At 41.0% G+C, this 71,916-nt stretch overlaps 3 protein-coding genes and 1 non-coding gene across 9 annotated transcripts; 2 read left to right on the forward strand and 2 right to left on the reverse strand.

Annotated features, from left to right (window-relative positions):
• Positions 1-1,683: 1,683 nt before the first annotated feature.
• LOC148872971 (transcription factor Pur-alpha 1-like) lies at positions 1,684-9,917 on the forward strand. 3 transcript variants are annotated; one of them, XR_016106835.1, is made up of 6 exons: positions 1,684-2,339; positions 2,451-2,498; positions 8,425-8,565; positions 8,661-8,903; positions 9,057-9,534; positions 9,651-9,917. XR_016106835.1 is itself a non-coding variant. In XM_088968236.1 (5 exons), the coding sequence occupies exons 1-5, from the start codon at positions 2,085-2,087 to the stop codon at positions 9,207-9,209; spliced, it is 840 nt and encodes a 279-aa protein (XP_088824362.1). In that variant the 5' UTR covers positions 1,684-2,084; the 3' UTR covers positions 9,210-9,917. The 3 variants fall into 3 exon arrangements, 1 of the variants encoding a protein (XP_088824362.1); XR_016106836.1 differs by having other exon boundaries at positions 9,703-9,917; XM_088968236.1 differs by having other exon boundaries at positions 9,057-9,917.
• A 16,421-nt stretch (positions 9,918-26,338) lies between these two features.
• LOC148872972 (thioredoxin-like 1-1, chloroplastic) lies at positions 26,339-29,036 on the reverse strand. The gene is made up of 4 exons (XM_088969368.1): positions 28,347-29,036; positions 27,534-27,710; positions 27,229-27,393; positions 26,339-26,947 (listed from the first exon to the last, which is right to left on the reverse strand). The coding sequence occupies exons 1-4, from the start codon at positions 28,563-28,565 to the stop codon at positions 26,675-26,677; spliced, it is 834 nt and encodes a 277-aa protein (XP_088825494.1). The 5' UTR covers positions 28,566-29,036; the 3' UTR covers positions 26,339-26,674.
• Positions 29,037-46,176: 17,140 nt separating this feature from the next.
• LOC148872973 (Tryptophan/tyrosine permease) lies at positions 46,177-53,903 on the forward strand. 4 transcript variants are annotated; one of them, XM_088967649.1, is made up of 4 exons: positions 46,177-46,966; positions 47,490-48,021; positions 49,183-49,335; positions 51,842-52,260. In XM_088967649.1, exons 1-3 carry the CDS (start codon positions 46,888-46,890, stop codon positions 49,277-49,279), a joined length of 708 nt encoding a protein of 235 aa, XP_088823775.1. In that variant the 5' UTR covers positions 46,177-46,887; the 3' UTR covers positions 49,280-49,335; positions 51,842-52,260. The 4 variants fall into 4 exon arrangements, with proteins under 4 accessions (XP_088823775.1, XP_088823774.1, XP_088823773.1 ...); XM_088967650.1 differs by lacking the exon at positions 51,842-52,260 and adding an exon at positions 53,756-53,903 and having other exon boundaries at positions 46,408-46,966; XM_088967648.1 differs by having other exon boundaries at positions 46,211-48,021.
• Positions 53,904-58,499: 4,596 nt separating this feature from the next.
• On the reverse strand, positions 58,500-58,574 carry TRNAT-AGU (transfer RNA threonine (anticodon AGU)). Its single transcript has one exon. It is a non-coding gene; the product is annotated as a tRNA-Thr (tRNA).
• Positions 58,575-71,916: the final 13,342 nt, after the last annotated feature.

Consider the following 71,916-nt stretch of genomic DNA (forward strand, 5'->3'; position numbering starts at 1 on the left):
TCAATTATAATCTGCCTCATTCAGGAGGACTGAAGAGTAGTGGCTTATGGCTTTCCAAGGAGGGCTTTACAGACAGTTTAGGTTATGTTTGGTTAAAATTTTGAAGAGCCTAAATCAGCTGACAGTCATAGTCATTTGATAGACTCTCTGAATGCAAAATGCTTGGTGAAAGATCCAAAAAAGTCTAAATCGGCTGTCAGTCATTTAAAGGGCTAATTATTTCATCTTTGAATGGTTTATCCAAAGTCCTTGAAAACAGCTGAACAAGCTTAGCTCAATCTTCAACTCCACTATGCCAAAAGGGCCCTATATTGTCAATTATTTTATTCACGAGAAGACAAAACAATAACTCATTTAATTTAGCTAGTCTTAGTGGCCATTAAGAAATTGTCCTTGCCAGTGGAGATTGGGCCTGAAAAGAATTGAAATTATATAAAGTGTTAGGACATGAGCTGGATTGGATTAAGATGGAAGCATACACCAAACAAGCCTTAAAGCAGGTGGTCCTCTTATCATTTTTTTTTCAATGTTGGTATGTGATGATATATTTATATAATTGTAATTAGACCTGTGGGGTAGCTTGGCTTTCAAATTTGAATTTTTAGGGGAGGTGTAATAGTAATAGACCAAAAAGCCCTAGGGTTTTGGTTTTGGCTGTATTAATCTTCATCATCATCTTGGGAAACTTGGCATTGGCCCATTCTTGATTCTCTTGTACCCTTTATTTATTAACAATTGCTTCTCGCAGGATGTGCTTCATATAAATTTCATAGCACAATCACACATTGAGGATATCTATCAAGATGTTCCAGACATGCGATTGCAAATGTTGTGAGCAGTAAATCCGAACTTCTCTTCCAGTACCTTTGCTTGAATCAACACCAATAACACCAAAATCAAACATACAAACAACGTCTATCCTGGTGGGGTAGGGTGGGGGCCTTGGAGGGAGAATTTACATCTGCATCCCACAAATCACGTCTAAAAATGCCTCACAGCACATCCTAATTGTGTATTGAGAACATCTTCTAATGACAAATATGAGAAATATTTCTAACATAAACAGAGAATGCATGTGGGGCACGTCCTGTGAGGCACAGATGTCAACTCTTAGGATCCGATTGGTGCCCCACTCCCACAGAGGGCGCCCCACATGCACCCTACAGCAGCTCCCACCCAAATATTCCCGTGATATGTATGGGAGAGCTGAGATGTGCATGTGGGGCACAGTCACAAAGAGAGCGTATAGAAAAATGGAGTTGAAATCAGTCCCCACAAGATAGTTTTCCAGAACGTCCTACAACACATTCCTGGAGTGTATTGGGAACATCTCTCCCGATAATGCTTCGATGCCTCGTTATATCTGGTATTATTATCGGGAGATATTCCTAATATACGGTGAGAATGTGTTGTAAGACGTTGTGAGAAACTATATTGTGAGGGCTGATTTCAACTCAGAAAAAGGCTAAAAATTGGAGCTGGCGTGTGATGGATTAACACGTGGCTAATGCTAAAGCCTCCGAATAGGTTGAGTTAGCTTGGGTAAGAATATTCCACGTGTACAGAAAAAACCCAGGACCCAGAACTGTGTATGGAGAGGCGCATGTTAGCACGGCGCTTGCTGACTTGCTGGAGCCCTGGTGGGAGGATTTTGTTCTGATGAACGTAGGAGAGAGAGAGAGAGGGGGGGTAAGTCACAACTCAAGTAAGTGAGTAACAAGTAAGAAGTAAACAACAAAGTAACAAGAACGAATGAATGCACCCATGGCTATGGGGATGGGGGACAGGGGGAGCGTAAAATCGCGATTTGTTAGGGACGAAGGCGTTAAAAAGCGCGCGACGATGCGACTCAGTCAAACCCATACGCCATGGCTCCAAACCCTAACCCTGACCCTAATTTGCAGAAGCAGAAGAAAAAAAGACGACCGGTGTAGTAGATCTCAAAATCCTCCCCCTCTTCTCCACCACCCAATTTCTTCTCCTACCTTCTCACTGTTACATGTCTCTTTTTGTTACAAGTTTTCTTTGTGGATTTTTAAGATTTTTGCTAAATTAGGATTTGAACTTTGGGCTTTGGAGTTTCCATGGAGGGGGCTTCTGGCGGGAACGACGTCGAACTGCTGTGCAAGACGCTACAGGTGGAACACAAGCTCTTCTACTTCGATCTGAAGGAGAACCCTCGAGGTCGTTATTTGAAGATTTCCGAGAAGACTTCGGCTACGAGATCGACGATAATCGTTCCTGTTAGTGGCATTTCCTGGTTCTTAGATCTCTTCAATTACTACGTTAATTCTGACGAACAGGACGTTTTTAGCAAGGAACTGCAGCTCGACACAAAGGTGCATGTTCTTTTCAGGCTGTTTGGTTTTGCGTACTCCTCTTGATTTTTTTTTCTTATTATTTCAACCATTTAAGTTGATATAGAATTTTGATGCTGGTTGTTCTTGTAGGTGTTTTACTTCGACATTGGCGAGAATAAAAGGGGTCGCTTTTTGAAGGTAAACTTCCTTTGCTACTGATTATATGCTTTTCTTGTTACTTTATGGAATATGATTTACCTCAAGACGAAGGTCTTCACCACCTTTTAAGTAGTTTCTAATAGATTGTTTGTGGAGCTTGGGTGGCTAATAAGTATATTCAGTCAATTTACATACTTGGAAATCTCTTAATTTTGGAATTGCACATTTTATTGAAACTTGATCTAAAGCTTTGTCTGCAACTCCCAGGGCGTATAATTGTAATGCACAGGCTTATAAGAAAGCCCAAAAAAGAATGATGAGCTGTGTGGTTTGATGCGCATGACTATAATTGAAATTCCTTTGCGGAATAAAAGACAAAGCTTTTAGTTGGTCCTGATTAATTTATGCTGCCAATGGTTGGGAAGTGTCAAATTTCATTTAATGCATATGATTTTAGCTGGAATGCACGATATTATTTAATTTCGTACTTTCAGATTAGGCCTTTGCTTGTTTCCGTAATAATAAATGATTTAAGCACCCATAATTTAACGATGGATATGACACTAAACAGAATGGAATGGCAAAACAGAATTCATTTACATATAGCTGACCCCATATAGTTGGGACAAGGCTTAGATGATGACGGCTAACATCTGTTTTTGGTCTTATTTTATTTATTTTTTTGTTTAGTGACAGTCAATCATGTTAATCTATAGGGAGTGATAATAGTTAAAAAAAGTTCTTGATGCATATGAGATGACATACTTGTTTATGTTAATATGCTGCAATTTATCTATACTGTTAATTCTGAAATTCTGATTTGCAACTTTGGAAGTGGTTTACTGATGGCCGATGATATTTATATAGTTATGGTTGATGATACTTCACGTAATGATATTTCAGTTTTATATTTAACTATATGGTTTTATTATTGGAAACTGCAAATATAAATTTTCTAATTTGTCACAATTTTCTTCTTTTGGGCCGTTTATTTTACTTTGTAATTATTTATCAATTAAATATCCATTATTGTGAGGTTTAACTGCTGAAGCCTCTTGCATTCTGGTTTATGCCTCATGCCTTCAGATGGGGAAATGCTTAATTTCACATCTATGTATGTTAAAAGATTGTTCTATAGGCAAAAAAGACGAATGGAAAAATTGTGATTTTTTACTTTTCAACTATTGCGGTCCTTTATTTTGCACCTCCAAGATGGCTTGTTATAAGCAGATTATATCTCTATATGTTATTGTTGTATTATTATTGGTCACGGGGTAAGAAAGGGTTGTTTGCAACTCTCTTCTCTTATGTTTTTTTACAATATTTTCCTTTGATTGGTAGCTGATAACTTTTATTAGATAGAAGAAAAAAATTGTTTATGTTACAAACATTGCCATGCTTACTGTGGCAACTGGCACCCTATTTACCCCTTCTTTAGAGAATGAATTTGCCAAAGTGTTTGCTGATCTATGAGTCCAAAAGAAATTAAGTTCTATTTCACTTGCCATTGTCCTTATCTCCATCACGGTGTTATGATAATGCCATGATCCTTGACTGTTTTTCTTTAATCAGCTCACCACCACTCTTGGATGACTTTCCACTATCAATCTTCTATTGAGTGATGCTTCCAGCCACAGCCCTAGTAGCACCACAAGTAACTTAGCTCTTGTAAAGTTTCCATGGTCTGGTAGCCTGGAGCAAACGGCTATGATAAATTCATGCTTGTTGCTAAGAACTCCTACCCGATGATCATTTAAAACTGCAGTCACCCAATTAAAGCTTGCAAAAAAATAGAAGGGGATTTACTGATTTAATCCTTGCCCTGAACTCTTTTCTGATAGATGGCCAAGATTTAGGTGCTGTGCTCCTTTAACTTTCCTTAACAACATTCCTGAGAGGATTGTCTATGCTGAAACAGGATTGCCTTTCTATCTTTTCAAATTAACCAGAAGATTTCAGAAGGGATGCTTTGCCACACCAACTTACCCTTTTCTTTCAACCCCCTAATCCACCAGCACAAGATGTTGTCTAATCTAAAAAAGGTAATCTGCCAATTTACTTCTCTTCAGAGTATAGTGCATGAATAGAACTAGAGATATATTCTTCTCTTTTTAGGTGGCTTCCTCTGGACATGTGGTGTCTACTTTACTTTTCTATTATCAGTATTTTCTAGGCTTGAGAAATGATCTAAGAAACAGTGATTATTAGGTGGTTACTTCCTTAAAATTATTAAGGAGGTTGTGTGCTCCTTAATGGCTGAAGCTGAAGTTTGATTGATTATAATGCCCTGGAGCATTTTGTTATTTCATTATTTTGCCCACTAAAAGACAAGGCAAGAAGTCTTTCAAGTTCAGCCACCACAGCTGTTATCAAACATCCCCTTACAGTAGAATATAATTAATATATATATATATATATATATATATATATATGTATATATTATCAATAGTAGGATAAAAGATATTTTCATATGATTTATTTATTTTTAGTGCTTAAGTTGGTTATTAGGTGGTTACTTTCTTAAAATTATTTGGAAGATTTTAAGTCACGATAGTTCTAGGTAGGAGAAATGCAAAATGGTTCTTTTAAGGCTTATGCAATTGATCTAGACTGTTTGCAGATATGCATAGGCTGAATATAAGCATATTGCTCAGATGGAATCAGACTTTCAAATTCCTGATACATCTCAAATACCTCTTAGCACATACTACAGGTTTTAAGCACTTGAAACATAAAATTAGAACATCCTACTTTTCCATAGTGATATGATAAAAAGGAAAAAAGTCACTCCAAATGAATTGTGGAAGCAAGAGATTTTTCCTCTTTGTGCACAATGAGAATCTGTACACAAGGATTGTAAATGCAGCATCATAAACTCCAAAAACTATGTGCCATAAAGGTAATTGAAATAAAAAGGTTGGGAAGAGGGATATTCCTGAAAAGATGGTCCACTGCAATGCGGTATCTAAGCATGCCTATTGTTTTGTTGATGGATTACTTTTGCTGCTTTTGTTATGGGCCCGCGAATAGGATCTCGTCACGGGTCGGTCCACGGGGGAAACCCTCTGTTTTCCCTTGTTCCTCCCTGCTCTTGATGAACCTATCTAGGCGCCCTAATGGTGATTTGTTCAAGAGATCACCCAACTCTCCTTTACTCTCTTTCTTGACTGAATATTCGATATCCTCATTCAATAATGGTGTCTTCTTAAATAGGGGATTACAAGAGTCCTAATCTTAGGGAGTCTCCTTGCTGAATAGGGAGACTTCCAATTCTATCTTGCTAAGGATAAGATAAGCTAATCCTAATCTGATACCAAGATAAACTAATCCTAATCTGATAACTTACTAACAAGATAAGATAAGAACAATAGAATAAGATAAGAACAAGCAAGATGATCTAATCTAATCTGGCGGTGGGTCAGGTTCCTGTTGCTGCCGGCGGCGATGGTACGTCTTTCTGAGGAATGCGTCCATAACAGCTTTTCTCTTCTGCTCAAAAATATAAGAGTTCCTTTCTTGCCACAGCATCCGAATTGTTGCTAAGGAGAACCACAGCAGTCTGCCCCTTTAATTTAGTCCCTGTAATTTCCAGCAATAAAAATACCTGCTCTGTAGACTCCAGGAAACACCATTGCATTTGAATTAGTGCCTTGAAAAATCAGTCTTGTCCTTGTCAATCCCTTTATTTAGATTGTCCACTATGAGGCGCTTTTCTTAATATTATCCAACCATTCCATTAAAACACTTTTGTTGAAGCCGCAGGTTTCTGAACCCGTATAGTTGAAAGTTCTCCTTGACTAATTTTTCAATTTGCAGAAAAAAGGGCCAGATGAGAAAACTCCTGAACAACCCCATAGACAATTAGACATTTTCTAATCTCATTTTCAATGGGGATCTGGCTGCTGATTATGTAATATTAAGAATTTGGACACTAAGTCTACCTCCCAATCATTTAGATTTCTTCTAATTATAGGTTCCATATCAAACCCAATTGGTAGCATTCAAAATACTCTGCCTCTTTTGCATCTCATTTGTGAGCAACAATAAAAAGAGCCAGAAAATATCCATCAAGTGTTGATTTTCACACCATGGTCCCTCCAAAACTGACCGTAGTGCCGTCATCAATTTTGTAGTTAATAACTTTTATGAAAGAAAGGACACTAATTCCTTTCCACACTGAACAGCCACGATTGCCATGTGATTGTCTAGAGTCCTTAGTATCACAAGTATTACTACTGATACCATGTCAAGAAATTTTATGGTTCACTCACTTATTTTATACTAATTAGTGACCTGCATCTTCTCTTGTAAATCGTGCATCAGCTTTGTTCAAGTTATGCATAAATTTTGTAAAACATCCCCTCTCTGGCACCCACAAAAGTACATTTATTTGGAAACAAGGGTATTAAAGCCTTCTGTTGTTGATGATTGATACGGAGCAGAGGCTATTGCTTTGTTAGTATTGTCTCTAGTCTCCAAGGTATATTTCACACCCTCTGGCTTTACAAGATTACAGTGTTGGGGCCACCTTCGATGACTAAGGCTGGGATCTTGGTTGTTACGCAATGTGCATGTCCATGAGTGCCCTTACTAAGCCCTTCCATCTTGGAGTCACCCTCCAGGTACTCTCTTTGTGACTGCATTTTGGAACTAAAAGTTGCATAGTGTGGGAACAGGGCACTTTGAAGAGGCCATAAATGAGCTATTCTTATATAGGGCATTTGGCAGTGGCCATAAATGAGCTATCTGTTTCCTTCTTCTTTGTCATCTTTTTTTTCCCTTCTCTTTTGGTTAAAATGATCATTTGTTAAAGGAAAAAGGAACAAACTCAGCAACAACACAAGACTCCACCCTAATCCTCTCTTCTGACTTCAACACATTAGAAAGCCACAGAGGAATCTTGGCTACAAAAAATGACTGATTTAAACTTCTCCTTGCAACTTCATGTGCAACCTGTCCCTAGATCTACTGACCCAGACAAAATTAATATTAAAATTAGAACACAGCTTCTTGATCTCCTTGATTACAAAGTAAATCTCTCTATTCACGGCATCCCTCCAACTATCCAGATTCTTAACCAGCTGCATGTTGACACATTCCATGATCGCCTGAGACGTATTTAAAGATATGGCCTATTGGGTCTTTGGCTTTACACAGCCCAAACATAACTACCCAGCAACCTTCCAAATGTCCACATACGTAATGGTTTGTACATGCTCCCTTCTTTGATCTCTAGGATTCTATTATGATTTTGGCTTTTATGTTTTTGGGAATTTGGTAACTATGTTTGGTTTGGTTAGAGTTTAGGAGTGGCTTTAAATTGAGGAAGAGTAGAATAGCTAGTTTAATCTTCGTGGCTGTTATGCTTGTGGGCTTTAGATACATGTTGGATTTGCTTCTACTTTGGGAGAGTGCTTCCGTTGATTTTTTCTTTTTGTTTTTTGGTAATAGCCTCCATTGAGGAGTTGGCATGATTGATTAATATTTCCTACTTTGGCCTGACATGGGCCTAATAATTTAGCAACGACTGAAAAAAAATTAGCAACAAAAATGTTTGTTGTGTGCTTGTTCTTTTAATTCAACTTCTTGGTTTTTTGCATTGCGTCAATCCCATGATTATACTGTCTGAATACCGTGTTGTGGCACTAATAGTTTGTCATTGGATTGACATCCTTTTTAACGGGCCCCCATGTATTGGCTTATGTCAATTTTCTGTTGGGAAAAAGTCAGTTTGCCTTGGGGTCTAGAAGCTCTTTTTTTTCGAGGGGTTATAGTTCACATTAAAATATCATATTTTATATTTTGGTGATCTGTCTTGCATGTGCTTTCACCGCCTTGTTTGTGTTTCTTAATCATCAATTTCCTTGCATCATTATCTTGTAAAGTGCATAATCTTTTTACCTATACCAAAATAAAAGTGCGTCTATACACCAGATGTGTGAACTTTGTGTTTTAAATTCCTCAGGTTTCAGAAGCATCAGTTAGCAGGAATCGTAGCACAATTATTGTTCCTGCTGGAAGTGCCCGTGATGAAGGGTGGGCTGCATTCAGGAACATCTTAGCAGAGATCAATGAAGCTTCAAGGCTTTTTCTCTTACCCAGTCAGGTCTATATCAATGGTTTTTGCATTAATCTTTACAGAGCTTTCTGTTGCTTGTTTTAGACGAGTCTCATGTTTTCACATTCTTATGTTGGTAACAGCAAAATTCTGAACCTTCAGAACGCCTTGTGGGTCTCTCCGATGATGTAGGTGCTGGCTTCATTTCTGGCCATAGTAGTCAATCTGCGCCAGCATCAGAGTTAAATGTAGAAAGGACGGTTGATTTGGCTCCGCAGGATGAAATTGGTAATTTGGGAGTTTCCAAGGTTATAAGAGCTGACCAAAAGAGGTTCTTCTTTGATCTTGGGAGCAACAATAGGGGGCACTTCTTGAGGATATCTGAGGTGCGTAGGGGGGGGGGGGATATGCAATATATTTTCTTTTTTTTTTGAAGAGGTAAATTAAAATTTTATTAAACAAAAGAGATATGCAATATATTTATCCCTATTGGGTTTCTTTGATCAATTTACTCAAATATTTTCAAATAATGACTGCAGGTGGCAGGGGCTGATCGCTCTTCCATCATCCTCCCCTTATCTGGGCTAAAGCAGTTTCATGAAATGGTTGGTCATTTTGTGGAGATTACCAAAGATCGTATTGAAAGTATGACAGGTGCAAATGTCCGAACAGTTGAGCCCCCGCAGAGATGAACCTGAAGAGCTTTGGTGAAAGTTGTGAATCTATCACCTTTATTGGATGATCTATTGTTGTGGTTTGGTTAGGGCTGCGATTGTGCTTTCTTGTCCTCTCTCTCTCTCTCTCTCTCTCTCTCTCTCCCACCCTCCCTCCCCCCCCCCCCCCCTTCTCTTTCCCCGTTTCTCATTCAAGTCTGGTTGAAAATAATCTAATTTCTCTATCTTGCCACAAGTAGAGAAATTGAAGTTTGCCAAACTTCCAACGAAGGAATAACGGAGAACATATCTGAAATTCTGTAATTCTTGCATCTATGGAAGAGTGGCATTGGCGTTGCATCAGGTTATGTTTTTTTTATTATTTATTGTTCTATTAATTAATAAATTAGTTTAATTTCAGTTGCATCGACCATAAAATAACATTTCCAATAATAGGAGTGAACATTGATGGTTTTACAGTTGTATAATCTAATGAGCATTGATGGTTTTAAGCATTGGCCGCTGGTGCCAGGTTTATTCTGTACGGGTTGGCTGTTGGTCGGTGTTTCCTCATTCCTGCGGCCGGTTTGACGAGGGGTTCTTGTAGGGGGAGTGGAGAAATACTCACTCTCCATTTATTTGCTGCTGCTTGCCTGATTTTATTCTGTTCTTCCGTTCTCTGATCCTAATCTATGATATTGACCTAATTTTTTAATAAATTCAAAGCTTAAAATTTTAAAGGTTTTACTTTTAGGCCTTGTTCTCTTTTCGGTAAATTTACATGGGTAAGTTTTTCTACAGAAACATTTATTTAGATAAGTGCATTTATCCATGTTTTTTATTTCTTAGGTAAGTAAGTCAATGACCATTTTAATCATGGAAATCTATTATTAAAATGGATATTTTTGTTCTATTCAAGTGTTGGTAAATTTCTCCTTATGTGAAAAGTTATTTATCCACCTAGGAGATGGGTATCACTTTTCTGGGTAAGTGATATTTAGGAAAATAAACTTTCCCTGATCTTCACATAAAGCTGAAAAAAGAACAAGGGATTCTTGGTCAATGGGAATCAAAATCTCATTGACTAACTTTCCACCCTCTCTAAATCTAAAAAAAAACGCCCCCTTAAGTTTTAGTGTGTTGTATTTAGGTAAAGGTGCTGACTAGCATATGCCACCTCCTCCCATTTGTATGGCTACGTTTGTTAATACCGCAAAAAGCATTTTGCACCGAGTTTGGTTTTGATGTATGAACATGAATTTTCAATATTAGAAGTTACTATTAATGGGGCTGCAAACGGATTGAACTGAATTCAGATTGGGGCATATCCAATTGGATTCAATAATATATCTGATAGGCTCTAATTTGATGAGAGTTTGATTTTTATTATTAATTTAGATTTGAACTAGTGGGACCCGTGCGATACATGGAAAGCGAAAATTGATTTATATTTTAATTTTTTAAATAATTAATAATTATTTATATTTTATATTTTTTTGTAATACAAAAAATAATAATAATTAATTTTAGTTAGGGTTATTCATTAAACTAATGAAACCAATCAACTTGATGTGAATTGGTTACTTTCTCGTATTTTAGTTCGGCTTTTATTCGGCAATTTCCTTATGTGACTAGGTTGGATAAGTTTCTGTTTGGCCATTTGTAAATCGACCAAAATTGAATTGACATGATCATAGAAATATGTTAATATTTTATAGTTTAAATATAATCTTTTTAATGTAGGAAGGTGAGAAAATTTCCATATTTTTTAATCTAAAATATTTTATATTGTAAATTATAAATTATAAATTTATTATTTTAATAATATTATTATAGTTTTTTAAATTTAAATTTAAATTTTTTTGAATTGACTGACCAAATTGAAAATTGACCCAAACCAATACCAGTGTTTTTAATCCATTGTTGATCGGTTGACCCGATCATTTGAGCCATTTGAAATGGCACCCAGACTTGATTCCAAGTTTGACTCTATTGAAACTCACCCTTCGATAAAAAATTATTGACTAGGTAAAAATTGCCCAACTAGGATGGTTCAACTGCTGACTTGTTTGACTTGGTCATTGGATTGCACAAACTTTAATAAGTGAAAACATGATTAGAGCACTTGGGGGCTTGGGCATGAGCTGGACACTCCAATGCTTAAGTCAATTGAGTTGGTGAGTAACAAAGTAGAGAGATTGAGAGAATTAGAGAGATAATTTGCATGTAACTATGCATACTTTGTGAAGGCATGGAGGTGCCTTTATATAGGCTTCTGGGTCTAGGAGAGGTGTTCGAGAATCGAGATATCTGGGGGCGATTAGGCTTATCGACCCATTATCTCTGGGGGCACGTTCTATCAGCATTGAAGATCCTCATCTAGTTCCCCATGCAGACAGAACCAGGGTCATCATTGCCAGGTGGATGATGTGCCACCGTTTATTTTGAAACTGATAAGTGTGCCAACTGGATAAGGACAACTGGCCATGTAGGTCAATACCCTAGATGATCGTAGGCTATGCCACTTACTACCTCAACTTATTTCCCCATTTGGGCCTTTACTCCAAGAAGACAAATCATAGACAACTCCATCATTTGTGAGGAAACCATCCATGCCATGAAGAAACAAAAAGGGAAGGTGGGGTATTTCATGTTGAAGGTTGATTTCAGCAAGGTCTACGATCATATTGAGTGGGATTTCCTAATCATTGTACTAGCGAGGGTCCATGCGATGCATGGGATGGGACACCCCTCGTCCTTTGCCCTCGTAAGTTAAGACACTCTACTCCATTCCCGCCCTGATCCTAGTGGAGGGGTGGATTCAGGGCGAGGCACCCATTCCCCGTCAGGGATGGAGAATCCCTAAATTTCCCCACCCTAAGGCAACCACCTAAAAAGATCTAATTTATGGATATTTTATAAGTAGGATTATGGGAATTTGTGGGTCTTTTATAAATGAAATTATGAGATCCTAGGATTATAAGAATATGAGAAAAAGTTAGAAATATTTTAAAAATCAATAATAATCTACAGATATTTTACTAATTTACCATCGGGTTCGGGGTTGAGAGTTTTTTGTTAGGGTAAGGGAGAAAACAAAGGTCATGTGACGTGGCATGTTCTACTTTGGTATATACTAGCGGGGACTTGTGCAATGCACAGGAAAATTTGAAAGATTGAATACTTTTATTTACTATTAATTAATTGATAAATAAATAATCAAAATTTTTTGCTAATTAACTAAAAATATTCAAAGTTATTGTCAATATTTAAAATTTTAATAATTGCATTTTTTATTTAATATTGATTTACAACAAATAATTAGTTAATTTAACATGAATTAATATTTTTTAATAAATTTAATTTTATTAATTATTTGTAGTAATAATAATTGTTATTATTTTCATTAATTTTAAATAAAAATTTGATTAACTTTAAATAAATAAAATAATTACAAAAATTAACATATTTATTTATTTCATTAATAATTAACAATTATATAGGAACGACAACAGGGCGGGACACCCCCTCCCAGTCCCCGCCTAGTAGTCAAGATAGTCTGCCCCATCTTGGTGTCAGGCGAGTTCAGGGCAAGGCACCCACTCCCCGTACTCATTTATCTTAATAATTTGTGTAATTATTGGTTTAAATTATAGTTTTCCCTTTCCCATACCCATTTATATTTAATAATTTTCCATTATTTACAATGAAAATTACACAAATTTTCAATAATTTTCTAAATCTATCAAATGTAATAAATTTTCCTAAAAATTTCAATAATTATTTACTGCATTTTAAATAAACTTTCAAAATTTTTCTGAAAGTACAATAATATATGTTTATTTTCCAAAATGTTATTTTATGAAAAATTTTGAAAAATTTATTACATTTGTATAATTATGTAGTTGAAAATTATTTTAAATTGTTATTACATGTTTATTTTTGTTAAATAGTTTACTAACAAAATTGCACTAATTTATTTTTTACTTTCCAATATAAATTAACTAATAATTTCATTTTCCAACATTATAATATTTTATTCCCCCATTCGTATTTGGTTATTATCTATAGTAATAGCAATACCTAAAATTTTATACTTTTTGATAATTGTTAAATATAATTATCAATTTATAGAAATTAACTAAAGAGCTTGTAATTTCTATAAAATGTTGTTAGTTAACATGAACATAATAATATTTACCCAAAATACTTAAAAATGTCATGATGAGTTAATTAATAATAGTATTTATTAATTTTTGGTAATAACTATATTTAATACTCATTTAATATGGGTTGGATAAAATATTCATCGTATTTAACTATTTATTAATTAATATAAAAATTTTAAATGAGAGAATAGAGATTTTAGGAGTTGATTGGAGTGGGGTAACATGATACGCTTAGAGGAGATATCTTAGGAGAGAGATTTTAGGAATATTTTTAGGTAATTGGGTGTAGAATAGAGAGGGAGAGTGTGGTAACTTGGCTTATTGAGAGTGGTGGGAAGGGGAGAGGAGAGAGAGTCTAGGAGATTGAAGGGTGGGGGTAATGGAGCAAGGAGAGGCATGGTGATGTGGACCATCTTGCTATATATATAGATATAGATTACTAGTGAGGACTCGGAAGATGCACGAGAAAACAAAATATCTAATTTGATATCAAAAAGGATCAAAAGGATATATTAAGTGTTAGCCACATGAATAACCCAAAATCCAATAATTTATAGTGAAAATTATTAAAAATACAAAAGATAATTTTCAATAATTATTTACTACATTTTGAAGTAATTTTACCAAATTTTTAAAAGTAGACTAATTTTTCTTTTAATTTCTAGAATGTATTTTTATGAAAATTTTGGAAAATTTATTTCATTTCTATAATTTTGAAAAATTATTGAAAATTATTATTAAATTATTCTGAAATAAATTTTTTATTAAATAATTTATTTCCAAAATTGCATTAACTGATATTTTATTTTTCAATATAAATTAATCAATGATTTCCTTTTCCAAAATTTTCCAAAATTATACTAATTTATCTTAATAATGGAAACAATTTGTTTAATTGTTGGTTGAAAGAGAATGGAGGGCATAGGGCTAGTTAATGTGGGTTGAAGAAATAACAGAAAAGTACGGACAAACCCAATGCAAATTTCTGAATTTCACTGCTGATCTATAAACATTTAAAATGTCAAACACCCACACTCTATACACCAATGCCTACTCATGAATTGGCATTAATTTCGAACTGACACCTACCCCAACTGTAGTTTGGGCCAAAAATTTTTGACCCTGGGCTGAACGGTCATTCTCCCAAGAAATAAAGCCCTAGTCACGAAGCTTTGTTGCATGGTATTTTTGCACCCAGTTGGAGGTATTGTGGGTTAAGGTGCTCTCAACTAAATACCTCTCTCTATAGGAGCAACTTTTGAACAGCGGAAGGAGTTCAGATTCTAGCGTTTGGACTAGCATGTTGAAATGTAGGAAATTCCTTGTAAGTGGTAAGCGATGGATAATTGGAGACGGTTGGTTAGCGGAGGCTTTTCATGCCCGATGGGTTGGTCCGCCTGGTGTTACTGCTCGTACTGGCTAGTCGAGACAAGGCGTCAGCCTCAGCGTTCTCGGATCTTGGGATTTATATGATGAAGTAGGAGATGAAGCTATGTAGGATCTCTCTGACTTTGGCCAAATAAGCTGCCATGGTGGAATCACGGGCTTCGTAGTCACCATTAACTTGGTTGACTACTAGTTGCGAGTTGCTGCATATGATGAGGTGTTTTGCCTTCATTTCCCTTGCTAGGGTTAACCCGACGACGAATGTTTCATATTCTACTTCATTGTTTGATGCCGTAAATCCAAACCGGAGTGTGTATTCCAGCTTCACCTCGCTTGGACCGTACAAAATTAGTCCTGCACCGCTTCCCGACTGGTTGGATGAGTCATTGATGTGGAGAATCCAGGGCTCCCCGTCCAAGGTTGGTCCTACTCTGATTGGGATTGGCACCGCACTGGTTGAAGCTCCCGTCGTGTGTTCGAGCTCGGTTGGCTCGAGGGTCATGGTACTGAATGTGCATTCTACTACAAAATTGGCCAAGGCTTGGGCTTTGATTGCCGTCCGAGGCTCATACCGGATATCATACTCGCTTAGTTCGATAGACAACTTTGTCAATTTGCCAGACACCTTGGGTTTGAGCAGAATCTGCCTCTGAGGTTTGTTGGTGAGGACGATGATAGTGTGTGCTTAGAAGTACGAGTGAAGCTTGCGAGCTGCAATGATTAGTGCGTATGTTAATTTCTCGATCTTTGGGTACCTGGTTTCTGCGTCCTGCAAAATTTTACTAACATAGTAGATGGGTCATTGGACCCGATGTACTTATTTGATTAGTTCCGAGCTGACCACCACGTTGCTTGCAGAGAGGTACAACTTTAATACGTCCCCTTCCTTGGGTCGAGTTAAAACTGGGGTGGTACCTAAGTATCTTTTCAGCTCGTTGAAGGTGAGCTGACATTCTTCAGTCCATTCGAAATCCTTATTCTTTTTTGTGGCTTTGAAAAAGGGTAGGTAGCAATCTTCCGACTTGGACATGAAGCGGCTCAGGGTGGCTATCTGGCCAGTCAGTCTCTGGACCTCTTTTATTTTGCGGGGTGGTCTCATATCTAGTGATGAAGGCGAATTTGGCCCTCCAATTATATTGTGACACATGGAGCCTCGGAACAAATAGGTAACACCCGAAACCAGTTTGGCAACAACTTGCCTTAGCCAAGTTGATGGTGTCCCACCTGGCAGCCCAAGAGCGGCCTGGTACAGGCACAGCCTGGCACAGGTGCGGCTGGGCATAGGCACAGCCAGGCGGCCTGGCCCAGGTGCGACTTGGCCCTGGCAGCCTAGCCCAGGTGCGACCTGGCAGCCTGGCACAGACGCGACTTGGCAACCTGGCACATGCGCCGACTTGGCGACTTGCAAGACGTGCTTGCTGACGAATTCAACATGCATATCCAAACACTCCCACGATACTTGGAAGTTGGCCCATGTGCCGAATGATCTCGAGGGTGGTCAACATGCATGGCGGTTACCTCTAGAAATCTTGAACCACTTAGACGATCTCGCAGAAATCTCGGATATGGTGCGTGAAGCCCATGCCAAATAATGCCTATATAAAGGCACCAGCCCCATAAGCAAAGGGGAAGGGAGCAAGCAAGTAAGCAAATTCTAGCTCTCATACTTTGTGATTTTTAGCTCGCAGTCTACTATGAGAGTGCTGACTTAAGCATCGGAGCGACCTCGCCGGGTTAGCCACCCCAGGTCCTCTAACATTTAGTTCCTTGCAGATCTCTAAAGAGCAACGAAGCTCATCAATGCAGCTCGGCACCTAGGTAGCTCGGCTCCTCACAGGCAGCTCAGCACCTCACAGTCAGCCCTGCACCTGGTCAGCTCAACACCTCACAGGCAGCCCTGCACCTGGTTAGCCCAACACCTCACAAGTAGCTCCACTTTGGCCTCTGAGTCATCGGCTACTTGGAAGCAGACCAAATGACGAGGTACTTAGCCAAAAGATTGATACATGACCAAAAAATGATTCATCAATTGGCGCCGTCTGTGGGAAATGCTACAAGAAGCTAAGTTCTGATCCTACCTAAAGCTAAATCCTCTTCTCCCAGAAAGCTAAGTCCTCGCTTTTTAGAAACTAAAGCTCTCGCTTTATAGTTTCCATTTTTTATGAACTCAAAGACTATGCAGGAAGCTAACAGACTAAGCAGCTCTACCAACTTTACTTTCAATTCAGATAAAACCTCATCAGTCCTCTTCACGAGGTCCCCTCTATAAAGATGAGCTCTTCATGGCTTCCGCGGGAGTTGGCGGCCAACAGACTGCATGGGAGCCCTTGTTAGTCGAGCATTACAAGGCTCCCATGCGAGCTGGCGACCTAAAGTTAGTAGTGCTACCCACAAAGGTCGAGCACCAATTAGTTTCTTGAAGGAGTTGGTGACCGACATTATGAGGATGATACAATGCAGTCATAGCTCTAAGGCGCCCACCTGACCGTCCAAGCATGAGCTGGTGGCTTGGTCCTGGCGCGGCCTAGCACAGGTACGGCCCGACGGCCTGGCGCAGGCGTGGCCCGACGGCCTGGCCCTGGCGTGACCTGGTGGCTTAGCATAGGCGCGACCTGGCGGCCTGGCCTTGGCACGACCTGGCGGCCTGGCCTTGGCGCGACCTGGCGGCCTGGCCTAGGCACCGACCTGTCAGTCTGGCCCAGGCACAAACTGGCAAACTGATAAAAGACCTCGGCACTACAAGTCCCAGTCACCTCCTTGGCATGGGCATACAAGTCCAAGTTGCCTCTTCGACATGGGCAAAATCAAAGATCAAAGAGAGTGGACTACGAGTCGTTCCTACAGCCTAAGTGCTAAAATACCACATAAGACACAGTCGCCTCTTCGGCAAGGGCAAGATCAAGGAGAGTGGACTACGAGTTGCTCCCAGAGCCTAAAGAATTGAAATGATGCTTACGAGCTCATTGAATTATTCATTCCGAGGCAAAAGGAGAAATCTACTCTCTTCGTCGAGTTACTTTTGGTTCGGGAGTGGGGGGAAATGATGAAGGCGGATTTGGCCCTCCAATGATATTGTGACACATGGCACCTCGGAACCACTTTGGTAACAACTTGCCTTAGCCAAGTTGATGGTGTCCCACTTGGCGGCCCAAGCGCGGCCTGGCGGCTTGGCCCTGGCGGCCTGGCCCAGGAGCAACCTGGCATTGGCGTGAGCTGGCAGTCTGGCACAAGCATCGGCCTGGCATAGGCGCGGCCAGGTGGCCTGGTGCAGGCGCAACTTGGCATAAGCGTGACCTGGCCCAGGCGCGACCTGGCAACCTGGCACATGCGCCGACTTGGCGACTTGCAAGACGTGCTCGCTGACGAATTCGACATGTATATCCAAACACTCCCACAATCCTTGGAAGTTGGCCCACGCGCCGAACGATCTGGAGGGTGGTCAACATGCATGGCGGTTATCTCCAGGAATCTCGAACCACTTAGACGACCTTGCAAAAATCTCGGATATGGTGCGTGAATCTCACGCCAAATAATGCCATATAAAGGCACCAACCCTAGAAGCAAAGGGGAAGGGAGCAAGCAAGTAAGCAAATTCTAGCTCTCATACGTTGTGATTTTTAGCTCGCAGTCTACTATGAGAGTGCTGACTTAATTATCGGAGCGACCTCGCCGGGTTATCCACCCCAAGTCCTCTAACATTTAGTTCCTTGCATGTCTCTAAAGAGCAACGAAGCTCATCAATGCAGCTCGGCACCTAGGTAGCTTGGTGCCTCACAGGCAGCTCAGCACCTCATAGTCAGCCCTGCACCTGCTCAGCTCGGCACCTCATAGGCAGCCCTGCACCTGGTTAGCCCAACACCTCACAAGTAGCTCCACTTTGGCCTCTGAGTCATCGGCTACTTGGAAGCAGACCAAATGACGAGGTACTTAGCCAAAAGATTGATACATGACCAAAAAATGATTCATCAATTGACATCGTCTGTGGGAAATGCTACAAGAAGCTAAGTTCTCATCCTACCTAAAGCTAAGTCCTCTTCTCCCAAAAATCTAAGTCCTTGCATTTTAGAAACTAAAGCTCTCGCTTTATAGTTTCCATTTTTTATGAACTCAAAGACCATGTAAGAAGCTAACAGACTAAGCAGCTCTACCAACTTTACTTTCAATTCAGATAAAACCTCATCAGTCCTCTTCGCAAGGTCCCCTCTACAAAGATGAGCTCTTCGTGGCTTTCGCGGGAGTTGGCAGCCAACAGACTGCATGGGCGCCCTTGTTAGTCGAGCATTCCAAGCCTCCCATGCGAGCTGGCGACCTAAAGTTAGTAGTGCTACCCCCAAAGGTCGAGCACCTAGTAGCTTCTTGTAGGAGTGGGTGACCGGCATTACGAGGATGATACAGCACAGTCATAGCTCTAAGGCACCCACCTGACAGTCCAGGCGCGAGCTGGTGGCCTGCACCTGACGCGGCCTAGCACAGGCACGGCCCGATGGCCTGGCCCTGGCGTGACCTGGCGGCTTGGCACAGGCGTGACCAGGCGGCCTGGCCTAGGCACCGACCTGGCGGCCTGGCCCAGGCACAAACTAGCAAACTGATAAAAGACCTCGGCACTACAAGTCCAGTCGCCTCCTTGGCATGGGCATACATGTCCTATTTGCCTCTTCGACATGAGCAAAATCAAAGATCAAAGAGAGTGGACTACGAGTCGGTCCCACAGCCTAAGGGCTAAAATACCACATAAGACCCAGTCGCCTCTTCGGCATGGGCAAGATCAAGGAGAGTGGACTACAAGTTGCTCCCAGAGCCTAAGGGCCCAAATACCGAACTAGCGAAGACCTCCTCACCACATAAGAACCAGTCGCCTCTTCATCATGGGCAAGACCAAGGAGAGTGGACTACGAGTCGCTCCCAGAGCCTAAAGAATTGAAATGATACTTACGAGCTCATCGAATTATTTATTTCGAGCCAAAAGGAGAAATCTACTCCCTTTGCCGAGTTACTTTCGGCTCGGGAGTGGGGGGCAAATGATGAAAGCAGATTTGGCCCTCCAATGATTTTGTGACACATGGCACCTTAGACCCACTTATCCAAGTTGATGGTGTCCCACCTGGCGGCCCAAGCGCAACCTGGCACTGGCATGAGCTGGCAGCTTGGCACATGCACCGACCTGGCCCAGGCATGACCTGGCAGCCTGGCACAGGCGCGACCTGGCGGCCTGGCACAGGTACTGACCTGGCAGCCTGGCAGCTTGGCACAGGTGCGACCTGGTGACCTGGCACATGCGCCGACCTGGCGATTTGCAAGACATGCTCGCCGACGAATTCAGCATGCATATCCAAACACTCCCACGATCCTTGGAAGTTGGCACACGTGCCAAACGATCTGGAGGGTGGTCAACATGCATGGCCGTTACCTCTAGGAATCTCGAACCACTTAGACGACCTCGTAGAAATCTCAGATATGGTGCATGAAGCCCACGCCAAACAATGCCTATATAAAGGCACCAACCCTAGAAGCAAAGGGGAAGGGAGCAAGCAAGTAAGCAAATTCTAGCTCTCATACTTTGTGATTTTTAGCTTGCAGTCTACTATGAGAGTACTGACTTAAGCATCAGAGCGACCTTGCCGAGTTAGCCACCCGGGTCCTCTAACATTTAGTTCCTTGCAGGTCTCTAAAGAGCAATGAAGCTCATCAATGCAGCTCGGCACCTAGGTAGCTCGGCGCCTCACAAGTAGCTAGGCACCTCACAGTCAGACCTGCACTTGGTCAGTTCGGCACCTCACAGGCAGCCCTGCACCTGGTCAGCCTGGCACCTCATAAGCAACTCGGCACCTCACAGGTAACTTGGCACCTAGGCAGTTCCACTTCGGCTTCTGAGTCATTGACCACTTGGAAGCAGACCAAATAACGAGGTACTTAGCCAAAAGATTGATACATGACCAAAAAATGATTCATCATCTAGGATGGCTTTTATTTTGTTTGGATTGGCTTCGATGCCACGTCGGTTGACTATATAGCCTGGGAATTTTCCCGAGGTGACTCTGAAGACGCACTTGTTTGTATTTAACTTCATGTTATATTTTCGTAAAATTTGGAAAACACTTTTTAAATCATTCAATAAAAAATTCAAAAGCTGGGTCTTACCATGTCATCAACATAACATTCTATTTTATTGCTGATTAACGGCTCAAAAATCTTTATTACAAGGCGCTGAAAGGTTGCCCCAGCATTTTTTAATCCGAAGGGCATGACCTTGTAACAATATAACTCGACGACTAAAAAATCTTATTTACAAGACGCTGAAAGGTTGCCCCGGCATTTTTTTATTCGGAGGGTATGACCTTGTAACAATATAACCCGAGCTCGGTTATGAAGGCGGTCTTTTCTTCGATAGCAAGGTCCATCATAATCCGGTTGTAATCGGAATAGGCATCCAGGAAGCTCAGCAACTCATGCCCTGAGGTTGCATCCATTAGGCGGTCGATTTTGGGCAGCGAGAAGCAATCTTTCGGGCAGACTCTATTCAGTTCAGTGTAATCGATGCACATGCGCCACTTGCCATTGGCTTTTTTCACAAGAACTGGGTTAGCCACCCAGCTCGGGTAATGGACTTTCCTATGAAGTTTGCCGCTAGGAGCTTCCCAACGTTTTCATCGACTACCCTCCAACATTCTGGGGCGAGGTTGCGCTTCTTTTTCCTTACTGGCTTGACTAAAGGGTCGGTGTTCAATCTGTAAGTTATAACTTTTGAATCAATTCCAGGCATCTTTGACACGGACCAAGCAAAAATATCTAATTTTTTGAGTAAGAAACTTACTAGTTGGGAACGGAGTGGTTCGTTGATCAAGGCACCGATCTAGAGTCTTGGTCGGTTTGTCAACAGAGACCGGTATGTGAACCGTCTCCTCTGTCAGGGCAGCTTGCTCATTGGTATAATCCGCAGGTCGCTCGAGCTCGACGTCTTTGGCTAGCTTCACCTTCCCTTTAAGAGCAGCTACGTAGCATTTGCACGATTCGAGCTGGTCACTTCATCGCCATATAGTAAGTGGATACTACCGCACGTAGAACATGCGTGATTGGCCGACCTACTATGGCGTTGTAGGGGGAGGGAGTCGCGACTACCAGGAAGGTGTGCTCAAACCGCATGATGTTTGGTCACGTGCCGTCTTCTACAGGTACTGTGACTCGTCCAAGATGTCTGACCTCCTCGCCGTTGAACCCTACTAAAGGGGTTTCTACTAGTTTCAGGTCGCTCTGTTGTAGCTGTAATTTGTCAAATGTCACTTTGAAGAGTATGTCGGCCGAGCTGCCTGATTCTACTAATATCTGCTTTACTTTGAAGTCATTGATCCGCAACTTTACTACTAGGGCATTGTCGTGAGGATATTGGATCCCGTGTTCATCGTCTTCAATGAAGTATATCGGTCTTTCAAGTCGAGGTCATTTTGGCCGATTTTCTTCTTCGTTTTCTAGCTCACGCACCATGTCCTCTCGGCTGCTGAGGTACAACCTGCGATAATGGACCCCCCAGTAATCATGTTAATTACCCTACGGATTGATCTCTCTTCTAGCAACTATCGTGGTGGTTGCTCGTTTTGCCTACTGGCTTCTGGGGCATTCCTCTGATCTCCCTATCGGTCTGCCTGCCGATCTATCTGTCTTCTTTCTTCGCGCAAGATGAAAATTTTCAGGTATCCACGTCGGATAAGTTCCTCGATCTCATCGTGGAGGTTCTTGTAGTGCTCTGTACTCATTAGGATCGAAGGACCCGTCGTACTTGTCTAACGGGGGCATCTTGAAGTCTTTTGGCAACGGGGCTGCCAAGAGCTCGACATACAGAGGAGATGACCTGCAAAGTAGTGGAGGAGCGGTCTTTGCAGCTGCCGAGCTTGCTTCTTCCTTCCCTTTGGTTTGCTATTCTCGTTGGCTTGGCTTTGTTGGCGGGTTGTTCTTGACTGAGGTGCGGCATGTCTTACAACGTCTCTGCTACTGTTTCCTCACTGGTTTGGCATTAGTGCTACTGACTTCACTTCGATCTAGTGCTGCAACCCTGTCGCGAGGTAGATCCTGATTTCTCGAGGGATTCTAGGGCTGACTATCACAGGGGACGGAGAGGTCCTGTCTTGAGTTCGTACCTCGAACTCCGAACTGGTTATCTACTTGTGAACCATCATTCTCTTGCTGTGAGTGCCGAGGCGGATTCAGTTGACTATCCCCAGACCTATTTCTAAGATTTCCTTGCGAGGTCGGTGGAGTGTTTTGACCGTCTCTCCTCCCTCGGGGTGAGACCTAACTCCTGAGAGAAATCAGTGCTTGTAAGGTCTCTTCGCCCCGATGGGAGGATCGGTTGATGTTCTGGTTAACTCCAAGGCGATTTGGGTTCTGACCATGATGGGGCCCCAGGTGCCGAGGTGGAACCGGCTGCTGGCTTGGCTGTAGTGGAGGGAACTGGTGTTGATATTGTTGGTAGAAGTAATAATGTTGGTACTACTGAAACTGCATGACCTATTGCATCTGGATCTGAATGGCTCGGATACACTGAACGAGGTCATGGAACTGGGAACTCCCCACTTTGGGAGGAACCACAGAGGACTTAGAGAAAATAACGCCTACCACCGGGGGAAGCGAGGCGCTTGCCTGCGTGGTGCTCGGTGGTGTAGTTAATGATGGGACTCCAGACGTTGTGAGCGGAATGGTGAACTCTCCGATGCATGCCGTAGGAGCTTAGGGAAAGTTTGCCTGTTGGGCTTGCCCCCCCGGTGGTGTTCATCTTGACGCTTTTCCCGGTGTGGCTGGAAGATTCCATTGAAGTTGAAGTTGCAAGGAGGTAGGAGTGACCTTTTGATCGATTTTCCACAAACGACGCCAATTGATGGTGCGCGATCTGACTACTTCCAGTTGGAGTATGATCCAGACTCCAAGTGGACGGTGAGTTGGATCAGTCTGCAAAACAATCTATCAGAGAACCCGGGGTGGCTAACCCGACGAGGTCGCTCCGATGCTTAAGTCAGTATGCTGTAAATGCGAGTTTAGTGCTTGAGAGCTTGAGTGCTAGAGAGTAGAGTAATCATGCATACCTTTGCTTTGAGGTTCCCGTCTTTATATACTGGAGTAGTTGTGGGTCTCACGAAAGAGCTCTGGGATCTCTGGGGTGTGGAGATATGGTTCGTTCCGCTTCCGAAGGAGCAGTACATAGATAAGGCTTATCGTTTCACTTCCGACTCTGGCGGAGCCAAGATGAGTCCTCATCGTGATCTTAGAAAAGTTGGGATCTGTTAGCTCATCGCGATCCCGAGTAACTTGGGATCCGTTGGAGAGACCTCTGGAGTCGATTACGTTGCGATTCAGGTTGTCAACTCCGAGCTGATACTTCGATTCTTTAGTTTCGAACTAGATTGGATGCCAAGGTGCCTCGATGCCGAGCTGGTTGAATACCCGATCTCCAAATGTTGCGAACTAGGCTTGCCAAGTTGAGCTGTCATCCCTTAATCAGGTCGCGTCCTTATGTCCCCTTCTCGCTAGGTCGGGCCAAATCACCCTTCATCATTTACGGTGAAGAAAAAAGAGATTGAGATATAGGAAAAGGACTGAGACACGATCTCATATCTGGGATCATTGAAATTGGAGAGAGAGAGAGAGAGAGAGAGAGAGAGAGAGAGAGAGAGGTGACATGAAATATGAGATTAGAGAAAGATAGAAATGGGATATCAAATTTGAGACCGGAAAAGGATGTTGCCATTGCCACCGCCATCACAAGTGAATGTTACCTCCTTCATATCATCATCATCATCATCATCATCATCATCATCATCATCTTTTTCTTCTTCTTCCTTCATTTCTTCTTTCCTTCCTTTGTTTTTTTCCTTTGTTTCTTCCTTTCTTTCCTTTTTTTTTTCTTTCTTTCCTTTCTTCTTTTCTCAGCCAATAGCTAACTAGCTCTAGTTCTCTCTTTTCTCATAAAAGAAGAGATAAAACCCTAATATACTAAATTTCAAATCTAAAGGTCAAACCACCCAAATTGTTCAACTCGGACATTCAAACTACTGACCCAAAAACTGGCGATCAAAGTGATTCCATTTCCAGGTTGGTTTTTAAAACCTTGATTCTAAAAGTGTTTTTTGTACTCTCATACATATCCTTAATGAGGTCTATATATTCATTTGTTATTCTGTTTTTTAACCAGAATTCACCATGTTACCTTTTTAGGGATTCTATCATATACTTTCTCTAGATCAATGAAAGTTGCATGAAGATCTCCCTTTTTCTGTCTAAACTTTTCTATTTGATGTAGTTAGATAGGGCTCTACTCTGGTTGGATTCAGACATTGCATATATGATAAAGGAAAAATTACCGATTATAACCATATACTTTGGGTCTAATGTCACAGTCCCCAAACTTCAAAATGGGATAATTCAATACTCAAGCTTTCAAAACGTACCACCAATTTAATACCTACCGTATAACAGAACCAACCATTAAATAACATTTCAAAAAACATAAATACCCTTCAAGTCTCAATCATTATGATTTAAAAAGACACAAATATCCTTCTTCAAGTGTCAATCATCCAAACTTAAAAAAAAAAAAATGAATGGTCTCCATCGCGGCCCCGGCCTGACCTCATCATGGTTTTGAAATTTAGTGAGATTCACGAAGTTTCACCGGTTGCAGATAAATTATACAACCAAGACCAAGGAGAGAGAAAAATGTAACGATGAAACTGCAAATATGTAACGACACATGCTCATGAAAGCAGGTCGACATCTGCACTTGTGCTGTTGTCGGAAAGGTTTCAGCCAAATGGATATTCCTTCTCAGGGTTGGTTTTAGTTTGAAACATTTGGCAGAGAGGGCAACCACGTGTTGTTTGTGTTTGTGGAGAGACCAAATCAGAGATCAGAGTTGTATGCGTGTGGTATTGTATGTATGGTATGCTTTCGAACGTCAAACTAAAGGGCGATAAAAAGATTAAAAAAAAAAAAAAAAAAAAATTCCATCCACTCTTCCATTTCCATTTCCACGTTCAAAAGAATCTCAATCAGCCACCCAGGTGTGGACATCTGAAAGACGTTCATGGCTTCATGCTTCCAATAACACACAGCAACGCAACTTCCCCCTTGTGCTTGACCTTATCTCATCTTCTCGGACGCGTTATCCACCTCTCTCAATTCCCAAGTCCCATCCTTCATTCTCCTCTCGACACTTGGGCTCATCTTTTCTAAGTATTTCACAGCTCGAGTCCTATGGACCACATAGATGAACAACAGCAACCACACAAGGTTAAAGAGGAACATACGTCTTACCATGCATCCATGATCTATCCGTGCAGACAAAATAAGGGAACGCTTGATGCTTCTAAACCACCTTTACCACCTTCTACAATCTACTATACATTTCTCAAAAAATAAAAGTTCATCTTCATCACAAACCACAAATATTCATTCCTTTTCAATATCCACCCAGTTACCATATCAACTAAATGATTCTAACCAGAAGAAAATGGAGGATGAGATTGAAAATTGACAATCTATAACATCCCTCTTTCACTGAATATGAATATCCGTTTCTTTGTTTACGACTTAAAAGAAGACTGAGGACATTACTAAGGATCTCAACCCTAAATGCAACAACCACTCCAATATCCAGCATCTCCTTTCAAATTGCTAATGAATGATAACAGTTGTTACAATCGAGAGCACAACATACAAATTCCCTTTCTTCCTCACGTCTCAAGAAGTGCAGGCTATGATCTTAAAAACCCCACAAAGCCTGACACCACTGGACATCCATCTATTATATACAGCAAACCAACCATAATTCTCACACACACTGAAACACAGTCCCTCTCTCTCACTTGTTTGATCCCACATCCCCACCTGTAGATACTTCGATCAACCTACAACAGAACTATACAACAAAAGCAAAACAGAAATGGGCTTATGAAATTATTTTAATCATCTCCCAGCCGTGGCCAAGGCTTTCCCAGAATCTTGAGTTTGAATTGCCTTTGAGGTTGATGGAACAAGGGGCTCTACGCTTGCAGGAGCTGCTTCTGCTACTGTAACAAGTACGGCCTCTGGTTGAACTGGTTTCTTTGGTGTATAGGTGAAGGAGAGATCATTTTTAGCAGCCAAAGCAAGGAGCTCTTTTTCCTCCAACCCTTTTGGAGGTCCAAGGCTGCAACGATCCGTGTTGTGCTTTGCCAGTGCATCTCTGAATTTCTTGATCTGTCAAACCAGAAAATCTTTCTTCAACACCAGTGCAAAATAATACTAAAATGAAACAAAATTTCTATAGAAAAAGAACCTAAAAACGTAAAAAAAAAAAAAAATCAATCGTGATAAGTTGAAAAAAAATTTAACCAATTGCTTGATCTTTGGAACCCAAGCAAGTTGAAAAGAAAGCAAATACAGTTCACAAAATGGACCTTCAAATGTATATTAATGAAGGAAAGTTGTGTAATTTTTCTCAAGTAATTTACTAAATTACGAGGTGAAGTACAACTTACAGTAGCATTTGTGCAGCTAAAGCTGCATAGACGACCGTGGGCTCCTCTATAAAACCGGAAGAAGGGAAGGACATGGACATTAAGGCTATAGCACATTGATTTATGGTCCTCATAGTTCACTTGAAGAAACTGTACATCTGGGTTCATCTCTGCAAATTGACATACCTGTATAAAGAAAAAACCCTTTTCTTTGATTTTGGTATCGAGTTTCAACTTTGGAAGAAGCAAAAAAAAAAAAAAAAGAAGAAATGAATGGAACTGATACTTGCATTCTTATGATGAATAATGGTAGAGACTAATCATACCTTCGGGTGGAATGCTTTGCATCCTCCACAGCCTGGAGAGAAGAAGTCCACAATAACAAGTTTATCTCCTGCGGTTAGTAAAGAATTGACAAGATCTTCTGCAGAAGTAATCTTTTTCATGTTGGGTTGGAGTCCCTTCTCCCACCATTTCTGAGGTTTCCCAATCAAATGGCTCATCTGCAATTCCCCCATAGCAAATCAGAAGAGTAGAAAGAGAATATTGAAATCAGATCAGACCTTAAAAGAGTGAAGCAAGATAGACGGAGAGGGAATTTTAACAAAAATTCCCCTATAGCAAATCAGAAGAGTAGAAAGGGAACATTGAAATCAGATAGACCTTGAAAGAGTGAAGCAAGATAGACGGAGAGAGAATTTTAACAAAAACCGGAAAACAACTTCACTGAAAAAAAAGATTTTAAAACATCCAAAGAACCAAATAAGCAAAAAGGAAAACAAAAAATAAAGAAGAAAAAAAAAGAAAGACATAGAGCAGCTTTTAGGCCAAATGAAGAAAAACCCACTAAAGTCTGTTCTTCAAACCCATCGTTTGTTCAAAAACAGAAAATCCATAAAAGAAGCCGCATCAATAGAGATTTGAACAATAGTAAAAAGAGAAAAAATAGATTCAGGGAAAAGGAAACCAATACCCAGAAAGAAACAGATTTTTCTATCATGGAAACCATTTTCCCCTTCTTTTTTTTTTTAATTTTGTTGGGGATCTATCTATGAACGCAAAGAAATTCATGTAGACTAAAATAGAAGAAGAATCTGAAATTGAAACATCAGATTTTTCGTATGAGGGGATTTACAAACCTGCGGGGACAAAGCCTGTAGACTTCCGGTATTAGGGTTCCTTTCCCTTTCACGCAAGACAATTCTCCGGCCATGAAAATCGCTCTTGGAGGAGGATTTGAGAGGTGGGAGGCTAAGAGAAGGAAACCCAGAAAGAGAAGAAGATTTCTTGGGGGAAACAGAGATGCAGAAATGGGGGTATAGAGAGAACATGTTGCTTTTGATCAGAGATTCAGCCATGGAGGACGTAAAGCAGTAAAGCGCGGTGCCCTATGTTATTTCTTTGCTTTTTCCAAAGTTGAAACTCCCAGAGACTCTGAAAATTGAAACAGAAGAGAAGAGTTGATGAAAAGGTTCTTCCCGTTTTATAGCTTTTTGCAGAAGATGGGAAAAGAAAATTCTGTGGCTCCGCTCAATCAATGGAAGTTATCTCGTTGATCTAGCTAGGATCGTTGGAAACTTTGCATTTCTTTCTTTCTTTCTTTTTTTCTGTTGATCCAACTTTGGATAAGTAATTATATAATATCAAAAAACAAACAAAAGGAAAAAGAGAAAAAGAGAGAGAATAGGATAAGCTTTTGATAAGTGCTTTTCCACCATTGGCTGGCAAAAGCAAAACAATAAAATACTTTCTTTTCTTATTTTTTGAAAATTGTGATTGAGCCTGGACCTGACAAGTGACAAATCATGGGATAAGCGATAGCAAAAATTGAATGAGAAAGGGCCAAAGGGGAGTTCATTCATGTTATCCATGAGAAAAAGAAAAGAGTAAATTGCTGATACATCCCTTAATTTTCTGAATATTGCTGAAACCTACTGCAAAATTTATTAATTTTTATTACCTCTCTCTCTTAAGTATTTTGGCACAGACCCAAAATAACAATTATGATTAACACTGTTTTTTACAGACTTCATCAAGAACCCAAAAACAGAGTTGATGTTGATGGAGTGAATATTAGGTATTAACATGTGTACCAGAAGCAAACCAAGTAACTGATTGGTTAATTCATCTATCTGATAATAACGATGAATTTTTTGTGGTTAACTACCTACGGATCTAGTGTTTATTTATTTTTATGATGCTTAGTTGTATTTTGAGTGATTTACACGAAAGGAAATTTGTAAGATAAATCAATTTTAAAAGAGAGATTAGAAGGATTTGAAGTAATGATTGATATAAAGAAAAAAATTGAAAAATAAATATTTTGGTCAAAAGTAAGTACATAGGTATTTTGTATATTTTCATACTTTTTTGTAAGAGGATTTTAATTTTAATAAAAGGGATTTATTTACAGTATTAAAAAGTTCAAGGAAAGTGGTTATAATTACCAAACTTCATAGCTGTATTAAAAAGTTCAGGGGAGATGACTGTAATTACCAAACTTCAGGGAGGTATTAACAATGGTTAGAAATTTCAGGGAAGCTTCAGCAATTTATTCAATAAAAAGGGAAAATTAATGAAATTTTCTAAAATAAAAGGAGAGTTAAGTATAATTGATTCAACCAAGGGAAAATTCTACTTCAATACCTTGAACCTTGAGGTAGTATCAAATTAGTATCCAAACTTTCAAAAATTGTCAAATTGATCCCTATCATTAACGAATAATATGATTACATGATGACATGTGCAACTTAAAATTTTTAAAAACTTCAAAACTACCCTTCAATAATTCAAGATTGTAATTTGGAAATATAAGCTTGGGTTCTCAGGCTCAAACCTCTTCTCTCTTAACGGCATTTGCAAATGCTATTCTTCAGGTATGTATCCGATCCCACTCCGATTCGTCCCACCCTATTTGGTAGGCATACTACAACATCTAGGGGTGAACAAGCTGGGGAAGGACATTAATAAGAGCCCTATGCAACAGCTGAATTTTGCAAACCCTAAGCAACAACCTCAGCCACAGGTTTACTAGACCAAATCAGCCCCCACAAGATTGCCCCCCACAATGTCCCACATCACATCTTGGTCGTTATTGATAACATTTCCCGATGATGATATCATCATTTCTAATATTATTATCGGGAGATGTTCCCAATACATGCGGGAATGTACTGTGGGAGGTTGTGAACTCCAGGTTTACATTATCAGCAGGAATGATTTTCGGAGTATTGTTGACGGGTCCGCCCTCACAAGACCCTTTGCCTCATCTCTCAGACGGCAATTATCCGAGTTCAAATCAGCCCTCAACAAGATTACCCCCCACAACGTCTGACAATACATTTTCGCCGTGCATTGGGAACATCTCCCGATGATGACATCATCATTTCTGATATTATCATCGGGAGATATTCCCAATACACAGCACAAATGTGCTGTGGGACGTTGTAGGGGGGCTGATTTGATCTCCAATTAATCGACATCAGATCCTTCCTGCACTGGCTCCTCCTCCCCCTTTCAACAACAAATTTGTCAGACCCAATTAGCTTAGTCGTCAACCGTCGCCCTTACCTATCTCGACACCACGGGCAAATGGTCCTGCCCTTTTGCCTTCTCCAACTTGTCCATTTCCCTTGCCATCCCCAAGCTCATTGTTGAATCATTTGTCCCCTCGCTCCCCTTATCCTTTTTCTTCCCCTGGGCCCTGGGTTTCAGTAACCTATCTCACCCAACTTCTCTTTCTCACCACTTTCTCAATCAGGGACTTTGGGTCATGGCCCACAACCCCCATTGTCCCTGGGTTTTTTCCCACTTCTCCTTTGGGGTACTTCTTTATTTCTGTGATGGGATTTGCTCCTCACAAATGGGCGCTTTACATGTACATTCACCGTGTACTGGGAACATCTCCCATAAACATTTATTCATAAGTATGAGAGATGTTTCCAATGCATGATAGGATATGTGTGAGGCGCCAGTTGTGAGGAACAAATCTGATCTCCCTATTTCAAGTCGTAGATGGAGGAATCTATAGTCTTCCATGGACACATGTCTGTCAGCTAGTGAAAAAGTCTATCGTTCTTCTGAATATTGCTGACTCAGCTCCTAGTAGATTGGAGCTGTGCTGTAATGATGCCATTTTATGGACTGACATTGGTGCATAGAGTGGGGTTGTTTATTCTCTTGTTTGAATCCGTGCCTAAATCCATAACCAACTTGACGTCGGAGGTGGTTACTGATTAGAGATCGAATATTAATTATAAGAAAATTAAATGATATGTAAAGGATATTTTTATCCTTTTGCATGATAGTTAACGTCGTTAATAATTTTAGACCAATTTGACACTTTTTAAAGTATAAATATTATAACGCAAAGTTTTAATACTAAATTGACATTACTTCAAATTAAAGTATTAAAGTAGAATTTTCCCTTCAACAAAAAGTGTGTATAATAGGACAAGATACCATCACGGTCACATTAAGATGCATCGTTGGATGATGGTTGATCTGTATAATGCAACGTAGGGTGTGGAAAAGAAAAGTTGACGTGAACATCGCAAATGACTTTATTTGCATTGGTGCAAATAAAGTCATTTGCGAAATAATAAAAAAATAACCTGAACTTTGGGGTGGTGTGTCAATTTAGCATCCGAACTAGTTAAACTTTTTTCAAGAAGTGTCATGAGTCCCGCATTGTCGATGGTGTCACCTCCGGATTTGAGGACGAGAGAGAGAGAGAGAGAGCAACAGAGAGCAACAGGGAGGTTCTGTAATGGAAAGCTGGCTACCGACTTTGCTGGTAAAAAAACTCAAGAACCATTAATTGTTCTCTTTCTGGTAAATCTTCCTTTTCTTCTCTTAATTCCTATAATGAGGTAATGGGTTTGGTTTGCTTTAATGCCTCTGAGCTCAGCTGAGACCCTTGGCTTCACTTAATACCAACTTGCTTCAACTGCTTAGATGAGATTAGAGATCCCATGCTTAAGTTGCAAGAGGAGAGAAAAAAACAATCAATTAAACCAGACTCAGATTCGGAGTGAAGGAAAAGAAACCGATCTCTCCAACCCGACCAGGAAATAGAAATGCGCATGACCGCTTATAATTGAGAATCAAGGCGTCATCAACAGCTGCTTGGGATCCAATTGAAACGCTCACGGAGACTCTAGAATTTTAGAGTAAAAGCTTCGAATTCCATAACTTAAACCCGTAAAACTCAATGAATTACAGCTCTTCAATGATTCCGACGCGCTGAGAGATATCTTCTGTAGGAAAACCGATGGAAGAACAACTGAAGACATCGTTGGAGTCAAAGAAGGCGAGAGGCCACAGATGCAATTATGGTGGAGGTGCCACCGCTTACTAGCAAACTCATTGATCACTCCACAATCCACGTTGTTGGGGCTGCTTTGGTTCGCTTCGACAGGCACTTGTTCGTGGGTCAAGTGTTGATGGGTCCGACTGTAAGTGCTGGTGTTTTTGGTTCATAGGTTGGAGTTCATGGTTCTGTTTTAAAGGTAGTTTGGACATTTTCAAAAAATTTAAGTTGTACGTACATCTCATCCACGTGATAAGATAACTGACGGAACTGTTAAATGACAGAGACTAAATTGACACTCTTTTAAAGTTTGAGTACTGTAATAACACATTTAAAAAATTTGGGATACTAATTTGACACCATGGGCTCAACAGCCTCAACTAAAGTGTAATTTTCCCCAAAAAAATTATTTGCAAAAAACCTGTTTAAGACCATGGGCTCAACAGCCTCAACTAACAATACACTTGTGGGTCAGGGATTATTTTTTCTTAAATATTCTTAAATAACAATACACGTGTGGAATATTCTTAAATATTCTTTATTTTTCAATTAAATTAGAAAAAAGGAATTATGATAAAGATTTATATTTATCAATTCTTGGGAAGTGGAGTCACACCAGTTTTGGAATGGTGTGAAAGAAAAAAAGAGTGAAAGGAAACTTTGGCATACCTATTCATATATACATTTATTATGTTTAGAAAAAGTGAGTAGGGTAAAAAGAATTATTTTTTATTAATCATAAAAATGGTATAAAAAAATAGAAAAAATAAGAATTAATATTGACGTTTTAACCTATAAATCATTAATTGGGTCAAATGATTTAATGGTTCAATTGATCAGGTCAAATGGTTGTTGAGCATGCCAACAATTTTATTTGTAGCCAAGTGGTTTAATAATGAAATAGACCTGGAAAATTTGCCAAGTTATAGGTTAATTGGTTTAATGAATAACTTAGCTATGGGTTGAAAAGGACTATTTGTCTACTTCTGGGGTTGATGTTCCCACAATTGTTGGCCAGCACGGTACAGTCTAACATCGCCCATATATATAATATATAATTGTATATTATATACATAATTTATATATATATATATATGTATAATAATAATTATATATAATATATACATTTTTATCTTTAATTATATTATATTATTTTATTTTAATTGTTTTATAATTCTTTAATTTCATTTCATTATGTCATATATAAATAATTGTATACATCAAGATTTATATTAAACAAAGTTCTAAGATTTTTTTTTTCAATTTTTGTCTATTTTGTTAATTTATTTTAAAATTGTCATTATTTTTAATTTTTTTAAAAATATATCTCACATAGCATGGCCTGGCCTGCAATTCAGCTGAGCTCAAGGCTTGATCCACAGCATGGCACGGCCCAGCCTGGGCCCACCTGGGCTCGTGCCATGGGTCATGTCGTGCCTGACCTCTGAAATATCCAAAAGGTAGCAAGTGCGACCCATCAAACCAAATCACAGCCTGATTTACACCTTTCTCTTTCTTAGATCTATTCTTGTAATTTAGTTCTGATGCAATTCCACTATATCATTGCCTTCCATGAAATCTTTACTTTTGTTTGAAATATTGCACAAATGTCTTGATTAGAGTAAGCGCTCTTTGCAATAAAAACTCTTTTCTGTTTCCAATTTTAGGATAATTTACTTATCATATGGACAAAATTATCTTTATTTATGCTCTTTGAAAAGTTGAAAACATGCTCACAAAAATTAAAACAAAATAATATAATTTTATTTAGTGATGATAATCATAAATGATGGTACTTTTATAAATTTTAATTATGACATGTTTTGGAGGTAAAATTATATTGATATTTTATTACTAAGGGTATTTAAAAAAAAAAAAAAAAGGTAACTAGTACTTTTGTCTTAGCTTTGTTGTCTCTTTAATTAACAAACCCATGTAGTTTTGCGACTTTTGTTAGGAAAGGAATAAAATTATTAAAGCCAATCCACAAAAGACCAGCATGAGATTATAACGTTCAACTCACGGCGGAAATAGAGCCTCACCTCATACGTAGAATCCTTGAAAGGTACAACACTTCAACCCACTGATGGGTCGGGTTATAACTTATAAGCATGTTTTAAAAAAACGGCCCAGAAATGAAATCGTTCTGATTATCAGTTTTTGGGTTGATGATTCAAATGGATGGTCCATTTTGATAAAAAAAAATCAAATTTGTTAAATATATCAACGGTTCGATCGTTTGGGTTAACAGACGTTAACTGATTCAATGGTTTTTGATCAGAAATTGCACTTGAAGTAAAACGAAACTGATTGTTTAGACAGTTCCCAGGCTGAACAGCCCGACCATCTGAATCAATGGCCGTTCAAAAACCATGCTTATAAGAAGACACTGCAATACGGGTTAAGAGTAGAGAATGGGTCAAACCATTGAGTGTTTGGGCCTTACTTATAGACCGATAGTGGGCTGAAATAGGTTTGCCTCCCTCAAGCCCTCAAGGCACTGTTCCTCATCAATATCAATATCCTTCAAAAGTGCATAAAGGGGGGTTGAAAGGATTTTTAAGTTCGATCTGCCACCTACAAGCTGTTCTCACATCCCTACCCACGAGACATTACAGCTGCTGCATATTAGGAATATCTCCCTTTTGATTTATGAGAAGATGCATGTTCCCAAATCCCAATAGACGGCAGTGGGAGCCGTTTGCTGGTAGCCGATCTGGAGTGCCCTTATTAGATTAACAACCAGAACCACCTTAATTAGCATTTCACAGAATTGATACTCCTCTAATCCTGAGCTTTTTTCTTTTATAGAACCAAAAGGGGCTATACAAGACGAGGGTAGTACGTCCCCAAACATTAGCAACAGCAATAGAAAAAAGAGGGGAAGGAAGAGAAGCTAAACTAAGATTAACCGACTCTGTTGGAGCAGATAGAGCTTACGTGTGCTAGCCAATCAGCCGCCTGGTTTGCCTCCTGAAGGATATGCCTATACACCAGACCTCTTCAAAACTCGTCCTTTAACTTGATGCAGTTCTTGATGATGTGTCTTATCTTCCAAGGAACTGGGATCTTCTGTTTAAGACAGGAAATGACAAGGTTGGAATCACCTTCCATAATAATAGGATAATCTCTGATGCTATTTGATTTGAAGGAAGATGTAGGGAAAGGAAGGAAAAGGTAGAAAAACCTTTACAAACATTGCATTGATTTCCCTGTCTTTCCCTTCCTTTCCCTACCTTTTCCTTCAAACCAAACATGACCTAAAATTCAAGGCCAAATTATGGGCTTCTCATGCCGCCCAAGTTTATGCAACGTTAAATGAAGCAATGCCAATTACTTGTCAAAGGATAATATCTAGTCCTGAGCTTAATAACTTGTCGAAGCACCATCCTAATAGCTTTGAGCTCTGCTTCCTCTGCTGAGCTACTACAAAGTTCAAGATTGCCACAAGCCGGCCAAAACAAATAATCCCGTTGGCTCCATCCAAGGGGGGCCGGCCGGAGGTGAATGAGCCGTATCACAAAGCTGGTGTCTCTTTGCTAGCTCTGGGCCTGGAGAGATGCCATGGCCAAGTAGAATTCTTTGGCAGAGGAACTCTGAAACCGAGATGTCAGCTATCCATCTCTGGGGCCAATAATTACTATGAATGCTTCCCTTTGTTGATGTTAGTGGGATTCAACAACTAATTAAGCACCCCTCACGGCATTACATGTAGGGGACATATGGCCAAATGCCAATGGGCTCATCTTCAATACCAGCAGAGGGCATGAGTTAGAATCCACTACTCCCTTTTTCAAAAAGAAGCTGGTCGCTTCTAACAGTTGTGTCCTTTATTTTAAATTGCTTTTCGTTTTTTGAATTCAAACAAATGACTTCATTTTTCCATTCTAAACAAATTGTTTTTTCATTTGAATTCGCACCTCTCTGTCATAACCATTAATGGCGTCTCTCAGAAGAGTCGCCACCTCACTCTCTTGATTAGGAAAAACTATTTAAACCCATGCACGATTCACACTCTGCATTCTGCATTCCATTCCCGAGTTGTGAGATTACTGTAGTTCGTGATCCTCAGTATTCCAAGTGTACAATTACTGAGTACCTTCAGGACTGTTGGATTCTGGAGCAGAACGCCAGGCTTCCTGCATTGCACTGGATTTAATCTAGAGGAGGCAAAATTTTGCTTAAGGACAGTGCTATAGACACGCCTCAGCCGAACAGTCTTCTAACTCTCCATTTACATTTCTATCTTCTGCACACTCACTGTAGCATCCTCTTTCACGCACAACACAAAGGAATGCCGAGAATAATAATTTACTCTTCATGAGAGATAACAGAAAGGCTTTGAAAGGAAAACCTGGATAAATTTCTTAGGAAAATTATAGGTTGGACTGGAGGATAGGCTTTGTTCTTTCTGATGAAGAGAATCCGGAAACTACCTATTCCCCCTAGCTATAAATTGGTTCTTGTGGAAAACAAAAGTCTGTAGATGTTTTGATGGAACTTGGATTTACTTGTGTAGTAAAGGGATTGTCGCTATTTCTACCTATTCCTGTGAGCAGGTTGAAGAATTTCTTATTCATGCGTTTTGTCATTGTTTGCTTGCTAGTCCTTGGAATTTTGTCTTGAATAGAAATCAGTTTAACTCTGGTTTAATTCATCTTTTGTTGTTCGGACCGGTTTAGAGATAAAGATCTGTGTACTGGATCATGTCTGATATATTAGAAATTTTAAATAATGTTGATTCTAGTTTGAGGAAAGCAAATTTGAATAGAGAGAGAGTCAGGGTTGTCTTAATTTCCAACATCTTTTCTGTTTCTCTAATCCGGCAGTGGATTTGTGGATTTGTCTTAGCTAGATATGATGGAGGTTAATTTTGGCAAGGACAAAAATGGTACTTCTGGATTTATTGTTCTTAATGATAATTCTTTTGTGATTTTTCTAGGTGGTCATTTAGGCTGCGTTTGGAAACGATGCAAATGGAGTGTACATCTCGGTTCAGGGTAAATTTGTGCTCTGGTTCATTTTTGCCTGTATTTGGCAATATTACATTTATGCATTGACAAATAACAGAAAATATATTTTTCAATGCATATTTACATTGGTAATAAGATGTAAAAGTACATCAATAAAAAAGAAATAAATTTGCATTCATGTGGCCTTTTGATAAAAAAAAGGTATATGCTTCATTGGAATTCGTGTCTGCATCCATTACATCTAAAAGTCTGTTTGGTAAGGAGATAAATTTTTCAATGCAAAACTAACCCAACTTGACAATTTATATGGACCGCTTTACACTCTACATATTTATATCGTTTCCAAACGCAGCCTTAAATGTAATGTCTGAGGCCATTGATGCAGAGCTTGGTGCAGTTCTTCAGGCTTTGAAATTCACAACTAATGTTGGGTGGAAGGTTTTTGTTGTAAAATCAGATTCATTGAATATCATACGTTCCCTGAATCCTTGGTGTTGTTGGTCTTGTCTGAATAGTATTCTGGCTATATTCTTCAAATTTTTAGGTGTATCAATGGTGGTGGTCAGCTGTTCAGATTGCAAAAAAAATTTGGTTGATATAGTTGTCTGGTGGCGTAGCCCACTTGATTGGCCAATGTCATGTTTAGACAATGTACATTTTGTTAGTCAAATATAAAAGTAATTTTTATTTTATCCACAAAAAAAATAGGGCATATGATATAACAGATAAGATTTGAGTTCTTGGACACCGACCACAAAAATGTGATCTTTTATATTGCAAAAGTTAAGGATACATTTAGCCTCTATTTGGATGCATATAAAAGGAAGGAAAATGATTATTGCTTTTTGCAAAATGTTTTTATTTGCAGAGAGCAGCTTCAGTCTATGCTCACACCGTTCTAACAACCTTTTACAACCTTACATTGGGAGTATCTTTTTCATGAAGCCTAACTCCTATTTTAGGAAAATGACATTCTTTTTCTTTTTTCTTTTTTTTTTTTGTTGTTGAATAAGGATTCAATATATCAAAGGACTGAATGAATTTCAATGAATTGTGGTAGCAATGGCTGTTTGCATACAAAGTTTTTTTTTTTTTTTTTTTTTTTTGTCGGCAGATTGCATACAAAGTTTAATATTCTCTTGGTTTCACATATTGCAAAGCTTGTACATTTTCCAACCATGTTTAGATATGTTTTTACAATTAGTAGCAACACACACACACAAAAAAAAAAAAGCACGAATCATTTTCTTATTGAATGTCGTCACCTTTCCAAGTAAGTAATTTTCTTGGAAGATATTTTATAGAAAACAAAAGAATCATTTTCTTATGTCACGAGTGTTCCATTCCTGAGATGTGAATGTGAAGAGCTAGCTTTTGTTAAATAACTTGTGGAAAAGAATATGGAATATTATTTTCCCATAAGCACTATTATTCACTTTTTTGGAAGGCATTTGTTTTTCATTTTCATTTTTTATTTTTGATACAGAGGGTCTGTTTGGGAGGAAAGAATTGAATATTCTACTAAGTTGTTCCAACTGCTTTGAAGCAATCAAGATAAACTACTCAAACTCTCAAAGAGACTGAAGCAGAAGCAGATAACCCTTCAAATGAATGACTGACAATTAATTTGGATTTTCAGGATTTTTTACCAAACATAACTTAAAGGCTCTCCATATGGAATCAACCTTGAAAAGCCAGAAGCCACCACACTTCAGCCCTCCCAAATGGGCCCTTAAAAAAGGAGAAGGGGCTACACCTACACCGTGCATGGGGCGACAACTACTAGCAATATTCCAAGGCATCTAGTAAAAATTGGACATTTTTAATTGGGTTAAGATTAACAAAATAGCCCAAACCATATAAAATGGTCTGTTTTGATGATTTGGTTTATGTACCAAACCTGATGGGGTCGATTTACCCTCGAACCATATCTCGACATGTGGCGATATGAAAAACGTTTTATTGCACTACGTCGCAACACGTGGCATCATAGTGCTTAAAGTGCTTAAATAGCAGTTCAGATCAAGGATTAAGGTATTGATGCGATACTCTTGGTACGGGGCATATTATATCCATGTCCATGATCGATCATGGATACATGATACGTTATGACTGGATACGTATCTTACGAGTTGTGCGTATTGATATGATATGCCTCTACATCGGGCCATATCGCACCATGATACAGTCTAATACACTGATACGGATTGATACGGTCTGATACTTTTGGATTGTTTTTCGCCTTTAATACAAGTTAAAAAATAGTATTATGAAAACTGAAATAAATAATTTAAGATTTAATTTTTCTAAAAAAATTAATAAAAACTAAAAATTGTAAAAATAATATATTTCATCTATCTTAGATGATTTATATATTTTACACATAATTATATGTTAAAAATGAAAACATAGTTATTATTTGAAAAAATAGTTATTATATAAAAAATACTAAACAAATAGATAAAATTTCCCAACAAAATTAATGGAAAACAGAAAATTATAATTATAAAAACTGAAGCGAATAATTTAATATTTAATTTTCCCAAAAGATTTAATAAAAACTGAAAATTAAATATAATTTATTTTATCTACCTTAATCCCGGTAATGTTTATTGTAATATTTCTCTTCATATAACCTATTGAATGAAGTATGCATCTCATGTCATTATATCTTATTCATAAATAATTCAGCTTTTGGTTTAATATTATTAATGTATTTATGTGATTTGTATGCATTTCACTAGCGTATTCAAACGTTTTTATATCTTTCGCTCATATCCATATGTTTCTAAAGTGTATCTGTATCCATATCCAATGCCCGATACCGATACTTTGATCCTTGGCTCAGACCACCAACGGTAGCTTGATTCCGAGTGTATTGATAATTGCCAACCTTCAATCTAGAGCGGGATTGGACCGCACCACTCACGGCATGTGTCCACCCAACTTGGGCTACCAACTACCATAAACTCAGAAAACGTACTTCCGACCTCGGACTACCTCTGACCTAGAGGCCATGCTCAACATCCGACTTATCTCCAACATCAAAGGTGTAGGGCCGACTTATAAGGTAAAGTTTATTTTCTTGGGTACCGCTTATTCGGGTAAGTGATACCCATCTCCTAAGTGAGTAAATAACTTTTCCACCTAGGATGAAAGTTGCCAACATTTGAATGGGACAAAAATGCGCACTTACCTGGGTAAGTGTTTCCTAGGAAAAACTTACCCAGATAACTACATTTACCCGGGTAAATAAATTACCAAAAAACGAATAGGGCCTAAATGTCCCCCAAGAATTGCGAACGTTCTACCACCAATCACTTGGAGACGTGAGCCGACTGCCTTGTTTGCCCTTCACCCCATGCTCTAACAGAGACAGGAGTTCTATATAAAGGTAAGCGGTTGTAGCTTGAGACCAGCTATTGCATTTTGATTCATGGCTTTTTTACCACTTCGGACTAGGGATGTTAATGGATTGGGTTAAATGGTAGATGCGGTCTGATCTTATAGGGTTGGGTTAGGGTCAAATATATTTGGTTTAGGGTCGGGTTAGGGTTTTGATCCTTTGACCTGAATTGGGTTCAGGTTTTGGCTGACCCGTCCCGTTGGGTTATGATACCTTGCATACATACCAAGTATTCTTGTATTTTTTTTATTTCTAACTTTATAGGCTTAAAGTTTATAATTTATTTATATATTGATTTTGATTTTCTTTTTTTTAAATAGAAAAAATAACCCTTAGGATAAATAAAACAATTTCCTTACTTAAATTAATGTATTTTAGGTCTTCAGAATGTGTTAAAAAATACAATTGAAATTATATGGGTCAAGTCGAGTCGGAATCGAGTCCCTATATGGTTGGGCCAGGTTCAGGAATCATGTATTTTTTAGCCGGGTTGGAGTGCTGGAGGGTCAGGTTAGGGTTGAGGCAAACCCGACCCATTGACATCCTTACTTTGGGCAACTTGACAACTACTGACTTTGACCTAAGTGCATAGCGTGAGACATCTATTGGATCCTCTGACTTGCCATTTCCTACAACTTCTCCTACCATAACCCACATCTAAATTTGAAGCCACCAATTCTGATGTAGCACGATCTGGTTGTTCCCTACTGGAAGGTAGCTTGGACGTCAGCTCACTACGTGGTCGGGTCAAACTGCAAGACAAATAGATTAGAGGTCCCGGGGTGCCTTACTTGGCGTGGGCACTCCGATGTTTAAGTTAGCGTAGGAGATTTTTGAGAGAGTTGAGAGCTTAGAATGCTAGTGAGAGAGATAAATTGTGCGTACCTTGTGAGGATGGCAGTGATACCTTTATATAGGTGAGCTTTCGTAGGCCTCATGATATGCCTCCGAGCTCGTCGGCCCGCCAGATTCGGAGTTAGTTCTGCACCCGAAGGTGAACCCTATGCAAGTGGATAAGGCTTATCTAGCCAGGTCTATTCTATTCGAGTGGAATACATATAAGATCCACTGACGAGCGACATGATCTCGAAGAAATTGGAGACAACTGGATCCCTTCTAGAAAGATGCTACGTGGCATTTCGGCAGATCGGGGGTATGACGAGTTGTTCGGTCACCGGTCTTAGTTGAGTGACCTGAGGTGCCCAAGGTGATATGGCCTGCTGAGGTGTTTGGAAATGCTGAGATGTCACCTAATCAACAGGTCGCTCCATGTGTCACCATGCTACTGGTTCAGGCCAAATTATCCCTCATCAAATTTCAATAAGGGATCAAATTTTCACTTTTGATCTTCATCAAAACCGACTTTAGCTTGGTAAGGTTGCATTTGTTTTTAGTGTAAACTTCATAAATGGAGTTCAACGTCTATGGGTTTAAAATTAGTGAACCATTGGAACTAATGTTTTAAAACATTTTTAGATGTAAATTTATGACACCTGGCACCTCATGCCAATTAAGTGCAGCCTCTTGACAAATAGACAGCTCGAGCTAGCTACAGGCAGCTCATCACCTACAGGCAGCTCGCCACTTACAGGCAGCTCGCCACTTACAGGTAGCTCGGCACTTACAAGCAGCTCGGCATAGGCAGCCTGGCATCTTACAAACAGCTCGGGTAGAAGCACCTCGGCACATTACTAGCAGCTTGGTGAAAAGCAGCTTTGTGAAATGTAGCTCGGTGCAAGGTAGTCCGTTGTAGAGCAACTCAGCGTATCGCAAGAAGATTTCCTACCTGACAACCGTACCTACCAGATATGGAGACTGCTCCCATGACTCTGGCCAGGCAGTGTCATGCTTGCCAGTCCTTGACAAGCGTCCCCTGTCTGGCAAGGCCGTACCCTACAACGGCTACCTGCGCCCACCAACTCAGCCCTGGCAAGTAACGGCTATGGTAGAGAATCAGAGGTGGTTACGCAATACCTATCAGAACACCGCTATATAAGAGCTCCGACCCCCCAAAGGGGAGGGGGGAGGAAAAATGGAGGTAACCCCTGCTCTTTAGCTCTCTCATTTATCTAATATCATCTTCAAGCTCTCGATTATCTGAGTGCTAACTTAGCCATCAGAGTGGCCCCGTCGGGTAAACACCCCCGAGTTCTCTGATTCAGTTCTCGCAGGTTCATCAGCTCCTGCCATCTACAAAGAGTAATAGATCATCTCATGCAGAGGGCAGTCAGGTTGCACTACACTAGGAGGCTCGCCACCAAGGCAGCGCACCCAACAGCTCATCAAGGTAGCTCACCACCAGGGAGCTCGTCACCAAGTAGCTCACCACCAAGTAGCTCACTACCAGGCAGTTCGCCACTAGGGAGCTCCATCATCCTCTGAGTCACAGGCCACCTGGGAGCAGGTCAAATGATGAAGTACTTAGTCAAAAATTGATACATCATGAAAAAAAATTGGTACGTGACCAGAAACGGTTACATCAATTGGCGCCGCCTGTGGGAATCACTACAAAAATCTAAGATCTCATCCTACAAAAGGCTAAGTCGTCTTCTCTCAGAAAGCTAAGTCCTCACTTTTTAGAAACTGAAGCTTTCATTTTATAGTTTCCATTTTTTATGAACTCAAAGACTATGCAGGGAGCTAACAGACTAAGCGACTCTACTAGCTTTACTTTCAATTCAGATAAAACCTCATCAGTCCTCTTCATAAGGTCCCCCCTACAAAGATGAGCTCTTCGCGGCTTCCGCGGGAGTTGGCGGCCAACAGACTACATGGGTGCCCTTGCCGGTCTAGCCTTCTAAGGCTCTCGCATGAGCTAGTGACCTAAAGTTAGTAGTGCTGCCCTCTAAGGTTGAGCTCCGAGTAGCTTTTTGTAGGAGTGGGTGATCGGCATTACGAGGCTGATCCAGCGCAATCATAACTCTAAGGCACCCACCTGGTCAGCTCAGCACCTCACAGGTAGTTTGACACCTGGTCAGCTTGGCACCTCACAGGTAGTTCGGCACCTGGTCAACCCGACACCTCACAAGCAGCTCGACACCTGGTCAGCCTGAAACATCACAGGTAGCTCGACACCTCACAAGCAGCTCGGCACCTCACATGCAGAGACCTCGGCACCACATAAGTCCTAGTCGCCTCTTCGGCATGGGCAAAGTCAAGAAGAGTGGAGTACGAGTCGCTCCCAAAGCCCACGGGCCACATTACTACTAAAAAACCCAGTCGCCTCTATGGCATGGGCAACACAATTGCTTAAGACCCAGTCGCCTCTTCGACATGGGCAAAGTCAAGAGAAGTGGACTACTAGTCGCTCCCAATGCCTATGGGCCACATTACTGCTTAAAACCCAGTCGCTTCTTCAGCATGGGCAAAATCAGCAAAGGTGGATTATAAGTTGCCCCTAGAGCCTAAGGGCTACAATATTGAACTGGCGGAGACCTCCTCACCTTATAGGCAGCTCCCGGAGCCTAAGAAATTAGATCAACACTTACTAGCTTGTCGACTTACAGGCCAAATGGAGAAATCTACTCTCTTCACCAAGTTACTCTCAGCTCGGGAGTGGGGGGCAAATGATGAGGCGGATTTGGCCCTCCAGTGAAATTATGACACTTGGCACCTCATGCCAACTAAGTGCAACCTCTTGACAACTAGACAGCTTGAGCTAGCTACAGGCAGCTCGTCACCTACAGGCAGCTCGCCACTTGCAAGCAGCTCGCCACTTATAGGCAGCTCGGGATAGGCAACTCGCCACAGGTAGCTCGCCATAGGTAGCTCACCACTTACAGGCAACTCGACATAGGCAGCTTGCCATAGGTAGCTCGACACTTATAGGTAGCTCGGCATAGGCAGTTCGCCATAGGTAGCTCGGCATAGGCAGCTCGCCACAGGCAGCTCGGCATAGGCATCTTTCCACAGGTAGCTCGCCATAGGTAGCCTGGCATCTTACGAACATCTCGGGTAGAAACACCTCAACACATTACCGGTAGCTCGGTGCAATGTAGCCCGTTGCAGAGCAGCTTGGCGTATCATAGGAAGATTTCCTACCTGACAACTTACCTACTAGATCTGGAGACTGCTCCCACGACTTTGGCCAGTCGGCGTCGTGCCTGCCAGTCCCTAACAAGCATCCCCTGTCTGGCAGGGCCGTACCCTGCAATGGTTACCTGCACCCACCAGCTCAGCCCTGGCAAGTAACGACTGCGGTAGTGAATCAGAGGCGATTATGCCAGATTTGTCAAAACACCGCTATATAAGAGCTCTGACCCCCTAGAGGGGAGGGGGGAGGAAAAATAGAGGTAACCCCTGCTCTGTAGCTCTCTCATTTCTCTAATATCATCTTCAAGCTCTCTACTATCAAAGTGCTAACTTAGCCATTGGAGTAGCCCCATTGGGCAAACACCCCCGGGTTCTCTGATTCAGTTCTCGCAGGTTCATCAGCTCCCGCCGTCTACAAAGAGGAGCAGATCATCTCATGCAGAGGGCAGTTGGGTTGCAATACACTAAAAGGCTCACCACTAAGGCAGCGCACCCAACAGCTCATCAAGGTAGCTCACCACCAGGGAACTCGTCACCAAGTAGCTCACCACCAGGGAGCTCGTCACCAAGTAACTCACCACCAGGGAGTTCGCCACCAAGTAGCTCACCACCAGGGATCTCTATCATCCTCTGAGTCACAGGCCACCTAGGAGCAGGTCAAATGACGAAGTACTTAGCCAAAAATTGATACATCACGAAAAAAAATTGGTACGTGACTAGAAACGGTTACATCATAAACCTTACACCAAAAACCAATGTTTTAAAAAATGACCTAGAACCAAAACCATTCTAGCCATCGGTTTCTGGGTTGATGGTTTAACCATCCAGTTCCAATAGATGGCCCATTCTAACAAAAAAATTAAAAAACAATAATTAAAATAAAAACACCCTAAAATCGTTGAATAGGTCAAACTGATTGACGATTCAACCACATGAGTCAATGATTCATTGACCTATTCAATGGTTTTTAGCCATTGACCAGGTTTGAAGTTAAACGGAACCGATTGACTGAACGGTTTTGGGCCAAAATAATCCAACAGTCCATGTCAACGGCAGTTCAGAAACACTGCCAAAAACAAATGCGTAAAAATATAGACGGGGGGTAGAATTTTACACCAATGTCATATACAGTGAAAACAAACACAGCCTAAGAGAATTTTTCATCTTATAATTTTCAGATTTAATACGTGGTTTTCCCGAAAGCAGACCGGACCTGACCATGAACCTTGGTTAGTCGGCACAAAAGTGATTGTTAAATTGTTCTTTCTCCTCAGTCCTCATGACCGGCCTCGCATCAGGCATGTCACTGTCAACTGTGAAATGCCAATTTATTTTAGGAAGAATGATTTATCGGTCTAAGTCAGAATTTTGTAATTCCACCCATCGGATTCATTCTAACTGTTTCATGGGATTCTTGTAATCTTCACATTCATTTTACTTTACTATCAAATAGTCCAAAATACCAAGATTTCTCTTCTGCCGTTGGCACATTGCCCATCTGCGCAGTCCCAGTGACCTAGATTTTTTTTGGGTAAAAAGATACTTCCCTTCTTCAACATGCTTCTTTTCCAGCAATCCTACCTGAACCCAATCGCCTGTCGTCTAATCACTAAAGGTCACTTCTACCCACATCGCAGGCTATTCGTCTCTCACTCTCCGACTGACCCCAGTCCTATCACCAAAACTCCCTTATCCATCTTCACCCGAACCTCTTCCACCCACCCCTTAATCCTCACGAGGTGTAAAACCCCAAATAGTAGCCCATTCCCCATTACTTCAGAAAACGATTCTACTAAATTATTCAAACCTCAACAAGTAAAAGAAGAAATCCAAGATAGGACTTTCTGGGGTGCAGTCAGTCTGATTATAGGAACTGCCGTTGGACCTGGAATGCTGGGTCTGCCCTCTGCAACCATAAGATCAGGTCCACTTCCATCAACCATTACCATACTCCTGTCATGGGTTTATGTTGTTTCGTCAATCCTCTTAGTTGCGGAGCTAAGCTTTGGAATAATGGAAGAAGATGTGGTTGGAGAGGTAAGCTTCACTAGCCTTGCAACTAAAACACTGGGAAATAATCTTGGCACGTTTGTTGCTGTAGTCTATGCCTGCCTGAGCTTTTCTCTCTTGGTTGCCTGTGTCTCCGGCATTGGCTCCCTCATTATTCAGTGGTTTCCTTGGATGAATCCTGTGATTACTCATGCCTTCCTTCCTTGTATTGTTGCAAGTGTAGTTGGATTTTTCCCATTTAAGGCCATTGATGCAGCCAACAGATTCTTGTGCTTCATTATGCTTTTGTCCATATCTATACTTGTTTTTACTGGTTTATCACTAGGAAGATCCAGCCTTGTGAGTTCTTTTGCTTATGCTTCATGGGTTCCATCTGCAATCCTGCCTGCCATACCTATTACTGTACTTACGTTGGGGTTCCATGTAATAACCCCATTTATATGTAAGATTATTAAGAAAATGATGGATGCTCGCAAGGCAATACTATTAGGTGGAGCAGTTCCCCTGATCATGGTACTATCATGGAATTTGGTTGTTTTGGGCCTTGTAGGTACTAAAGCTGATTACTCTCAAGATCCTATTTCACTCTTGCTCTCTGTAAATCCCTCAGCTCTTCCTGCAGTTCAAGGTTTTGCATTCTCTGCGTTGGCAACAAGTTTGATAGGGTACACAGTTAGCTTCCCCAAACAGCTTTTGGATACATTGGAGTTGATTAAGGGGAGAACTGAATCTATACAACTTAAGTGTGCTTCAGAGGCTTCTAATGATGGTGGAATGGGAAAAGTTGGTTTTGCTGTCTATTCAAGAGGGTGCAACCTTGGGACTCCAGGGCAGGTTTCCTTTATTGGATCAAGATGCATTTCTGGTTCAAAATCTAGACAATCCTTGACGGGTGAAGGCTTCAGTTCAGCTAAATTCTTTGTAATGCTGTTTGTACTTGGCATTCCAGTCTTCCTAGCTTCTTTCTTCAATACAGCTTTCTCTAAAGCTCTTGACTTTGCTGGCATTTATGCAAATTGCTTTCTGTTTGGTATCCTACCTCCAGTGATGACTTGGATTTATCGATCCAGGAAGAAAAACAGGTATTCGGAAGAATCAAACTTCTGCAGTAAATGCTAGTAGGCATGATCAATTTTTGATGTTAAAAAGGAGAGAAAAAGACAGAGAAAGCAAAAATCTAAAAATGAGAAAGAAAAAGAAAGAAATATATCAGTAAACTAAGGTTGTTAAGCTTATATTAACCCAACACAACCTCAAAATGCCCTTCCCTGCAGTTAAACCATGCTTGGATGCTTGGTTCCAGGGTTGATCTGTTTACTGAAAATACAACTCTCCTTTTTTGACATATTCAGAAAGAGGTCTTGTGCAAGAATTACTTAAAATTAGGTCTCTTGCTCCTCCAAGGCCTTTGATATTCCTTTTCTATTGGCTTTATTGATCCATCATTGAAGGAGATTTTCAGACTATTTTTAGAGGGATTTCTGGTTCTCTCCTAGACCTAAAAGTTCAGAGAGGAGAAGCCTTTAGCAGTTAGGATAAAACTCTCATTCAGGTGGGCTATGAGGGTTGCTAATTTTGCGGTTGATATGCGTGATAGGAAGGGTGTTTGGAGGAAGATGATATGGGGTTTGTCGTTACTGGTATTGTATTGTATATTTTGCACTTATATATCTTTTCCCATGCTTTGACCTCATTTCTCTTGCAACCTCTCTTCCCCTCCAGGCTTTAGTATTTTGCCATCCTTTTTTATTTGATAAAGTGTTTCTGATTGTAAGTATGGAAAGGAAGTCGATTAACTTGATCAAAATCATGTATTTGGCTCCAGTACCCATGGTTCCTTGACAATTACAATGCCATTTTAACTGTTATGCATGTTAACCTTCATAAGAGATAAATTTCTTGAAAACTTTGCAGTTATTCATTTAAAGTCTCATAATTTCTGGATAAATAGGTACCATATAGTTCCAAGACACAAATGGATATTTTATGGAACCCCCAAAGCATGGAATAGGTTGGATGGTTAAAACTATCCAATTATGCTCACTTTTGGTCTAGTATGACCCCTAAAAAATGGAATATATTGGACAATTAAAATTATCCAATTATGTTCACTTTTGGTCTAATAAGATCCCCAAGGCAGTAGATCCCTTCTTCTTTGCAAATTGGTGATTTTCACTTGTAGAATCTTGCTTTGTTGATTACAAGGTAAAGTATAACATTGTTGTACATTTTCATTATTACAGACCATCGACTTCTGAGGTTGCTAACATCCTACCTGGGGGAGATGGTGCTCTTCTGCTACTCTTTGGCATTTCTATCATATTGGCTGTTTGGCATTAAATGGATGGCAGCCATAAGGTTTAATAGCAAAACAGGGTTCCATGAACAGATTCAAGGTAAGATATGTTTTTTTATTTTCTTTCTTATAAAATGGAAGTTTTATATTTCAATTTTTTAACAGAGCTGAACTTTTTATTTGACTCTTTACCTCTAATTATTTCATATATATTTTTCTAGGTATCAGTTTCTATTTAGAAATATAATGAAAGAACAACAATTAGTGTTGCCTCCACTATAATCTAGAATTTCCCAATGGTTATTCCTTGAATGAAATTCCAATTGTGAATATATAAAACATGAAAAAGGTTCACTTTTCAAACTTCAGATGCAGCTAATGGCTATAAATCAGACTATGAAAGAAAAAGAGAAACAGAAGATTACGAATGGTTAGATACAACTAGCACACAAGGAGGCAGGAACATATCTTAAATAATAGTTTTGATGCATTTGAAGATTGAATAATCCTTAAGTATTCACTTACAGATTTTCTTTTGTCATAGGATTTTGTTATGATACCCTTTATTTAAAAAATTATCTAGCAATGCCTATTAAGTTAAATGTAATAAATTACCATTCAATGCCATCAGCTCAAAATGTCAATGCTTAAATGAATATTTTGTTATCTCTATGCAGTAGAAGGTTATGAATGTAAGCAATTGAGTAGAATCTTTACCATGCCTTGAATTAACAGAAACATGGAATGACATGTATGCCATCTACATCTCAATTATGCATGATAGACAAACATTTGAGAAAAACAATTCAAAGACTGTTATGACAAATAGGATAAATTGAATCCTGCACTAAATCTAGATAGTCAACTCAACTTGAGAAGCCTTAATCACAACTCTGCACTCAATCTATATATTTATGTTTAAGAGTTCACAGGTTTAGCTAGTAAACAAGCTCAATGCTTGAATTAAGATAAAAAAGAAGTTGCCAGCTTGTATTTATCTATCCATCAAGCAGCAATGAGCCGAAGCTTCAAATCAAAATAAAGGAGGTTAGGAGGCTTCAATGTATCATGTTGCACTTGCATTTGGAATACAGCAGTTATTTTTGTTGTCAAAATTTATGATAAATTACAATTTACAAGGATGTACAGAGGACAACAAGAAACCAACCACATAAAACTCTGTGGAGAAACTACTGATTTTTTGCAAGAGAAGATGGGGAAGCCATCCAGAAGAAACTGGAATTGCATAGGTGGATGATGGCATGAAGTTCTCTCTGACATCAGGGTGGAGAGAAAATTTAGTTTTCATTAGAAGCTAAATCATTCATAATGGAGGAAGTTACTGGAAATGGGACTGTGTTTCTAACTAGAGAAAGGGTAGTGTGGGTTAAAGGTTTTGTGGATGCAGATTTTTATTGAACCAAAACGAGCAATGGAGGAGTGGAATTGGTGGAATCAACCAATTGTTTATGGTAGAGAGACAAGGAAGCAGGAAAGTAAGGTTAATAAGAATCAGAGTGTTTTTTTTTTTTGGCAAAATCAGATAGGCAGTGTATTATCTCTAAAGATCTTTTTGAGGGTGCTGGAGCCTGGAGGACATTATTAAAATTTTCAAAGTCAGGGATAATGCTGAATAGATTGAAGGCTCAGTTACTATCACGGCATCCCCTCAAATTCCAGTGATATGGGTGGAAATCAGGCAAATGAGCTACGACAAAGTAATAGTAGTATTGTTGAAAAATAAAGTAAAAGATTGGAAGTGGAGGAAATGCTTGAATCTGAGATCAGTATGAGAAAGCAGCATAATTGTCAAGGCCTCTAGGCAATAGAATTTTACGAAGGAAATGAGCTAAAGCTCCATTTGGTTGCTTGCAAATGAAGGGAAAATGAGCTATTTGCATAGAAAATTTTATTGTTTGGTGTTTTGTCGCATGCGAAAATGTTGATATTTCCCAAAAAGTCTTTTATCTGCTTTTCCCTAAAAATTTTGGAAAATTTTATCTTCTGTTGCTTTGTAGCCAAACTTTGTTTTACACCACTTGTAAGTTGTAATTGGTTTTTATGTAAATGAAAGGAAAATAAAATTTTCATTGAACAAGTGGGGAAATATATAGATAAAATATTTTAGCCTGAACAATCTTCCATCCATCTTAGCTTGAAACAAATAATAGAGGCAAAGGCCCCCCACCCACCCACACGCACACACACACCCCCCAAAAAAGAAAAAGGAGACGAGATGAAACCTAATGTCATTTTCCTGTTTAATATCATTCCAAAGAAATCGTTGATCATTTATTTTCCTTCCTGATATATGCAACCAAACACAGCCTAAAAAAAAAGCCAAAAAGAGCTCCTTTAGCTTCTTGAATAGTGTGTGTGAGGGTGTGTGGTGCACGTATGCAAGTAAAAATAAATGGGTAAAAGCTAAAAAGATGAAAAACAATTTAAATTTTGAATTTTTTTCATTGTAATTCTTTGATTGAATTTAAAGTTTAAAATATTTGGACAAATGATTTATAAATATTTAATGTTATTAAAATACTATTATATATAAAAATCAAGTTCACTTTAGCTTTTTCACCTATTACAAGTATTTCTTCATACAGACCAATGAGATGATCCCTCATCAAAGAATGGTCCACATCAGATTGAGAAGGAAGACCGTAAACCAGAAAGCAGAGTGCCTTGTCGGGAAGATCCCTCCATGGAGATGCAGCAGCTTACTCAAGATTAGCAAGCTATAACCGAGGAAGCAAGATTTGAGGTGGTGTATAGGAAACCAAGCTGAGGATTGTCTCGCAAACAAAGGATTTAAGATATATTAACATCATTGAGGACTCATGTGGGACCTTAGTTTCATTATTCTTATGGAATATGGACTCTTGGGGTCGGGCTTTGGGCTTTGCATAGGCTTGTTTCTTTAGTCTTTTATTTCTAATCTATGTTTTGTCCTTAATTATTGAAAAAAAGAACAGAGTGCCCATCTAAGTTCATTCTTACTGATGGGTATTCTATTTGTGGTTCAGAGTTGAATTTCCTTCTTAATTGGGCATGGACCACTCTTTGACATGGGATTTATCATATTGGTTAGTATGACGGAACACTCATACAGGTTTATGAGACAAAGTGAACTCAAGGCACCTCTGCTGTGGTTTGGTTGGTGTGGGAACACGCACAGGTGGGTTTGCCATTGGGAGAATTCAAGTATTCAACGCTGTTTAATTGGGGTAGTCAATGGAAAATTTATTTATTTTTTCTGGTTACTACTTACCCAGCTAAGTAATATCCATCTTCCAGGTGGGAAAAGCCAAAAAATTATCAATACTTAGATGAAATGGGCTTTTATAATTAAAATGGTCATTGTCTTATCTAAAATAAAAAAAAATGGATAAATATATTTACCTGAATAGATATTTTTTTAGGAAACATATACCCAGATAAATACATTTACCCGAGGAACTTCCCAAAAAGCGAACTGGCCTTACGTGTGCCACCTCTCGCCATCAATAGAGTTTGTTATTTAGATGATCTAACTTATGCAATGCACTGTTATACATGTAAGAGATGTTAGTGCAGCACTTGCTTAGAATGCTAGTGCAGTAAGTCAAAAAGGTCTTTTGCAACCCCAAGGATTTGGTCTCAAATTTCAAATTCATTACCCAACTTAAAAATTAGGTCATATATACAAATAAGGGCTTTAGTAGTGAAAAGTTATTTAAGCTAAATTTACACTTGGATCAATCTATAAGAGACCAGATTTAAGGACCTCCGTCCAGAAACCACAAGGGATTAACTATAAAATGATGGATTAACGGTGGATATATAATTTCTTTTGTCAATCCAAGAAAAAAGGGTGGAAAGTAGTGCTTCTACAATGTTGCTTCAAGCAAGGTTAAAAAAATTGTAACGTATCGGGCCCTTCCCAATACACCCCTATAGGGGTTGTATCAGGTCAGGGTCCAAAGGGTGGTCGGGAGTTAAACTGGTCCCTCTGAACCTAAATCGATAAAAAAAAAAGTAAAAGCTAAAAGTATTTTTTTTTGGTATTTGGTGCTATGCACCATTAATAACTTCCCCCTGATCCCTTTTCCCCAAAATGTTTGTTCTGGGATTTGATTCCATGTCAATGCTGAAACAATCCAAGCCTCAGTTGGTTTGCCTCAAGTTGAAGACATGTTTGCTTTGAAGGTTAAATCTTTTGTTGTAGGCTCAGTTTGGAAAGAATACAAATATAAATACATACAAAATAATATAAAATACAAGGTTTTGTACTCTACATATTTGTATTTGTACTCATTCCAAACTGAGCTATAGTATCCACTGGATTTTAGCACGTTGATGCCTTGATGGTGCTTTATGTTTGCTTCGATATAGCTAAACCGCTAAAATTGAAACCATATGTGAGTGAAGTAGGAACCATCTCAAAGCATATATATTTTCTAATTAACTTGGATATTTTAACATACACCATTTATTATTTGAAGGTTATTGACAACTCTATTATATTTCTTTTGTCATAGGGGTGCAATTGAGCCGAGTTGAGCCAAATTTCTGCATGTCTTGGGTCAGTTCAATTAAGATACTATTAGACTCGAACTCAAATTCAAGTTCAATTCGAATTTTATTTTTTGGTTCAAGTTTGGTTCAATTAAATATTCGATGAGTTTGAATTTGGCTTGAAAATATGAAAATGAATATATTTTTGTATTTTATAAATATATATGATATATTTTTAGAATACATAGTATATATATTCTTATATTATATATAAAATATAATTTATAATATATATTATAAACTATATTTTTATATTCTATAATATATATTAATCAAGCCAAGCTCACAAGCTTTCAAGCCAAACTTTTTATTGGTCAAGCTCAAATTCAAATAACTAATTGATATTACATCAAGATTTGAACTCGATTAGAATTGAATTCGAGCGCGAATTATTCTATTAGATCTCGGTTCAATATCAACCCCACTTTATAATACTATATAAAGGAGGAATAAAAGTACTTTAGGTTGGGAATCAAAAGTGGTAGTACCATCTTTTCTATGGATAACAAAAGAAGATCAAAGTTCATTTCAAAGGTGTGGAGATGATGGTATCAACTTGACAATCTCCTCACAACCACAACCACCAGGTCATTTAATTGGGTGAATTAATTGGTATACATGCACCTAAAAGGAACTTACCTTTCTTAATCAAGATATTAAATGCCTCTTTTTGTTGGGAAGGAATATTATAAAACAGGCAATCTAACTTTGATGTTATACCAAAATAGAGGATGACAAGTTCAAATTGGTGAAGCAACCATAGGGAAGGGCAATAGAGGATGATAATCACACGGACCTCACAGCCCCATCCCACCGTCTATTGGGAATTTCTCCCCATTAATAACAAAGGATGAGAGATGTTCTCAATACATGGTGGGATGGGGTTGCGAGTAGGGGTGGCAATTTTTCACACAATTCGTTGAATCCATCCAACTCATCCAGTATCTAACTCGCCTATTTAAATAACTTATAATTAATGCATTAATTTTCTATTAATTATTGACTAAATTTAGTTTTGTCTTGAATCAACACACTTCACTCAACATAAATCCAAATCAATTTGACCCGAGTTCGGACCAGTTCAATGCGGTCTGGGCGGATGGTCTGGACCGTTCGGTTAACCAATATCCACACATTTTGAATCCGAACCCTGATCGACTCGATTTACTTACGTTGATCCGCTTTGTGTCGGTCGGTTCGGTCCCAAACCTGTGCACAAACCTGATATGGTTTGGTCCAAGTCAATCCACCATTGACTAAACCAGTCCAGTTTGGTCTGACAAGACTGATTCAGGTCTAAATGGTTCAACTATCCTTGATGTGATTAGCTCAAAGATAACCCAATTAGATAGTTCAAGTTGGTTTGACCGTTTTGAACCTAAGTGGTTTGGTCAAACTCGAGATCTGAACATAGTCAAATGGCTTTGTGTAAAAATAAAATGCATGTAATGTGATTTGAACTTTCACCACTTGTGTAAATAGAAACTACAATTACTAGCAAGCTATGACCAATTCATTTGTTAAGAGAGTTGTTTTTTAAGTCTATAAATATAAAATAAATGGATTTGGGCAAGTTGGATTGGATTAAAGCGGGTTTGGTTGAACCCAACCCATTTAATTTTATATAACTGGGTCATTAATGGGTTGGTGGGTCAGATGAACTGAGTTGAAGCTCAACCCAAACCAAACCCAACCTAACCGCCCAATTGCCACCGTTGGTGAGGTCCCTGTGAGGGGAGAGCAGATGTGGACTTGGAAGAAAGAAATTGGGCAAATTGATTTTAACAAAATAAAGTAAAATATGATACCTATTCTATCATAAATCATATACCTAATGCTTAATGCAGGATTATTGGCCACTTTGTTGGACATGGGTGGGTCTCAATTTCATTTTCATTGTACCAAAAATATATGCCAAGGTAGTCATTGACATTTGACAATGAGATGATGGTGTAGAGTGTAGAGGAGATGGGAATTGACATGACTTTGATTTTTCATAACTTGGTGGTATATATTTGGGTTTTTACTAGATAAGGTCAACTTTTTGAAAAATATTAAGGAAGGGCAATCATACTGTTCATCGTCTTCCTCTTCCTCTGCCTCTGTAATTGTTTTGAAAAATATCACTGAAGCTTTAAATTTAGTGTACTTAGATGAATACAGAGGTAGGAGACGATGAACAGTTCCCCTTCGTTCTTTGCTCTCTCGCATTAGGCAGCCATGGAGCTTAGACTCCTCGCCAAGAACAAGTAGGAAAACCACCTCAAGATTGCTCGTTCTGGGGCTGTAAGGCCTCTTATCTCTCTTATCTCCTCTTTCGATGCTCGGCTTCAAGAGCCTCTTCGGCATAGGCTTGACACCACGAAGCACCGGAACTGGCGATCCGGAGTCCACCAACTGCCATCCCTTTAAGACCCCTCTGTTCAGTTTGGCCATAGCTTTATACATGGTGTACAGGAACAACTAAGGCCAAGTTTGATTGTAGTTTGCCTTCCTCACCAAACCATATATTGCTCCTAATGCACATGAAGCTCCCTCTCTCTGTGTCAGCCTCACAACATGGCCACAACAACCCTAATAAAAACCCATACTTGAGGCTTATTGGCGGAAAGAGGAAAAAAAAAAAAATCTATTAGAGAAAAGTAAGAACTAAGTGGTCGGACTGGCTTACTGGCGTCAAACGGCAATCGATCGAAGGTTATACCTGCAAAAAAATGGAGAGTTATTTAATGAACGGACGGGCTTATGCCTCCAGTAGAGAAAACGACGACGACTCCTATTACTGTATGCAAATGGTTGCCTCGGTGCTAAAAGTCTTTTTCTGTTGGGGTTTAACTTTTTTTCTTCCATTTTGGGTGGCCCGACTCCGATTCAGCTAACACTTCAGCGCCAGGTAAGATTGGCGTTTCGTGAAATGCCAGACCGTTAGGGGAAGCGAGAATTTGAAGCTTCTCCAAATGGCTATATGCACATAAATCGAGGCACTTTTCCCCAAACTTGTGGCATTTACGTTTTATGGTGTTTTTTTTTTTTAATAAACACCTGAACCAAACAATGGCTCAAGTGCAAATAAATATTTATTCCCGGTTGGCACAGACATGACACCGTTTTTTGAGGAAACGCCCACGGTACCAAATACGCTCTAAATCATACCGGTCGATGCTGAAACGCAAAGGCGGTTGAAGTGTAATTCATATATTTGTTTTTTAAGTAGTTAGTGTATTTATTGTTACAATGAGAAGAGACGTGTGAGAAATGAAATTACAAGATCTATCAATGCGTAGCCAATGACCTAGCAGTTGAGACGGTCACTTGCCATACGGGCTGTGGAACCAACGACATGGACCCATTGCTAGCCATGCTATGGGAGAGACTAAGTGTGATCCGCATGCATTTAATGACTGGCGTGGGGCATTATCATTGGTCACACAACTTATTATAAATATATCATTTAACTAATTTGATCTTCCTCTAAATAGAATTCAGATCTAGTCATTTCTAATAGCCATTTTACATATTCCTGATGCACATTGGATGCAATGACCGTTGGGACTGTTAGCGGTGGCAATTGGGCGGGTTGGGTTGAGTTTGGTTTCGGTTGAGCTTCAATCTAATCCATCTAATCTGCCAACCCATTAATGACCAAGTTATATAAAATTAAATGGGTTGGGTTCAACCCAAACCTGCTTTAACCCAATCCAATCCGCCCAAACCCATTAATCTTAGATTTATGAACTTAAAACAAAAAACTAACTATTTCTTAACAAATGAATTTGTCATAGCTTTGGTGGTAATAGTATTTGCTATTTACACAAGTGGTGAAGATACAAATCACATTACATGCATGTTATTTTTACACAAGAGGCGAAATCATTTGACTATGTTCGGGTTTTAGGTTTGACTGAACCACTTAGGTTTAAACCGGTTAGACCAACTTGAACTATCTATTTGGATTGCCTTCAAGTTAATCACATCAAGGGTGGTTGAACCGTTTAGATCTGGATCAGCCCAGTTGGACCAAATCGGACTGGTTCAATGAATGGAGGATTGACTTGGATCGACCCATATCAGGTTTGTGCACGGGTTTGGGATCAAACCGATAAGCCTAAAGTAGGTCAAGAGAAGTAAAACAAACTTGTTCGGATTCGGGTCGGATGATCCAAAGCGAGCAAAGCAAGCGTGATGGTTTTGGGTCGACCTGGATCGGCTTGTCATGGGTCGAGTTGGTTTTGGACTGGGATGGTTGACCCAAACGAACCGAACTGAGGTGATCGGGTTTGTTTGTATTTAGATGAAGTTGAGCTGGTCTGGACTCGGGTCAAGATGATTTGAATTTATGTCGATTTGGGTGACGTGTGTTGATTTGAAACAAAAATAATTTTAGTCAATAATTAATAGAAAATTAATACATTAATTATAAATTATTTTATTTAAATAAAAAAATAGAAAAATGGCTAAAGAATAATACTTATATTTGTAGTGGTTGTGATCCAATGGTTATCCACAACCCAACCCAATCCCATCCATTTAAATTGACCCAACGGATGATCAACCCATTTCCAACCCGCCAAGTAAATTGACAGGTTGGGTGGGGTTCAACGGAATGGGTGAAAAATTTCCACCCCTAGGGACCGTATATGAGGCTGACCGGTCCCGGACTTGGGATTGAATCCCGCCTTTTTGGCAAATCTATGTACTTGTTTCAAATGGTTTCATTGAGATTTGAACTCAAGACCTCCCGCTTACTAAACGGTTGCTCTAACCAACTGAGCTATGAAAGCCAACAATATTAAGTTTAAAGCAAATTTACAAGGATGGAAAATATCTGTCACCCACAATAGAAAAACCAAAATGGAAGGCCAATGCTGATTGGGCCAAGCCTTTGGTTGTTAACGAGCAATTGTGATTTGTGGGTAGCCAAGCAAGTGGATGACAATCCCGTTTTAAAAGTTAGCAATTCAACATGGTTCATGTAAGTCATGAATTCCGATTTAAAGATTTTACATTGCATTGGGCCGAACTTTTGAATCTAACCCATTTAAATTTTAACAAAATCTCAATCTGAGCCCAAATGCACGGCTTTGGGATCGAACTGACAAGCCTAAAGTAGGTTAAGAGAAGTAAAACGGACTTGTTAGGATTCGGGTCAGATGATCCAAAGCGGGCAAAGCAAGCGTGATGGTTTTGGGTCGACCTGGATCGGCCTGTCATGGGTCGAGTTGGGTTTGGACTGGGATGGTTGACCCAAATGAATCGAACCGATGTGATCGGGTTTGTTTATATTTAGATCAAGTTGAGTTGGTCTGGACTTGGGTCAAGTTGATTTGGATTTATGTCGATTTGGATAACGTGTGTTGATTCGAAACAAAACTAATTTTAGTCAATAATTAATAGAAAATTAATGCATTAATTATAAATTAATTTATTCAAATGAAGAAAATTAAAAAATTGACTAAAGAATAATACTTATATTTGTAGTGGTTGATCCAATGGTTATCCACAACCCAACCCAATCCAACCCATTTAAATTGACCCAATGGATGATCAACCCATTTCCAATCCGCCAAGTAAATGGGCGAGTTGGGTGGGTTAGATACTGAATGGGTTGGGTGGGTTCAACGCAATGGGTGAAAAATTGCCACCCCTAAGGACCATGTATGAGGCTGACCAATCCTGGACTCCTCCAAATAAGAGATGAGATCAAACGTGCATAATTGTAGAGATGCAATAAGGAAGGTACCAATTGGTTGGGTGATAAGGTCCCCTTAGGCCCTGAGCCAAACACAAATGGCAATTACCCGAACTGGCCTGCCCCATGGCAGTTCGGGACACCTCTATCTGAACTCAAGACTTCACCTCGCTCACCACTCTAGCATTTCACCTCCAGGACGCCAAACTGAACAACCATACCATGCCTGACACCGAGGAAGTTCGTGTCCAGGGGCGACACACCTGACTGACTTGGGATCTGACGCTTGACAGTCGCACTTCAAACGGTCACCTGCCACCGCCATCTACAGTTATAGAGACGGCTCCGACAAGGAGCAGTGGCGGTTTTGCCCCAGCAAAGGGGATGACACCCGAACTGGCAGAGCACAGAAGTAATCATGCCCGACTTGACAGAAGCCTCAGAGTGAGTGCGCAAATTGGTTATAAAAGGCTCCCTACCCCGCAAGAACAACGTATGTGAACTTTGTGCCATCTGGTTTTATCTTGCCTTTGAGTGAATACTAACTTGAGATTCGGAGCAATCTCACAGGGTTCCCCTCGGAGTTCCCTCATCTTCTTCGTTTTAGGCTCCCCGATGCTCCAGTAAGAGGCAAGGTCGTTGATAGCTAGGACTGGCCGGATTGCACACCATCAATTGGTGCTGTCTGTGGGAACGCTTCTAAAAGCCTCCCTCTAAAACTCTCATAACCTCCTCTCCTTCCAAAAAAGTCCAACACCCATGGCTTCTTTCAGCAATGCCGGACGTGGCACAAAAACGAACACCACCGGGGAACAACTCCAAGTCCCCGTGGTGTGCATCGGACAGTTCACCATCCCCCTTCCAGTGGATGGGATCCCCAGCTTGAATGCGTCACAAGCAGTGGCACCCCTAAGCCTTCCTGCCCTGAACATCCCTCATCTACTCCCTATCGAAACAACTTTTGCTGAACCAACTGTTGTCTCACTAGTGACCCGCCAGAACCAGTTGGATGACCTAATGCAATGCATGCGGGCAATGCAATCCAAAATGCAACAATTCCAGCAACATCAACTCCAGCAGCACCAAGTACTACACCACCTCTCTCAACACCATTATCAGCAGCAGTTCCCTCAGCTACCCTTGAACCAGTCACTGCTTCCACCTCGGCACCCTGTTCCGAAGCCGGTTAAGGCCTCCCCTCAGGGTGGACGCCCTCACCGAGGAGAAGCCTCCCAACTCCAGAACCTCCCTAATAGCCAGGCCTCATCCCCAGGCCGAAAGGAAAGGAAAATCACCCCCGCCTCACAGTTCGCAGGCGGGTCGGGAACCTCGCCCGCAAAGTCAGCACCTCAATGCTCTAAGCCTGAGTTCCCGCTCACAGAGAACCGGTTTAGCGCCCTAGCAGCAGACTACCAACATTCCGGGCCCATCGAGCTTGGCAACACAGAGGCCAGCAGCGCCAATACCAGGCCCGCTCAACAACGAAGGCACCGACGAAGTCGCCGAACTACCACCTGTGTCCTGCCCGAGCTCAGAGGTAAGGAAGAGACGAGCTCGAACGAGGTAAAAGCTGCCCCAATTCTCTCAGTTCCTTCCCCCCTCGCATCATAACTCCTGGCAGTCCCCATGCCCAGAGACTTCAAGCTCCCACCTTTGGACAAGTATGATGGGTCTTTTGACCCCAACGACCAAGTCGATGCTTTCCAATCCCAAATGCACCTCACTAGGGCCAGTGAATCATGCATGTGCGTGGCCTTCACCACCACCTTCAAGGGGGTGGCCCGCACCTGGTACAGGAACCTAGCCCCTGGGTCAATAAGAAGTTGGACCCAGTTCGTGCAGGTCTTCACCCCACACTTCGTTACCAGCAAGCGGTGCCCCAAAACTGAGGAAAGCATCTTTGGAGTAATCCAGAGGGAAGGAGAATCCATCCGGGGCTACATCAAGTGGTTCAATAAGCATGCTTGCAGATACCGCGATTAGACCCCACAATACAGCTCGCGGCGGTCAAGAGCGGAATAATGCACAAGGAGTTCAAATGGCACATGGTAGCCAGCCAACCCGCGACCGTGGCCGAATTCCTCAAGCTCACGAACAAGTTCATGAGAATAGAAGAAGAAATCAACCAAAGAACCGAAGGCGGGGTCGAAAAAAGAAAAAGAGAAGGTGAGCCCTCCAACCCAGGCGACAGAAGAAACCAGGGCCGGGAGATGAAGCCAAGCCAGCCGTCCCGAGCTCCCTTAGCAGTTCAGATGGGTTACACGCCGTTAAACACAAGGCAGACCGAGATCTTGATGATGATCAAGGACGCCCCATACGTAAAGTGGCCACCTCGCCTAAAGAGTAATCCAAACGAGAGAAATAAAAATATGTACTGTAGTTTTCATAGAAATCACGGTCATAGTACCGAACAATGTAATAATCTACAGGACGAGATAGAGGGACTCATCCGTCGTGGATACTTGAGAAATTTTGTACAACATAATGATAATAATAATAAAGTAGGTCGGCAAGGGGAGTACGGAAAGGATGCCCCTGAATCCAGAAGAAAGGCCAGTTCGGGGAACCATCCATGTGATAGTGGGAGGTCCGGTGGTAGCAGGGTGTACTTTGGTAGCAACACACACGTCAGTTCGCGAGGCAGCCCGAGAAGAACAGAACCCTCCAAAGAGGCCGAAGACAGAAGAACCGATCTTCTTCATGGAAGATGATGCGCGAGGTGTCCACTACCCCCACGATGACGCGCTTGTCATAAAACTAAGGATCAACGACTTCGAAGTCAGGCGCGTACTTGTGGATTCAGGTAGTTCGGTGGACATCCTCTTTAAGTCGGCATTTGACCAGCTACAGTTGCAGAGAAGCGAGCTGAAACCCGCAAACACTCCTCTCGTGGGCTTCAGCGAAGAAGAAGTCAGGCCCCTCGGGAAGATAATAGTACCTATGGAAGTTGGCACATGGCCTTGCGCGGTCAGACTCAACCACGAATTCCTGGTGGTCGCGACCCCCTCCCCATACAATGCTATAATAGGGCAGCTAATTACGCATATTTTGTAGACAATGGTCTCCACCTACTATTTGGCAATGAAGTTTCCCACAGACTTCGGTGTGGGGGTAGCGCGAGGCGACCAGCTTGAGTCCCGCAAGTGTTATGTTGCCACCCTGAAGGGAAAAACCAAGGCAGTCGACGACCTCGAACTGGAGCGGCCTACGGAGCAGGGCGAGGAACGAGCTTCACCCATAGAAGAAATGGTCGCGATCCCGACCTCGGCTACAGATCTGACTCGAACGCTACAGATCGGTGCTTCCGTCAAGGAGCCTCTACGAACCGAACTGGTGAGTTTCTTACTTCAAAATTTAGATATTTTTGCGTGGTCCGCGGCCGATATGCCCGGTATTGACCCTGACCTTATAACTCACAAACTTAACACTGACCTTGTAGTCAAACCCATTAGACAGAAGAAATGCAACTTAGCCCCGGAGCATTGGAGGGGGGTCGACGAGGAGGTCGAAAAGCTCATCGTAGCGGACTTCATAAGGGAAGTTCATTACCTGAGCTAGGTAGCCAACGCAGTGCTGGTGAAAAAGGCAAATGGCAAGTGGCGCATGTGCGTCGACTACACCGACCTGAATCGAGCTTGCCCAAAAGACTGCTTTCGTCTCCCCAGAATTGACCGCCTAGTGGACGCAACCTTGAGACATGAGTTGCTAAGCTTTTTGGATGCCTACTCAGGCTATAACCAAATCAGGATGGACTAGTTCGATGAGGAAAAAACCAGCTTCATAATCAAGTTCAGCCTGTACTACTACAAGGTCATGCCCTTTCGGACTGAAGAATGATGGGGCGACCTTCCAAAGACTTGTAAATAAGCTGTTTTAGCCCTTAATTGGCACGGAAATAGAATGTTATGTAGACGACATGGTCGTCAAGATGCAGTTATCACAAGAATTAATACAAGACTTAGATTCTGTCTTCCAAATTCTGCGTCAATTTAGCATGAAACTGAACTCCAACAAATGTGTCTTCGGTGTCACCTCGGGTAAGTTCCTAGGGTACATTGTCAACCAGCGCGGTATTGAGGTCAACCCGGATAAGATAAAGGCCATCCTAGATATGAGACCACCTCGAAAGGTAAAAGATGTTCAGAGGCTAAACGGCTGCATAGCAGCTCTGAGCCGCTTCATGTCCAAATCGGCAGACCGTTGTCTGCTTTTCTTTAAGGCGACAAAGGGTTCGAATGGACCCGAGAGTGCCAGCTTGCGTTCAACAAGATAAAAACTACCTCGCCACTGTGCCAACCTCAGCCAGGTCCGAGGAGGGCGAGGTCTTAGAACTGTACCTCTCGACGAGCGACGAAATGGTTAGTTCGGTACTAATAAAAGAAGTAGATTGGGTCCAGCGGCCCGTCTATTATGTTAGTAAAATTTTGCAGGGAGCAGAGACGAGATACCTGCAGATAGAAAAGCTAGCATACGCACTGGTAATTGCAGCTTAGAAACTCCGCCCATATTTTCAGGCTCACATCGTCATCGTCTTGACTGACAAACCTCTGAGGCAAGTCTTACTCAAGTCCGAGGTTTCCGGTCGGCTGACGAAGTTGGCCATCGAGCTCAGCGAGTACGACCTCTAGTACAAGCCACGAACTACCATTAAGGCCCAAGCCTTAGCAGATTTTATCGTCGAGTGCACATTCAACCTCGAAACCCCTGGGCCGGTTGAGCCCGAGATCCTTAGTTTGGGTGCACCTGGAGCTCCCAAGCCAATAGAGTATGAACCCCGTGAAGTAGCAGCTAGTGTGGCATCTCTCCTGGTTAGGCCAAGCGCGAACTAGGATGAGGAGCCCTGGATCCTTCACGTAGATGGCCAGCAGGGCAGTGGGGCTGGAATAGTCCTCCGCGGCCCAGATGGCATGAAACTGGAATACGCACTATGCTTTGAGTTCGCGGCATCCAACAACGAGGCGGAGTACGAAACACTGATAGCCGGGCTGAACCTAGTGCAAAAGGTAAGAGCAAAGCACATAGTTATCTATGGTGATTCTCAGCTTGTGGTCAACCAGGTTACGAGCGAATACGAAGCATGCGAGATCTCTATGATTGCATACTCAGCAAAAGTAAAGGAGGCTCTGCTCAACTTCCAGTTACACTTCATCAGGCAAATCCTGAGGTCAGAGAACACTGAGGCCGACGCCCTGTCCCGGTTAGCCAGCACGAGTCACAACACCATGAGAACCGTGTACATAGAGGACTTACCTTGGCCTAGCATTCTCAGTGGGGCAGAGGAGGTCGCTCCCGTTCTTGAAGCAGAGTCGAGCTGGATCGATCCACTCGCGAGCTTCTTGCTAGATGGAACCCTCCCTGCGGACCGCAATGCAGCCAAGAGGGTGCAGCGCCAGACAGCCAAATACGTCCTAATAGACGAACGGTTGTACCGACGGTCCTACACGCTCCCCTACCTGCGTTGCTTGCGACCTGCTGAAGCCGAGCTCGTACTCCGCGACACTCATGAAGGACTATGCGGCAGACACCTGGGGGGCAGACCCCTCGCCCAAAAGGCACTTCGACAAGGATACTACTGGCCAACGATGAAGGCAGAAGCTATCGAGCTTGTCAGAAAATGTGACAAGTGTTAGAAGCACGCCAATATCCACCATCCCATGGCCCTTTGCGCAATGAGGCATCGACCTCCTGGGGCCATTCCCGCTAACAATAGGTGGGAGAAAGTTCATAGTGGTGGCAATAGATTACTTCACAAAATGGATAGAAGTTGAACCTCTGGCAACAGTTATAGCCCGAAACATACTTCTTTTGGAAGAGCATAGTATGTCGCTTTGGGCTACCTCGAGTACTGATCTCTGATAATGACAAACAGTTCGAGGATATCAAGTTCCAAAAATGGTGCCAAAATATTGGAATTCGTTAGAACTTCACATCGGTTGCACACCCGCAGGCAAACGGTCAGACAGAAGTAATGAACAGAGCCATCCTCCGCGGATTGAAAGCACGACTAGACTGAGCTAAAGAGTTGTGGGCGGACAAGCTACCAAGTGTTCTATGGGGTCACCGAACTACAGAAAAAACCGCCACAGGAGAGATCCCCTTTAACCTCACCTACGGCACTAAAGCGATAATCCCAGCGGAAATCGAAATACCTACACTACGACTAGAAGCATATGACGATCAGACAAACGGAGACGAGTTACATACCAATTTCAACCTATTGGATGAGGTAAGAGACCTCGCACACATCCGGACAGCGGCCTACCAGCAAAAAGTAGCTCGGTACTACAATGCTAGAGTAAAGAAGCGTAGCTTTCGAGTCGGTGACCTGGTTCTCTGTAAGATCATGGTACCCAAACCCGACGTGGGCAAACTTGGACCAAATTGGGAAGGGCCCTACAGAGTAAAGAGAGCGCTCGAGGGGGCATACGAGCTCGAAACCTTAGAGGGCAAACAAGTACCCCGAGTGTGGAACATCGTCAACTTAAGGCGATACTACCTATTGACCGCCAAGCGAAGTGGACGAAATCGCTACCAGAGCCCAAGGGCCAGGATGCCAAGCTAACGAAGGAACCTCAAAATAGGCAAGCAAAGAAAAGTCGGCCAAAGGCTCAGGCGAAGCGGAGAGTTAAGTATTACACATCAAAACAGGTCGTGTGAGTGCAGTAACCCGGGCAAGAAACATATCGGGCATATGATCAGTTCGGAAAATACTGTCAACTTGGGAGAGAACAACCAACACTTAACCAAAAGAAAAGTCATTCCATTTCAATATAAGGGAGTGTACATTTCGAAAAAAAAAATTTTACAGGCCCGAAGCTACTTTTTCATTATCAGAAGGCACTTCAACGATACTCGAAGGTCCTGCCTCGCCCTCGGAATCTGGTTCACCATCTGCAGCGTTGGCCATCTCTTGAGTTATGCACGAAGTAAATATGGCACTGATATCGAGCTTGGGGTACGTGTTCCAGATCATCCACCGGCTCAGTTTAAAACCCCTTCTGTACGAGTCCACCATCAGGTCATCAAAGCACGACGCCTTGATGTACTCATCAACGGCCTTCTTCTTGGCATCTTCAATGCCTTGAGAAAATATCTGCGTGCTGTCCCTAATGTCCTCCTGGAGGTATTCAACCTGATGCTACAGATCCAGCCTCAGGTCCGCCATGTGCTTCACAACAACCCCCATGGCCTCAACATCTCTCTGAGACCTCGCCTGCTTGGCCATAGCAACGCGAGCAGCCTCCTCAGTAGCATGAGCAGCTACCTCAGCAGCTCGGGAAGTCGCCTCGGCAGCATAGAAAGCCTCTTCGGCAGCTCGTGCCTACCTCGAGCTCCTCTCCACCTGGGCTGCCAAGGCATGAATAGAAGAGTTCACCTACCAAAAGGAAAGAACAAGTGATTAAGAGAACGGCAACAAGAGGATAAAAGCAAAGAAGCCCGACAAGAAATTTGGCTCACCACCATAGCATGAGTGGCAGCACGACAGGCAACCTGGTTCAAAGGAAGATCGGTCCACGTCGTGATCTCCTCGGGGAAGGTGGCCTCTCTACTCTTTTGAAGAGCGTAGTTCGGTGACAGCACGCTTCTGAATTCCCCTTGGGCTCCCGAGCCTGAGGTCTCAGCTTGCGTATAAGTGGACCCAAATTAAGCGGGAGCACTAGAGTAGGTGGGAGCTCCCGTGTGAGTAGTCTCGGCATAAGGGGCCCCTACCGCTTCTTGCATTTGAGGAGCCACCTTGGGCTCCTTGGGCAGATCCTCTGACGGGTAGTCTGGTACCTGAGGCTCTGCATCCTGGGGCAACTCGGCACGAGTTCGCTTGGCGATTCGCTTCCTCCTCTTCATGCCTTGAAATAGGTGCCCACCGCAAGTCCTTTTTGAGTCCATCACTCCTGTAAAAAAAGAGTTCGGCATCAGAAAAAATGAAAGAACAAAGCAAAACAAGAAACTTCTGAAGCCCTGTTCGCAAAATAGGGAGATTGTCCCCACCAAGTTACAAATGGAGTTCGGGTGAAGCTGGCCGAAAGTAACGCCGAAGTGATTCATACCTTAACAAGAAGGGGTGGAAAGGCAGTCGCAGCCCCGTAGCGAGCTGCTCCCGGAAGATCACGATCTCTTCAGGACCATGTTCCCAAGGAAAGCTACCCGAAGGTATGAAGTAGGCGTACTCCCCAAGCAAGTTGTAATAGGTAATAAGGGATTGGAGCCCCTTAGGCATCATGGTCAAGGGACCAAACCTATCTAACATCCGACTTCGATGAGAGGTAGACGCCAAACTGCCCGAAGCGGCTCGGCCTACGGGCTCAAACTCTTCCTCAAGTTCTACCTCAGGTTCGCTAAGGCCATCGGAGGATGCAACTCGGTTCGTAGAACCTGCATCAGACCCACTTGAAGAACCGTCTGAGCTATCCGAGCTAGACATCGAGGAGAAAAGATGGGATTCCAGGAAAGTACTCACCCGGAAAAAGGTTTGAACAGACTACGAAAACTGGAACATGAGCAATAAACTTGAAGGCGAACTAAAAGCCTGGACGCGAGCTGAAACTAGAATGCGAGCTCAAGAAACAAAGCGCAAAAGAGACAAAGAGACTGGGGTCCCCCACTATTTATACCCACAGTGACCGAGAACCAACAGTGCAGATCAAAGCCAATCTGATGGCCTGTAGTCGCGCTGACCGCACGTCCCCTGAGACCGAGACATGATTGGCGCACGTCTTTCTGAAATTGACAAAACGTCGGCGCATGTCTTTCTAAAACTGACAGAACGACATCGCACATCTTTCTGAAACTGGTAGAACGTCAATGCACGTCTCCTTGCATTAAAAACGACAATGTCACGTTTTTTTTCAAATTCGAAAAGACCCGCTGTCACGTCTCCCAGTGGCGCGCTTTTTTGAAATTTAAAGTAAGCGCGCACTGCCACGTCTGTCAGCATTTGTAGGCAGGTCGGTGCGTTTCCCGTCTTTTGGGCGCTCGAGAAACCCAAAGAATCCTGACAACGCACCTCGCGCTATCAAAATTCGAAGTACGGGACAAATCCACCTACCACCTTGCGAACTCCCTGTGCTAGGGCAAGACCCTTAGCACGAGGAGTGGGGGGCAATTGATGAAGGAAGATTTCGCTCAACCTCGTAATTACGCGAGACGTGGCAAGGGCACCAGCTCGGCACTATAGCGTGCCCAAGGTGCGAGCACCAAAGGGAGGAACCAGCTGTCTGAACTCCCTACAAGGAGCCCGAACTCTCCCTTAGGCCCCGAGCCAAACACAAAGGGAAATAACCCGAACTGGCCTGCCCCATGGCAGTTCGGGACACACCTCTATCCGAACTCAAGACTTCACCTCGCTCACCACTCCAGCAATTCGCCTCCAGGACGCCGAACTGAACAACCGTACCATGCCTGACACCGAGGAAGTTCGTGTCCAGGGGCGGCGCACCTAACTGACTTGGGATCTGACGCTTGACAGCCGCACTTCAAATGGCCACCTGCTACCGCCATCTCCAGTTATAGAGACAGCTCCGACAAGGAGCAATGGTGGTTCTGTCCCAGCAGAGGGGATGACACCCAAACTGGCAGAGCACAGAAGTAATCATACCCGACTTGACAGAAGCCTCGGAGTGAGTGCGCGAAGTGGTTATAAAAGGCTCCCTACCCCCCAAAAACAACGTATGTGAACTTTGCGCCATCTGGTTTTATTTTGCCTTTGAGAGAATACTAGCTTGAGCTTCGGAACAATTTCACAGGGTTCCCCCCGAAGTTCCCTCATCTTCTCTATTTTAGGCTCCTCGTTGCTCCAGTCAGAGGCAAGATCGTTGACAGCTAGGACTGGCCTGATTGCGCACCATCACATACTTAATTTCATCAATTGGTTGTAGAGGTGGAAAAATATTGCATAAGATGGAGGTCACATATCAGATTTAGAGGGTGTTTATCAACATTTCTGGTTTTGTTTTTAGCTGATTTTTCAATTGCTTTCGTTTTAAAAAAATCAAAATGATGTATATGTTGACAAAAACAATCCCTTAATGAGGGACTCCAGATAATGACAGGTTGGTTTTGGGGTTCAAAACGATTTCTCAAATTCCTCTTCTCATCCTGGATTCATGTAAAAAAAAAAAAAAACCTGTTCTATATGAACTTAATGATGAATGGGGTATTGCTGATGAAGTAGAACTGCAACTCGAGGTTGGAATATGACTGACTGGATTATAGGGAAGAAGCCCCCAAATTAATTAATCCAATTAGGAAAACTTTTTTCCTCTGTGTTTTATTTGCACTAGTACAAATGTATGGGAGTGCAAATGTAAAAAATGCAAATTTTTTGTTTAATTTTGTTTTGGATTTTACTTTATTCTGTTTCATGTCTTAATTTATTTCATTTATATTGCAATAAAACAAAATAAGCTAAAATTTGAGATAAAAATAAATCAGAATTTACACTCAACTCATTTGCACTGCCATGATTTTGCATCAGTGCAAATTTATTTGCATTGCAACCAAACACAGCCTTAAGAGGAAGCAAAGCAGGATAGAAACCGTCTTCATTTGATTGTTTTTTATGAGGATGAAAGTTCTTAAAATGAAAGAAAAAAGCCTTGCTATCCCTTCCAACACTTCCTCTTAGGCCCTGTTTATCTGTTGGTATTTAACAGGGGTAAGTTGGTCAATTGATAAATTGACCACGATACTTACATTAATTCAGGATACTTGAGACTAATTAATTATTAATTACTTGGGTAATTGATACCTTTCTCGGTGGGTAAACAATTTACCCATTGAAGCCGATAAGAGTTTTCTCCCTCTCACCTCTCTCTTGGTAACATATAAGAACACTGGAAACTTGCTTATTTGGGAAAGTTTTAACAATGAAACACTTGCCTGAATAAAACGAGCAGGGCCTGGATCGTATTCATCCATCATCACCATCAATTCCTACAACACAATTACCAACTTGCCAGGTTATGAATCAAATTATTTGAAAGCTCCATGTTTTCTGCCCCTCCGATTGTGCATCTGTTTTCAGTATTGCAAGGGTGTTAGAGCACTCGGCAAAAAGAAACATATTATACTCTTTCTGCTTGTTGAAATTAAAAGAAAAAGAAAAATCAAAACCTGCTGCTGTTTACGTGAGAAAGTTCCAATTAAGGATGATCTGGAACAAAGAAACATCCAAATGGCCAACCAAATGGTCCTCATAATATAAAACTTCGGCTTAGATTGGCAATGTTATTATCTTCCCCCGAATCCAGTAAAAATGACTTTCTGTTAATGGGGAAACTACCTAGAAAGCAGTTCTCCTTGGAAAGAAATTACACAACAGGACCCCAACAATTCCAACAAAGAAAAGATCAAAGATTTTTCTGAAGGAGGAACCCAGTATCAAAGGACGTTTGTCTCGGTTTATGTGAGAGCCATCTCTTGGAGTAAGTTTTCTTTTGGGTGTGTTCTTTTTTTTGGATTTTGAAAGGGGGGAAATTGGTTAATGGGATTTTGGTTCTTATTGACCAAAAATCCCGTTTTCATTTTTCAGATTTTTGTGTTTCCTTGGTGGGTAAATAACTTTCCCAATTAGGGAGAAACTTGCTGACACTTGAATGGGACAAAAATGCCCCTTTTAATAATGGATTTTTATTGCTTAAATGGTCATTTCTTTATTTACCTAGGAAATAAAAGATGATAGATAAATGTACCTATTCAATTAAGTGTTTTTCAATAAAAACTTACTCAGATAATTGCATTTACCCGGTAAATAACTTACTGAAAAATGAATGGAACCCTAATAATAAGGCATCTTTTCACTATTCAGCTTATGTGATGCTTAACCATAAAAAAACATCAAAAACTGTTTTTTAACCATTTTTTATCATTTTCAAAAAGAATGTTATACAAAATCTTTATTAAATAAATGGCAATGAAAGTAAACAGCCCCTATATTATATTTGGGAAGCTCAGCCATTGGAATTGGGATTTGTTCGTGGCAGAATTCTCCTCACACCAACCTCACAACACATCCCAATGTGTATTGGGAACACCTCCCCATGAATAATAAATACAAGGGATGTTGGCATGTGTAGTGGGACATTATCTTAGGTTGGTGTAAGGACTGCTCTGTGAGGAGTAGATACAGACTCTACCCAATGACCTAGCAGTCATGATGGTCTATAAATTGGGCAGTGCCACCCACGGCCCAACACAACAGTGCAGGCCATGCTGGCACGAGCCCGTGACCTGGCACGGCCTAGTCCAGTCCATATATATATATATTATTTTCAATTTTATTATACTATTTTATTTCAATTGTAATTTTCTTAGTTTTATTTTATTATATAATATATAAACAATTGTATATATTAAAAATCATATAAAATAAAATTTTAAGAATTTTCTTTTCAATATTTTGTCTATTTTGTTAATTTATTTTATTTTTTTTCATTATTT

This window comes from Nelumbo lutea, chromosome 2 (genome assembly GCF_056320005.1).
Source record: "Nelumbo lutea isolate HS-2025 chromosome 2, American lotus-T2T, whole genome shotgun sequence".
In the NCBI taxonomy this organism is placed as follows: Eukaryota; Viridiplantae; Streptophyta; class Magnoliopsida; order Proteales; family Nelumbonaceae; genus Nelumbo; species Nelumbo lutea.

Coding starts and splice junctions, on each gene's coding strand:
- LOC148872972 (XM_088969368.1), bottom strand. CDS start 28,565: ATGGCTGAATCTCTGATCAAAAGCAACATGTTCTCTCTATACCCCCAT. Junction 27,394..27,533: donor GCAAAGCATTCCACCCGAAG/GTATGATTAGTC, acceptor TTCTTTATACAG/GTATGTCAATTTGCAGAGAT. Junction 26,948..27,228: donor TTAGCTGCACAAATGCTACT/GTAAGTTGTACT, acceptor CTGGTTTGACAG/ATCAAGAAATTCAGAGATGC.
- LOC148872971 (XM_088968236.1), top strand. CDS start 2,085: ATGGAGGGGGCTTCTGGCGGGAACGACGTCGAACTGCTGTGCAAGACG. Junction 2,340..2,450: donor AACTGCAGCTCGACACAAAG/GTGCATGTTCTT, acceptor TTGTTCTTGTAG/GTGTTTTACTTCGACATTGG. Junction 8,566..8,660: donor TTTTTCTCTTACCCAGTCAG/GTCTATATCAAT, acceptor TGTTGGTAACAG/CAAAATTCTGAACCTTCAGA.
- LOC148872973 (XM_088967648.1), top strand. CDS start 46,487: ATGCTTCTTTTCCAGCAATCCTACCTGAACCCAATCGCCTGTCGTCTA. Junction 48,022..49,182: donor CGATCCAGGAAGAAAAACAG/GTATTCGGAAGA, acceptor TCATTATTACAG/ACCATCGACTTCTGAGGTTG.